The sequence below is a fragment of the Telopea speciosissima genome, chromosome 10 (assembly GCF_018873765.1).
Source record: "Telopea speciosissima isolate NSW1024214 ecotype Mountain lineage chromosome 10, Tspe_v1, whole genome shotgun sequence".
In the NCBI taxonomy this organism is placed as follows: domain Eukaryota; kingdom Viridiplantae; phylum Streptophyta; class Magnoliopsida; order Proteales; family Proteaceae; genus Telopea; species Telopea speciosissima.
This window is the reverse complement of record NC_057925.1, coordinates 45,873,956-45,932,677: the sequence shown is the minus strand read 5'-3', so window position 1 is coordinate 45,932,677 and position 58,722 is coordinate 45,873,956. Positions and strand designations below refer to the sequence as shown.

At 42.5% G+C, this 58,722-nt stretch overlaps 1 protein-coding gene across 2 annotated transcripts; it reads right to left on the bottom strand.

The window, feature by feature from the left end:
* Positions 1-14,297: 14,297 nt before the first annotated feature.
* On the bottom strand, positions 14,298-53,959 carry LOC122642668 (EH domain-containing protein 1-like). 2 transcript variants are annotated; one of them, XM_043836212.1, is made up of 16 exons: positions 53,738-53,959; positions 53,576-53,655; positions 52,895-52,963; positions 52,761-52,818; positions 52,468-52,523; positions 52,342-52,384; positions 52,199-52,269; positions 42,877-42,990; positions 42,435-42,537; positions 42,260-42,309; positions 17,869-17,997; positions 17,532-17,783; positions 17,313-17,392; positions 15,243-15,369; positions 14,974-15,117; positions 14,298-14,818 (listed from the first exon to the last, which is right to left on the bottom strand). In XM_043836212.1, the coding sequence occupies exons 1-16, from the start codon at positions 53,820-53,822 to the stop codon at positions 14,633-14,635; spliced, it is 1,647 nt and encodes a 548-aa protein (XP_043692147.1). In that variant the 5' UTR covers positions 53,823-53,959; the 3' UTR covers positions 14,298-14,632. The 2 variants fall into 2 exon arrangements, with proteins under 2 accessions (XP_043692147.1, XP_043692148.1); XM_043836213.1 differs by having other exon boundaries at positions 52,199-52,254.
* Positions 53,960-58,722: the final 4,763 nt, after the last annotated feature.

The following is a 58,722-nucleotide window of genomic DNA, read 5'->3' as shown; positions in this document are numbered from 1 at the left end:
CGACAACAGACGACCATAGGGAAGACAAACGGCCCAGGACGGATCGCCAAACTGATAGGTTGGATCGAGCTTGGAGCCCCGACTACACTCCACTAAATACCTCGTGCAAGGAGATCTTGATGCAAATACAGGACGGGGGGTACATCCGCCGACCCCGACCGATGCAAGCGGGGTCATCTTAGAATCCCAACAAATATTATCAGTTCCACAAGGACACCGGTCACGACACCGAGGATTGCTATCAGCTGAAAAGAGAAATCGAAGAGCTGATAAAAGCGGGCCATTTGAAGTGATATGTCAAAGGAGGCCGAGAAGAGCGTGGGGGTCGGCGGCCTAAAGAGCGGGATCAAAGAAGAGCCGAGCTGAGGCCCGAAAATAGGCGAGTCGAACGAGAGGAAGATAAAGTCCGAGCTAAGAAGAAAGAGGACGGGTCCGGGCAGAGCAATGACAAGGGAGCTCCCATATACACTATCATCGGAGGGCCCGGGCAAGAGACTACTCGAAAGGCTAAGGCAAACGCACGGTTCATCGAAGTTGCCGAGATGCCCACCAAGAAGCTCAAGCCAGCGGCGACGATCTCCTTCACTGAGACCGACCTCGAAGGTATAAGTTTACCTCATGATGATGCTTTAGTGGTGCAGGTAGAAAATATGAAAAGACGTGTCCATCGTGTATTGGTCGATACCGGCACATCCGTGAACCTTATGTCACTAGAAGCGTATCGACAATTTGACTTCGACGACGAAGCACTCAAGCCGGAAGGAACCTCACTTCACGGGTTCTCGGGATCTGCCGCGACCATCAAGGGCTTAATCGACCTACTGGTCACGATTGGGCAAGCTCCATGCCAGGCGACGGTCCAAGTCAAATTCATGGTAGTACGGTCGGTAGTGGCTTTCAACGCCATACTCGGCCGTCCTTCATTGACCGCTCTCCAAGCCATCATCTCCCCGACACACTTGAAGATGAAGCTCCCCATCGAGAACGGTGTCGGCGAGGTCCGAGGGGACCAGAAGAAGGCCCGGGAGCGCTACGCTACTTTTGTCAAACAAAACAAGGGTAATGTCCGAGGAATGGCAATGTGCGTCGAACACCTCCCAAAGGATCAGCAGGATGAGCTTATCGAGAGGAGAGGACGACCCATGGAAGATCTGACCCCATTTCATCTCAGCGAAGATGACCCAGCAAAGGTGGTCCAGCTCGGATCATTACTAAATGAAAATCAAAGGAATCAGCTCGGAGCTTTCTTAAGGGTGAACGTCGATGTCTTCGCCTGGTCGGCTGCCGACATGACGGGCATACCCAGGCATATAGCTGAACACCAGCTCCACGTAGATCCAGGTCGAAAACCAATCTGATAGAAGAGAAGGAACTACGCACTTGATCGACAAATCGCGATTAAAGAAGAGGTGGAGAAGCTTCGTCGATCAGGGTTCATCCGAGAAGAAAAATTCTCGACCTGGTTGGCTAACGTCGTCATGGTCCCCAAATCGAACGGGAAGTGGAGAATGTGTGTCGACTACACCGACCTCAACAAGGCTTGTCCAAAAGATGAGTACCCGCTACCTTGAATCGACCTCTTGATCGACGCCACGGCAGGTCACGAGATGTTGAGTTTCATGGACGCGTATTCCGGCTACAACCAAATCATGATGCATGAGGAGGACAAGTCATACACGGCATTCCGAACTGACCAAGAAAAATTTTGCTACAAGGTCATGCCGTTCAGATTGAAAAACGTCGAAGCGACATACCAGCTACTCATGAACTATATATTCCGCGAGCAGATCGGAAGAAACATGGAAGTCTACGTGGACGACATGTTGGTGAAAAGTTTGAAGGCCGAATACCACTTGGCCGACCTGGAAGAAGCCTTTGGCGTATTGAGGAAGAACCAAATGAAGCTGAACCCCACCAAGTGTGCATTCGGCGTGACCTGGAGAAAGTTCCTCGGCTTCATGGTCTCTGTCAGAGGCATTGAAGCCAATCCGGCAAAAATCAGGGCCATCCAAGAGATGAGCCCTCCAAGGACGATCCGAGAAGTACAGAGGCTAAACAGACGAGTGGCGGTGTTAGCACGATTCATGTCAAGATCGGGCGACAAGTGCCTACCGTTCTTTAAAGCACTCAAGAATATCCGGAACCCAAAGGACTTTATCTGGTAGGACGAATGCCAGGAAGCTTTTGAAGAGCTGAAGAAATATTTGGAGAACCCGCCTCTTCTCAGCCGACCCGAACCAAAAGAGGAGCTTCAAGTTTACTTAGCCGCTACCCCTGTAGCGGTCAGCGCGGTGTTGATTAGGGAAGAAAGTCAAACTCAAAGACCCATATACTACATCAGCCACGTTCTTGTCGATGCCGAGACAAGGTACTCCGGGTTCGAGAAAGTAGCGTTCGCTCTTGTTACGGCCGTAAGGAAACTAAGGTCGTACTTCCAAGCTCATCCTATCGCGGTACTGACCGACCAGCCACTGAAGAAGATATTACACAAACCCGATGTTTCGGGACGGCTGATCACCTGGGCGGTTGAGCTAAGTGAATACGATATAAGCTATCGTCCGAGGACGGCGATAAAAGGACAAGCCCTTGCCGACTTCATCGCTGAATGCACAGGGCCCGACCTTGAAGTCGGGGAAGAAAAGACAGTAGAAGAGGTCGGGGCTACGGACGACCCGACTTGGACCTTGAATGTCGACGGCTCAAGCAACTCCGGAGGAAGCGGGGCCGGCCTAATACTGGTAAGCCCCAAAGGGTTTCTGATCCAATATGCCCTGAGGTTCAAGTTTCTCGCCTCGAACAACGAGGCCGAGTATGAAGCCCTCCTAGCTGGACTTCGAGTCAGCAAAGCAATGGGCATAAAGCGGTTGAAGGTGCGAGGAGACTCCCAACTCGTGGTCAACCAGGTCAATGGAGACTATGAGGTGAAAGACGAAAGGATGATAGCTTACCTGAGCCGAGCACGAGATCTGATTTTCGAACTCGAGCACTTTGAGATGACTTGAATACCGAGAAAAGAGAATGCCGCGGCTGACTCCTTGTCCAGGTTGGCCGAGGCTGACCTCCAATATCTGAGCCGATCAGTATACATAGAAATCTTGGAGAAGCCCTCCTTACAAGAAAAAAGCATAAAGCACATTGAAGAGGATGGGCTAACCTGGTTGGACCCCATTGTCAACTACTTGGAGAATGACCTACTCCCGGAGAACCAAGACGAAGCAAGAAAGGTCAAGATCCGAGCTACCAAGTACACCATGATTGACGGAGTGCTCTACAAAAGAGCAATCTCGGCCCCTCTTCTCCGATGCCTTGGACCAAAAGAAGTCGAGTATGCCTTGGCCGAGGTGCATGAGGGAATATGCGGGAGTCACATGGGTAGCCGAGCTCTTGCATACAAGATACTTCGGCAAGGATTCTATTGGCCAAGAATGCAAGAAGAGGCCATGAGGTATGTGAAGACATGCGAGAAGTGTCAACTGTTCGCACCAATCCCAAGCCGACCAGCAACAAAGTTGACCTCAATGCTGAGCCCAATCCCTTTCGGTATGTGGGGAATGGACATTCTCTGAGATTTCACCCCGGCATCGGGAAACAGAAAGTACGTGGTAGTGACAATCGATTACTTCACCAAGTGGGTCGAGGCTGAGCCCCTTGCAACCATCACCGAGAAAAACATGGAGAAATTCTTTCGAGATAAGGTCATCTACCGGTTCGGGCTACCGAAAGTGCTCATCACAGATAATGACACGCAATTCAACAACTTGGCTTTCCGAGAGTTCTGCGAACACTTTTACATTGACTTCCGACCCATCTCAGTAGCTCATCCGCAAGCAAATGGACAAGTAGAAGTGTCCAACCGAACATTACTCACCGGCATTAAGAGAAGGTTAGATGAGGCCAAAGGGAGATGGGTGGAAGAACTCCCAAGTGTCCTATGGGCATATCGGACGACAGTAAGAACTCCAACCGGGGAGAGTCCTTTTCGCCTCGCTTATGGGACCGAAGCCCTCGCCCCAGTTGAAATTATGGCCTCATCGTACCGAGTGCTCAACTTCGATGAGAAGACCTATGAAGATGGACTGAGAGCCAACCTTGACTTCCTCGATGAAGTTCGAGAAAATGCCCTACTCCGAAACGCGGCATACCAACAAAGGATGGCAAAGTACTATGACTCAAAAGTAAAAGAGCGGCACTTCCGTCAAGGGGACCTTGTTCTCAGAAAGCTTAGCGCATCCCAGCCGAGGCAGCAAGGAAAGTTAGCACCAAATTGGGAAGGCCCGTACATAGTCTCCAAGCAAATTCGCCCTGGCACGTATCACTTGCAGACTCCGGGGGGTAAGAAAGTACCGAGACCTTAGAACTCAAAAAATTTGAAGAATATTTTTCAATAACTGAGCATACTTGTATTCGGCTTCAACCCCGACGTTTGATTCAATTAAATAAAGTCTTTCTCCACCACTGAACGTATTTGCAAGCTCCTAAATCAAAGTCGTAAGACCGGTCCTCATAGACCTGGCCGACCTCTAAGACCGACCCTCATAGGTCGACAGTCAAGTCGTAAGACCGGTCCTCATAGACCTGGCCGACCTCGAAGACCGACCCTCATAGGTCGGCAACCAAGTCGTAAGACCGGTCCTCATAGACCTGGCCGACCTCTAAGGCCGACCCTCTAAGACCAACCCTCATAGGTCGGCAACCAATTCGTAAGACCGGTCCTCATAGACCTGGCCGACCTCGAAGACCGACCCTCATAGGTCGGCAACCAAGTCGTAAGACCGGTCCTCATAGACCTGGCCGACCTCGAAGACCGACCCTCATAGGTTGGCAACCAAGTCGTAAGATTTATCCTCGTAGACCTGGCCGACCTCGAAGATCGACCCTCATAGGTTGGCAGCAAGGTCGTAAGACCGGTCCTCATAGACCTGGCCGACCTCTCAAGAGCAAACTCCCCCTTTGGCCGAGCCTAACAAAGTTTGAAACTAAGCTAAGGCATTACGCTCGGCCAAGAAGGCTGCTCGGCCACGCGTTCGCTTATATGATAGCCTGTCCAATCGGACCGATGGGAACGGCGAATTAACCAACCAAAGCGAGGATCACATTGACCTCGGGTATGGCATGGCCGAGCCGCCGACCACGTGAAGCATGAGTAAAAAAGAGACAAGTTCCTAAGCTCGGCTAGCGAAACGACTCGGCAGTTCGGCCACAACCTCAAATAGAACAGCGTACACAAGGAAGAGAAGGTTAAGAGCGCTGAGCTAAAACACTTGGACAAATTATGACAAAAATAGATTTTTTCATTCATTATAAGCCGACTGCTCTGCACGGTTACAAGATGGGCAGTTCGGCCCCAAAAAAAAAAAAAAAAAAACAATAATAAACAAAATTTTACATCTCGATCTCCTCGGCGTTGGACTTGGAGGTGACCTCGACGGTATCCACGGCAGTAGCCTCAGCAGGGGGGTCTTTTGGTCCAGCATCAAGAGGGAAGACGTCGGCCTGAGTAGGTTCCTCAAAGGGCAGAGCCTGGGTGACCTCGGCTCCCTCCTCATCTCCCAACTCCCCGACAAAGGTAGTCGCGTCATCATCAAAATGGGAGAGATTGAGATCAGGGTAGACCGCCTTGATCTCGGCCAAGAGCTCAGCCCGACCTGCCTCAAAACCTTTGGCGTAGGGAGGCTTCCTGATCTCATGGCACACATCAGCGTACTCCTCCGATTGAAGATAGTCGCTGATCGCGTCGTCCTGAGCCATGGCCAGGTCTTCCCTGGCCTTCTCCCTCACATCGACAAGTTGAGCCTGTAGAGCCTGGACCTTCTCTCTCTGCCTGATCACCTTGGCCTGAGAGCTCTCCACTTCGGCCTCGACGGAAGTGAGCTTCTCTTGGGTTTCTTGATGCCTCTGAACGGCATCCTGGGCATCCTGATAGGCCTTCTTGCCCTGAACACCTAAGGAGTGGTTCTCGGTCAAGAGCCGCTCAAAACAAAGCATAGTCTCCACGGCCTTGGCGAAACCCTGTAAAAAGGCATGAGAACAAAAGTCAAGACAGACTCCACAGATCAGATCTAATCACAAGAGTCGATCAGGAAACTTACCATGTTGAAATCCTGAAACAGGGTGGAGAGGAGCTCGGGGTCAGACAGTGCCTCGAGCTGCTCCCTGTCGGTTGGAAGCCGACCTGCATCCAGCCATTCCTTGGTGTGTGCGGCCGACGTCAATGCCGAATCCCCGGGGAAGAGGCGCCAGGTCGGCCTCACAGGAACATTGCTGGCCGAGGCCCTCCCCAGGACATATCGGGAGATGTTGGGGGGTGAAGCCACGGGCGGAAGGCCACCACTCGTCAGATTGACCGAGAGCTTCTGACGCTTGGTGTCTTTCGGCGGGCTCCTCTCGCCTTTTCGGCCTTTCCCTTTCCTCGGAGACCCTGCTGGGCTCGTACTCTTCTCGGCCTCAAGGTCGACCACAACGTCTAGCGGGCCCGACATCACGGCCTTGCCCTTGGGGGCCTTGGAAGACTCGCCCCGGGACTTCTTCTCAACATTTTTCTTCTTTCAATCTGCAAGGGTCTCGGCTCTTAGCTGAGCTGTATCCATAGGAGGGATATGGCCGACCACTGCATGAGAAACCAAATGTCAAAAACAAATTAAAAAAGAAATGAAGACTAGATGAAGAGGTCAGCTCGGGAACAGAAAAGGGCTCGGCTCGGGCTCCTACCAGGTGTTATATGCCACCTTTGAAGAAACCCCTCGTCTTGAAGCCGAAGGATGTCAAAGGGCGGGCGCTGGGGGATTAGGTCAAGAGAGGTCAGCTCATTCTCGGTTAGGGGCAGTACCCTATTGACGTAGTTCAAGTTCATCTCCTTCCACTCGGTTCGGAGAGGGCTGTTGGGAATGGAAGCGAAGAAAAAATGAGGCTTCCAATACTTATTGAAGGTCAGCGTGCCAACCAGAAATTTGTGGCTGCCCAGGGCCGCACTCTTCCCAGATCGGCGACAGAAATAGCACCACCCCTTCTCGAGAGACTTCTTCAAGAAGAAGAGCCGAGAGAATAGCGCCACGCTTGCACCTCGGCCCATCTCGCAGAATAAGGTGTAGAATCTATACACGACCAGCCAAGAGTTCGGCACTAGCTGACCAGGAGACAGGTGGAAGTGGTCCAAGATCTGGTCCACCAGGCCGATGAAGCAGGCCATACAAAGCCACCTCGCCAGGCCTGATGAAGCAAGCCATCTCCCCGGGGTTAGGAGCTCGGAGCTGAATGTCCTCAGGGATGGCATAGTTCGTCCTCAGATAGTCGAGGTAGGCCTCCGTGATCGTGCTCGGAACGGTGCCGACACTACCTTCCTCGAGCTCGGGGGTATCAGCGGACAAGCTGACCGAGCCAACCCCCACTTCGGACGAATCTCCCTCACTTGATTCCTCATCAGATGAGGATGACCCAGAGTTCTCGGCTCGGTCTGCGACGATTGGGTGGGCCGCGTGGTCGAACTCCATGAGTAACGGAGGCTCAGCCACCTCGGCCTGACGAAACTCCACTACATCGGGCTCATCCGAGGTCGAGCCCAACAAGTCTATGGTGGGAGAACGAGCGGGGAGCTCTCGGCTCGGACTCGAGCCCTCTGTCGCCCCGGTGAACAGCTCGCCCATAGGACTACTACCAACTGACATACTGGGCGGAGAAGACTTACTGGTTGAAGAAGAGCTAAGGATGAGCTGAGCACGAACGAAGCAAAGGCCGAGCTGATCACGAACTAGCAAACACCGAGCGCTATAGAGCTGAAGAATTCGAGCTTGCCGAGAAGTCAATAACTTAGAGCAGTGAAGAATGAATAGTTAGGAGTCGCCTATTTATAATCCTTGGGTTGTACTGATCCAACGGCCGAGCAAAGCTCAGCATAATTCAACGGCCCAGATCAAAGGACGTTTCGAATTCTCGAGCCTGCCATAATGACTCTGCTGACGTGGCACTGACACCCAACCGTCAGACCGTGCAACGTCAAATTCGTGGCAAAAAAAAAAAAAAAGCTTGGCTCGACCGCAAAAATCTTCCAGGCAAGCCAACCTGGAAACTTCACTCATCAGTGCCGAGCCGACCCCTGATGAGTGGGGGGGGCCTGTGATGAGGCATAAAACACCCCACCTATTAGAGGCTGCCACATGGCCGACCCGACCTCAGTCCAAGAATCGAATTGGGCCAAGTAGGAAACCAGGCAGACCCCATCTACGATAAGTCACCTGACAGAACCAGACTCGCGCAAGCTAGCCGGTGGCTGAGGCCGAGCTCATACAGGTCGGCCATAGACTCCTGGCCGAGCTTACGGCCGAGACCAACCTCACTTGCCGACCTCCCTTGCCCAACCTCCGAGGCCGCGCCCTCCTCCTCTGAAGCCCCCATAACGCCCCACCGAGGATCTCCTGGCCACGTCAGCACATCACAAGAATCACGAGATAGGGATCAAGCCACGATCCCAGCGCAACACGGAATCGTACTCTACATGGACTCTTACCTTAATAAGAGCTCAACCTCGAAAATAGCTCTCCACTCCGCTCTACGCGAGAGAACCTTCCGAAAGAAGGACTCCTACCATACTAGGACTCTCCCAACCGCCTCATCTCATCCTCACTCTATAAATACCCAGGTATGGAGCACCATTCCTCAATTTTGCTTTTACTACGCAGTTACGCTGTTGCATTGGAGACCTGACTTGAGCATCGGAGAGTCCTAGGCCAAAGCCACACCGGCTCTCTTGTGCTCATCGCTTGATTTTTGTAGGCTCATCTGTGGGCGAATCGGGCGTCGGAGGTTTTCACCTGCAACACAATACTGTCAAAAACAGAAAAAAAAGGAGATGAGAGAGTCTTCAAGGCCAGCAATGTGATTGGTCCTGTTGCAACCAAGACGCCAAGTTCGTTGAATCTGTCCAAACAATCAGGTGCTTGATGCCTTTTTCTTTTGCTAATCTAATGCCTTGTGCAATTGCTTATCCCTCTGCCTCATCTACATTTTTTACAATTCTATAATCATGTGCAATTAAATTGACATCATCACTGACATAAAGAATAGACACCCATCTGCTATCGTGATTATATTAGTCCACACCAGAGTTCATTACTCTCCAATGTGGGATACCCACCAGAGTTCATTATTCTCGAGTGGGACAGCAAGATCGTAACATTCTACCACGCTTCCGAACCGATGTCCCCGGCGGCCCATTCCATGGCGGCTTTCACTCCGGACTCCTCGAGCACCAGGTAGCCCTTTCCATAGGTTGCCCCTGCCTGTGCCCCGACCCGTAGACTTGGCAGCCTGCTTTGAGTCCAACAAGAAGCTTCCATCAATCAACAGAATGTTTGCAAGTGCTCTATACGGGTTTGGCTTAACCTTTTCATGGTAAGAATGATTTCTTTCATTCCAAATAAAACATAACCCAAGAGCAAGAATAGATCCATAGAAAGAAGAATCAGATTTTGAAAAAGAAGAAAAAACCAAAGAAAACAACTCTGAACAAGAAGAGAGACACAAGTTAGAAATTCAAAGTCCTAAAGGACAATCAAACCAGACCATTCGAGCAAAAGGGCATTCAAAGAACAAATGCCAAATTGATTCATCTGTATCTTTACACATATGACAAGTAAGATCAATGTTCCAAAAAGTAGATACATAAGATTTCGTAGGTAGTGCATTGTGACAACATTTCCAAATCTTCAGCCTCCAAATAAACTTCCAAAAAGAAGAAGGGTTGGATTCATTACCCAAGAAAATAGAAGAGGAACGCACCCCCAATCTGGCAACTACCAATTTAGTTGAAAACAAACCCGATTTGGAAAAGGGACAAAAGATAGAATCTTGAGAAAGAATAGGGGATAATTTCACTTTTAGAATATTATCCACAATACTGGGAGGAAAGATAGAAGAAATAAGGGGAACACTCCAGTGCCCCAAAGAGTCACGCAGTTCAGAGACAGGTGAAAGAAGGATTGGGATTTAAGGAGTTTGGTAAGGAAAATTTTGAGAGGGTAGGAATCCAAGTATCCTTCCAAATATAGATATTGTTTTCATCTCCAATACGCCAACAAATAAAATCTAAAAAAAGGCTTCGCACCTTGAGGATCTGTCTCCAGAAAGGGGAACAGTTTTTGGGGATAGGGGCATGAAGAAAGTGATGATTCCTAAAATATTTTGCTTTTAGGATTTTGATCCAAAGGTCCTCAGGGCTAGTTGTAATCCTCCAACAAATATTCAAAAGCAAAGAAAGATTGTGGGTTTTACTAGAACGGAACCCTAAGCCCCCATTGGCTTTAAATTGACAATTTTTTTCCCAGCACAAAGTATGTAGATTTTTTTTGAGACGCAGAATGACCCACCCCACCAAAAGTTCCTCTATAAAGAATCAATTTTGAGACAAACAGATTGAGGAATCTAAAAGATAGACATTTGGTAAGTAGGGATCGATGCCAGAACAGATTTGACTAGAGTAGTGCAACCAGCCTGAGATAATAGGTTCATTTTCCAACCAGCCAATTTTTGTTCAAGTTTGGCAATGATGTCATTGAAGCTGGATGGGTTATTTCGAGGGCAAGAAAGATGAACACCCAAGTATTTAGCATCATATGGAAGTTCCTTGAACCCAATTAAATTAGATAGCCGACGTCTGGTAGCAACAGAGCAATTAGCACTAAAATGGATACAGTTTTTATCAATCTTGATAATTTGACCAGAGAAATCCTCAAACAAGTCAAGAATAGATTTGATTGACATGATATCCTCAGGATTTGCTCTATAGAAGATGAAGCAATCATCTGCAAAGAACAAATGGGAGATGGGAGTAGCAGCTTGGGATAATTTGATCCCTTTAAAAAGTCCTTCATTTGGGCAGCTCCTAACATGTGTGATAAAGCTTCCATAACAAAAAGGAAAAAGTAAGGGGACAGAGGGTCACCTTGGTGAAGACCTCTGGACGTAGTGAAGTAAGAAAAAGCAGAACCATAAGAGTTTAATGGAATAAGAACAAGTGGAGATACAAGTGGAAATAAGATCACACCAAAGGGGACAAAAACCCAGACTCTTGAGAATGAAAATGATAAAACTCCACTCAGTTCGATCATAGACCTTGAACATATCAATTTTCAGTGCCACTACACCAGATCTCCCTTTTTTATGTTTCATATAATGATAACTTTATGGGTCAAGATAATGTTGTCTGAAATTTGTCGGCCCCAAACAAAAGCACCTTAGAGAGGAGATATTAGGTTAGGAAGAAGAGGTCGTAGCCTATTAAGAAGCAATTTAGATAAAATTTTATAGGACGAAATTGCTCCACTCTATTTGCACCAAATGATTTGGGAATGAGAGTAATCAAAGTATGATTCAGAGAAGGGGGAAGAGAACTGCTGGCAAAGAAGTTAGAGGCAAGAGAAAGAAGATCAGGAGAGGAGAGACTAAGTCCCAACATTTTTGGAAGAACAAAACCTGAAATCCATTAGATCCAGGAGATTTAAATGGATTCATTCTGAAAACCACATCATTGAGTTCCTCCAGGGAAGGAAGAGTAGAAAGAACGCAGTTATTCGCAGGAGAAATGGAAAAAGGAAAAAGATCAGAAATTCAGTCAGGGACCAAAGGATTGGAGGAGAACAACTGGGAAAAATATGCCAAGAAAACTGCAGCTATCTCAGGTGGTGAGGAGACAATAGAATTCACTTCAGATCTAATAGAAAAAATCCAGTTAGCGCAATACCTACCTTTGGTAAGAGCATGAAAATATCTAGTGTTATGGTCACCAAGCTTCACAAAATTATCCCTCGATTTCTGTTTCTAGAAACATTCCTCAGCAAGGAGGTTATCAATTTGAGATTCAAGGGTGGCAATGAGGTCAAGAGAGAAATTAGAAGGATCAGCAAAAAGAGTGGAATTAAGTTGAGAAAATAATGAATTTTTTAAAGCAAAAATATTTCCAAAAACATCCTTATTGTTTCAAAAAACCAGGATAACCTAGAAATCTTTTGTGGAAGGTTAGAGGTAAGGGTGTCAATTGGGTATAGAACCAGATATTCGGTTCCAAGTAATGGTAGTGGGATTTAGATCCGGACCAAGTCCCGAAACTGTTCTAGAATTGAATACTCTATCCATTCCTGGACGGTTCCGGTTCGGATCTGGTTACAATCTGGTTCTTGTATTCGATTCTTATCTAGTTGTTACATTCGGTTACTATATCCAATTTAAATTTGGTTATGTCATTCGGTTATCATTCGGTTCTAATATTCATGAGACAAATCAATGTTTGCTTCTCCATAAGAAACTTGTAAGAAACCACTCAATTGACACCCTTAGTCTGCGGCAAATCCTTCATTTGCAGTTTGCCAAGGAAAATGAAGCGGTAAAGACTAAAGAGAAAGACGTGAGAATTGAAGGGTTAAGTTAACCACATAACCGTCAATTAGAGTCTTTTGAACCTAATAAAATATTAGAGTTTTATGCTAATTTTTAAAGCGGGTATTCGGTCCAGATCCGGATTGATCCGCCGGATAGGTGGGTTGATCCGGATCCGATCCGAACCGAATTATCAAGAAATTTTCAGATCCATGACTTAACCTTATTAAATTCGGTCCGGATTTGGATTCGGTACTTGGTTACTGGTTACTGGTTACTCATAGACACCCTTAGTTACAGGTGTGTAGGTGCCTCCATTTATCACTAAGGAAATTCAGGAAATCACAATGATAAAACCGAGCAGCTTGAAAATGGAAACATTTTTTGTTGGATGGAGGTTTAAGGTCAGTAGAAATAATGAGGGGATTATGATCGGAACCAATGTTAGATAGAACAGAAATAAAAGCATTGGAATAAAAATTCCACCAATCCCAAGAAGCCAGACCCCTATCCAAATGTTCACGAATCCGCTTGGGGGGTTTCTGTTTATTTGTCCAAGTAAAGAAAGGGCCTTGGGAGGGAAGATCATAGAGGTTGTAGGAGGAAAGAATACCTTTGAAGGCCTTCACAAATTTAGAAGACTCAGTAAAAGGGCGGCCTCCAAACTTTTCAGATGAGGAGATAATTTCTTTGAAATCACCCATACTGAGAACCGGTAGAGAAGCATTCCTCAAGAAGAGTGACAAATTGTTCCAAAAAACCGCCCTTAATCACACCTCTATACATGCACTTGGCCGCCCAATTATTGGCTGGATGGACCCAGTTATCAAATCTTTGTTGTGTTTGATATGCATCCTAAGTTGATAACGCGTTCCAAGAAATCATGCCAAACACAACTTTAATTTTAAAAAATTCACTATACAATGCCAAACGCTTTCAAAGCATAGTCATATAATTCATTGTTTTTAACCACAGTTTAGATCGACCCACAAACCATGAGGTTGAAAAGATGAAATGACAAATATTCATTGAATAAATAGTGGATCCAAGTGTTTAAAATAATGGGTTGAAGACTAAGAGTGTGTATGGTATGGTTTTTTAGAATGTATTATCGACCTAGAATACATCCCAAAAGCATCCTTAGTTTTCAAGGTTCCCCGTTAAGCTTGGAATTCATTAGCCTTTTTCACATAATTCTACTAGGAACAATAAACAGATTTTAAGGCTAATCCAAATGCCATGTTAGAGTTACAACGTGTATGGTCAAATCCTGCTCCGTTAATAATGTTCATGAAAACCTACATTTTTATTTATCCAAAAAAAAAAAAAAAGCCTACATTTTTATTTGGATAAATTTGTTTTATTTTTCAAGACCAATTACTTACAAATTATGGTTTTGTTTTGCAGGAGCACACAAGGGCCCAAAGCACGAGGAATGCTCAAAAGAATTCAAAAAGCCAAGCTATTAGGTCTCACAAGTCACAACCGTCAACAGCTAAATTGACTGGACATTAAGTATAATTGCTGAAACAGAGACGAGAATCTTGGCCTTGTTCCTATTCGATTTTTGTGGGATATTCACTTCTTCCTAGAACAATTTCAATCTGTTTGTTATCAAACAATGTAGACAGATGATATACATAGCTGAACACTTGCGGTTCATGCTCGTTTAAGTAACTGTAAAAAGGATGTAAACAGTGCTGATGTGTTTCCTTTGCTGTTTTAGCTTCTAATAAATTCCTTTTTATAAAAAAATTTAAAAAAAAACATTTAAATCAATAAACTTTAGGCTGTGTTTGGTATGTGTTCTTGGAATGTATTCTAGGTCGATTTCGCATTCTCATATGATAAAAACTATTTTTATCATTTGAGAATGCGAAATCAACTTAGAATGCATACCAAACGCTGCCTTAGTCAAACACCAATTTTACCTTTTATAAATAATAATATATTATAATTAAAACAAATTGATAAAAGAAAAAAATAATTGATCTGAACACTCCACTGGAAACTCATAGAAGGCCACAAGCATCATCTATGAGGCTAAACAATTCCTTGCTACTTTCAGTAATTGATACAAATTCTCCCACCCAACATTGGATATCCAACTAGATCCACAAATATGGTCAGAGAAAACATATTTGGGTACCGCCAAAAAATTTTCAAATATAGGGCAAGATTAGCTATGGAATGCTAATATGGAACACCACTGCAGCCTTTCTCCCATCTTTCATTCCTCTAATCTGTTTTTATCTGTCAACCAAAACTCTCAGTCATAGGGATTTCTAAAGTTTTTGAGGAGGTCTGGGATATCATAACCCAGCATATCATCAACGTCTTGTATCATCTTAGGCTTCAATTTCTCAAACTTATCAATGCTATAACCACTCAAGACCTCCCTAAAGTGCTCGACATTTGGAAAATCTCCAGCTGGTAGATGAAACTCCCTTTGCACCTGCTTAAATAGAACAGATAAGGTCAAACACAAAAAAGAATAAGAAAAAAAATCAGCACAAAATGGAAAAAATAGACGTTTTAAATGCAACCAAAGACCTGGTAGATACAAAACACAAGAATATGGGGGTAGGAAGGGGTGAGAGATTTTCGAACCTTTGCAAATTCATCTTCGAGATTATCAATTAATCGCTGTTGGGTCTTGGCTTTGCCCATTATTGCAGGCATTTCCTTTCTAAGATGGCTGATAATGTAGGCATGAATCTTAGCAGCTCTTGCACGTTTTACAAATTCATTGATCTGAAAATAATTGATATCACTAAACTCTCACTTGGATTGATGTGTAACAAAGTCGCGACAGACAAATCATATGTTTTTCCATTTCAGAAGTGAAACTACATCAAAATAAGAAAAAGTGAACATACCCGGCGATCGCAAGCCTTTTTTGGAATGTCTTTTAAGTCCAAGAGAAGGTCATCCTGTTCTTTCTCAAAAAGTTCTTTACCAATTGGACCAGAAACTGCTTCATTAATTGGTTTGTCGTTGAACGAGCTGTCATGCCAGAAGTTGATTACATTAATCTTTGCATAATTTTGTCAAATAAAAAACTAGGGTTAAGGAGAACCGAAAAATATAGGGAAAATGACCTCAATTCAGTCTATTACTATAACCCATCGGAAAAATGGTACCTGGTAAGCAACTACCTTGAAACTAGGACCAATCTATGCAATACTGTACATTGGTATGGCTGGGCATCTGTTGTATTCTTTTATGACCAATGCCCTCCATCGGCACATCTTATCTGACAATCCGAACATCAAATTGGCTGTATTCATCAACCTTTCCCATTATTCCTTTGCCAATCCAAGCATCCAAAACCACTTTCAGCATTATGTGAATCATACATAATGCTGAACGGAGGAGACACGACCTTTACATTCTGGTTCTTCATCAAGGAAAATTTTTGAAAGGATTGTACCTTACCGTCAATGGCAGGGAGATACAGATATCGAAGGGAGGGGAGATCAAAGCCTCTTCTTTGCAAGGTTGAAAAATCAAACTCATCAATAGGAAAGAGGAAGAAGAACTCTAGATAGAAATAATGACCCTTTTCCTCATCTTCCCCAATGACCATATTTGGGGCTAGCACTGGGACAGCAAAGATCTGAAGTCATATATCAATGTTCTTGCAAATGGAGTGGTACTTGAAACGGCCCAGACCACTGCTCAATGTCTCACCATTTGGGATAACATCTAAACCATTTTAAGATTGGTAACATTATTATTCATGGAAAATATCCAATAGGAAAAGCGGAAAACAGAGGAATTTGCATACAGTTTGAGGTAGAAAGGAGCAGGAGAATCCGGAGAGATGAAAGAATTGGGTTATGCTAATGGAGATCACGTGAGGTGGGAATATAAGAGTTCTCTCTTTCCCAACGGCAACATCCACAGTACATCTTCGTCGATTTTCCCCTGTTTTAAAGTCCTAAAACTAGAAAATAGAATTCAGACTAGTTGTTGAATAAAGTGGATCAGAGCACAATAGTCGACAATAATGGACAATGGAATCGACAATCTCCGGCTAGCATGAAGAACTTGACATCCAAACAGCCAAAACCCTAGGGATTTCTGACTGATCTGCTGGCAAAGGTTTAAAATGGATTTTACTGAGATTTGATTTCCCTAAATCAGATTTCACAGTTAAATGATTCTTGATTGAGGTTCCCGATGTCCAAAGACAAGGAAAGAAGACTGGCTGGAGTGAAGAAAATTGCCAGAGATAAAGCCATCAGTCAGCTTCCATCTTACATTGTTGACCATTGTAACAACCGTGTTACGTACATCAGTCATCAGATCCATGTTGTAGCAGGGATGCATGAAAACAATTAAAAAAGGGCAAAATGGAAAAAAGAAAATAAAATTGACACCTGCCATCAAAACATACGGTATTGCATACTTTTGCCTGTAGCTTTAGGAAAGTAGCTATCTGCATTCCAATTTTCCAACACTGCATAATTTGGCCCTTGAAACTAATGGATTGAATATTGAGGTCATTTTCCACAAAATATTATTCCTAAACCAATGTTTAGGTGGAAACTTCATGTGTGAAGAGGGAAATAGCCGAGCAGAAGTTTCAGTAGCCTTTGAGAAGTAACCAACAATAGATTCACACATAACTCCTAATCCTTTGAAGGAAATCTTAAGAACTATAAAATAAAGTTCCTTAACAGAAACATAAAACGAACCACGAAGTAATTAACTACGAAGAGTGCGGAAAAATTCCAAACAGTCAATTATATACTACATAATTTTGTTAGGTGTCAACCAGTAAGTGGGTTCTTCCTATTTCATTCTAGAGCTCCATATATTGAAACAAGAGCCATGTATACTTCCCAAAAGTAAAGAATTTCCATATGATTGTTGGTTGGCAGAAAAAAAATTTATAAACTCTAATAAACACAAAATAATCTTAATGAGAGATTAAGGCATACCCTATATAAACACGCATGACCTCAGGAGTATTCAAAACTTTACCAAGTGACCACATCAATGCACCATAAACTCTCATCAGCTACAATGTAGTACCATGATACAATCCAGCAATAACGTCAGAATGTTTTTACCAAAGATTACTATATGAAAGTAACTGTCTGCTGGTCAATGTGAGAAAGAATACCAGCTAAGGGAATAAAACAGTCAAGAAGCCTTACCTGTTGAGTATCAACTTGATCTGATTTGTTTAGGACCACACGTATCTTGTCATCATGACCACGTAGAGATCCAATCACACGCTTGAACTCATCACTGATGTCAAGTTTATGAGGATCAAATAAAAGAAGAATGAGGTCACATTTCGCTGCAAACCATGATGTAACACCAGTAAAATCATAGCTGCGCTGTGTTCGTTGCTTTTCTCCAGACAGGACTCCAGGAGTATCCACAAAAGTGATGTGATCCAGCAGCTTGTAACATGTAAAAGAAATGTAAGTTTCTATAAAAAACACCAAGAAAATGTCTAGTAATAATAATTTTAGAATAATCACTCACTGGATGTGGCATTTGGGAACATTGAAATTTTGACAAGAATGCTGTCCCAAATGTTGTGAGACCACTAAAGGGCATGTCTGCTTGAACAGCAACAGTGTTACCCGGAATACTTCTCTCATCAGGTCCTGACTGTGTTTAAAAATACAAAAAGCTAATGAACAATGACGATATGAGCAAATCTGACAAATATATAAAACACTAAACTTGAAACATTTAGGTGAAGAGATAAAATAAAATAAAATAGATTTTGATAAAATTGACTATTCCAAATCTGAAAACCATTTCAGATTGCTAACTAAAACCAATAGTTGTCTTCATTAACTTTGCAAGACTTCCAATATATTTGCACCAAAAGATTGCACAATATAAGCTCAGACAATAAAAGAGACCACATTGGAAGAAAAACTCTTTGAGAAATTGAATGGTTTTACATCATGATGCCAATCCCACACCCTTATGGAATCTATTCTCAAGTAAACTCACGAAGCCTTGCCCAACTACTTGGAGTTGGCTACATGAATTGCTACAGACATCCGTCTCTATTTACACCCGATCTAGCTATTATATCAAAAGTTCTAATGTTACTTCTCACCATTTCAATCTAGGCCATCTTCAGCCTTGCTGTAATATAGGTACAAGGGTATATTTGTCCATTAGGGTTTAGTTGGTGTTGCCCTAAGGGTATAACTGCAACTTGTATCTCATAAGTTTTATTATAAAATAGAGAGGGCTTGTGTCTCATTGACATAGTTCAATTCCCCAAAATCCATCATGGTATTAGAGCAGAGAATCGACATTGGGAACCGAACCCTAATGAAGACCTAAACTTACTGCCGCTCTCTCTTGCAACTCCACCTTTGTTATTAGCCCCACCACCCACCGCCACCTCTCTCTCTCTCTCTCTCACCACCGGCCACGTCTCCCTCGGTTTTACCACCAGGCACCACCACTACTTCTTCCACCGCCTTGCCTCTCCTCCTTTTCCCTTGGTGGTAATTTCTTTCCCACCAAGGGCTCTTCCCTTTTTTATGATCTAAATCTCCCTGTATTTTTTGGAGATTTCTATGTGGTAGGATCCTTTTCTTTGTTACCAATATCTCTGTGTTCACCAACCATATCAGACGTGTCGACTGCATCAACTGGACAGGAAGGAGTAGTCCTACAACATGATTGCGACTTTCCTTCTTTCCCTATGAGCTCTGTTAAACTCGATGGGAGCAACTACTTGATGTGGTCTAGATCTTGTTCTCTTGTTATGGGTTCCCATGGTCTGTCTGGCCACCTTACAGGGGATTCTATTAAGCCTGATATTGCTGGTCCTGCTCTAGTTAAATGGGATACTAACAATTGCCTTGTTATGTCGTATCTCCTCAACTCTATGGATACTACCATTGCCCAAGGATATCTTTTGTAAGGCTGCAAAGGAAACCTATTCCCAAGTTGGTAATGATGCCCAATGTTATGAAACCAGGAAGAAGATCCATAATCTACAACATTTGAGTTATCATTGTCCCAGTATTACTCTACCATGAGAGGTATGTGGCAAACGTTGGACTTTTATGGTCGTTTTTCTGCCACCTGCGATACAGATACTATTGCTTTCAGAAAGTGGGAAGATAATCTCCATGTTTATGACTTTCTTGCTGGAGTTCGACCAGATTAGGGTGCATGTCCTTAATAAGGGCACTTTCGCTACTCTTAAGCAAGCCTATGCTATGGTCTACTCTGAAGACAGCCACTGTTACGGTTCATCCTGTACCCATGGAACGTTCAACTCTTTATACTGGTCCAGGCACTCCATCTCGTGGGAACTCTTACCATGGAAACGTTCCTTGTGCTACTGATAATTTTGTCCTTGAGAAGGCTCCTATGAAGTGTCATTTTTGTGGGAAGGAATGCCATACTAACGACAAATGTTGGAATTTACATGGGCGTCCTCCTCCTTCTCAAGGGCGTGGGAAGGGTCATCCCACTGGTCCTGCTGCCCATATTTCCACCACTGAGGATTATGTTACCCATGCTCCTCTCTTCGAATGAGCTCCACCATCTGCATCGACGGATGACCCCACTTGAGACTTCATCATCCTCAACGCCATTTGCCAGTACTATTTCTGCCACTATCTTGCCACCGCCGTCGGATCCTTCTCCCTCTACTCCAACTATTTCTTTCAGTGGCCAATATGCCTCAGTCATTTCTATTCCTTGGATAATCAACTCAGGTGCCACCGATCATATGACTGGTTCTCCTTCCTATGTTTCCCAATATCATCCTTGTCAGGTAACAGTAAAGTTCGTGTTGCTGATGGATCTCTCTCCTCTGTTTCTAGCAAGGGATCCATCAAGTGTTCCCCAAATTTGTCTCTTTCATCTATTCTCCATGTCCCTAATTTCTCTACTAATTTATTGTCTATTAGTAGTCTGACAAGGGATTTAAATTGCAAAGTGACATTTTTTCCATCTCATTGTATTTTTCAGGACTTGGAAACGGGAAGTACGACTGGCAATGGTAATTTGGATGGTGGTCTATACTTGCTTGAGAACTCTCCATCATCTTTGACTATTGTTGCTTCTCTTCCTGGTTCGTCTACTTTTGTGTTATCGGAGTTACATAGATGACATTGTCGTTTGGGTCACCCTCCTTTAGGAACTTTATCTAGACTTTTTCCTGATTTGGTTAAACAATGTAATTCAAATAGTTTCTTTTGTGATGCTTTCATTTTTGCAAAGCAAACTAGAGCTGTTTACCCCATTTCTGACAATAGAAGTTTATTTCCGTTTGGTGTGATACATTCTGATGTGTGGGGTCCTGCCTGGTGTATGTCTACTTCTGGTTTTAAATGGTTTGTTACATTTATTGATTGTTTTAGCTGCATCACTTAGGTTTATTTGTTACACCAAAAGAGCGATGTATTTTCATGTGGCTGAAAGAAAGAGTCAGCATCTCTTTGAAGTGACACATTCCCTCATGTTTGCCATGTCTATTCCTCCATAGTTTTGGGATGATAAAGTCCTCCTAGTTACCTATCTTATTAATTGAATGTCATCCTGTATGTTGGCATCTCGCTGCCCTCTTGATGTTCTCTTGGGTTCCTCCTCTTTTATTGTCCCACCAAAGGTGTTTGGTTGTGTGGTTTTCACCCGTAACCACCATGTTTGTGGTAAGTTTGATCCCAGTGGCCTCCAATGTATTTTTCTTGGTTATTCTGTCACTCAGAAGGGTTACAAGTGTACCATCCCTCAACGCAAAAGATGTATATCACCATTGATGTGGTTTTTCAAGAATCTGAGTCATTTTATTCTCCTCCTACACCTCTTCAGAGAGAGTCTTATTCTAGGGAAGAGGTATTTATTAATCCCATGGATACCCTTATGGACGATGAAGAACTCGAAGAAGGTACAACAGGGCAGGAACAACAGCCCACGGTTTAGACAGGGCAGGAAGACCAGCCAGTTCAGACAGGGCAAGGGAAGCAGCCCACGGTTCCACCAGGGCAGGAAGAGCAGTCGGTTCAGATTGAGGGGGGGGAGCATCTACAAATTACTTCTCCTTTGAAAACTTTTGTTTGCACTCGAAGAAAGACGAGTTAAAAGCAAGTGACTAAGATCACCACCATCACACCTAGCCAATCGGCCTTATCGGATTGTTCCCACTGTGTCTGGTGAGTTCCTTCCTATTCCTTCAAGTGATCAAAGTCTTGATTTACCAATTGCTGTTCGTAAACCAAGTAGAACATGTACTCAACATCCCATTTCAAACATTAGTCTCATATCATTCTCTTTCTCCCTCCTTCCGTACTTTTGTTTCTTCTTTGTCTTCTGATTCCACTCCTAACACCTAGCAAAAAGCCTTGGCTAACTCAAGATGGAAAGAGGCTATAAATGAAGAAATGAGAGCTCTTGGGAAGAATGACACGTGGGATCTAGTACAACTTCCTCCAGGAAAGAAACTTGTAGGTTGTAAATGGGTCTTTATTGTAAAGCAAAAAAGCTGATGAAATAGTCGTTAGATACAAATCGAGATTGGTTGCTAGAGGATTCACACAGACATATGGGATAGCCTATCAGGAGACTTTTGCACTTATGGCTAAGATGAATACTATTAGAGTTATTCTCTCCTATGCAGTCAACCGAGGATGGGACCTACAACAGTTGGATGTGAAGAATGCATTCCTCCATGGTGAGCTTAAAGAGAAGGTATACATGGATATTCCACCTGGATTTGCATCTAAGGAAACTCATGGGAAGGTTCAGAAATTAAAAAGGGCTTTATATGAATTGAAACAGTCTCCCAGGGCTTGATTTGGTCGATTTCACAAAGCCATGGTGTCCATTGGCTATAAACAGACTAATACAAATCACACTTCGTTTATTACGAAGACGGATAGCTATATTACAATCTTAATTGTCTACATGGACGACATCGTAATTACTAGGAGCAGCATTGATGAAATATTCCACCTGAAGAATTTTTGGGAACAGAGTTTGAAATTAAAAACCTAGGAAGATTGAGATACTTCCTTAGTATAGAAGTGTCTCATTCAACTCAAGGGATTTTCCTCTGTCAACGGAAATACACCCTTGATCTCTTATTTGATACAGGAATGATGAATTGTAAGCTAGCAGGCACCCAGTTGAGCCTAATTCTCATCTCAGGAGCAAAGATGGTGAACCAGTTGACCAAAGCAGCAATCAATGGTTGGTTGGAAGACTCATATATTTGTTCCATACTAGACCAGATATAGCCTTTGATGTTAGTGTGGTCAGCCAGTACTTGCATGATCCTCACTCATCACACTTGGAAATCAAGTATAGGAACGTAAGATATTTAAAATCAGCTCCTAGGAAAGTTGTTCTCTTCTCTTCACACAAACACCTCCATATTGAATCTTTTACTGCTGTCGATTGGGTTGGCTGCCCAGATGATATAAGGTCTACTTCTAGATACTGCACCTTTGTAGGTGGTAATCTGGTCACCTGGCAAAGCAAGAAGCCAGCAGTAGTTGCTTGATCCAGCGTAGAGGCAGAATTTCGGGCCATGGCCCAGGTAAACTACTCTAGCTTCAAGGACTTGTTCAAGATTAAAGAGTTTCAGTGGAGATGCCTATACGCCTATACTCTGCCTGCAAATACGCAATCAGCATTGCCCATAATCCGTTTCAACACAATCGAACGAAGCATGTTAAGATTGATCGTCACTTTATAAAGAAGAAGCTGGAACAAGGAATTATCTGCATCCCTTTTGCCCCATCAGAAAGTCAATTAGCTGATGTACTTACTAAGGGACTGAGTAGTAAAAATTTTGTTCCTATTATTAGCAAGTTGGGCATGATTGATATCTATGCACCAACTTGAGGGGGAGTGTTGTAATATGGGTACAAGGGTTCTATGATTATGAATTTACACGATCTGATATGAATATCTGACTACATATTCTGAGTTTGAAACGAGGTTGAAGCCCCACAACCAAGCTGAAGAAGCGGTATAATGAGGCAAAAGCATAGTTCGAGAACTCGCGAGATCTCACCGAGTTTCTCGGTTTTTCGAAATCCCGAGACGAGACTGCCTACGAGTCTCAAAATGTCAATATCTCGCCCCGAGATCTCGGTTTGACATAGGAAAGTGCCCATCTAGGTCCTTTATATGAGTGCCAGATCTCGAGATCTTCGTGGAATCCTTGGTATACAGACACCTATCTATGCCAGGAACCAAGACAGACATTTATTTATGCCTAATATCATTTGAAAATCATTTACTTAAGATAGTATTAATAAATAAGCAAATATCCCCTATTTGAATCCAATAAAAATAGTTAAAAAATAAAATTCCAAAAGGAAAAAAAGTCAACCCCCCAGTTCAAGAACAAAAGCTGGATTTTCGACGGTAGGTGCAATTTTCAACTTTCGAATGTTGGGGTTTTTCTCAAATCTAAAAATTTCATAAATCTTATTATGGTAAAACATTGCTAAAAACCAAAAGTGCGGTAAAATATTCATTTGTCTTGATGTCCAAAAAACTATTTTCATTCAAAGCGATTTTGACAGCATTCGCGCACACTGAATTAAGTTTGACCGGTACATAACTCTTTCAATATAAATCAGATTTAAGCAATCTTGGACTTGTTGGAAAGCTTTCAAAACAAAGCTTTCCAACAAGTCCAAGATTGCTAAAATCTGATTTATATTGAAAGAGTTATGTAACGGTCAAACTTAAATGATATTAGGCATAAATAAGTGTGTTTGTCCTGTGTCTGTCCTGCTTTCCCACTAACTGAAACTCCTATTTAAACTTTGTTTTTGCAAAATCTGATAGTGTCATTGTGTTTAAATGGCCTAAAATAGGTTGAATACTAAGTTTCAGACCCAAACTAGGTCTAAAACCCACCGAGATGAGGCTTCGAGTCGAGAAAAAAAAAAGTGCACCAATTCGGCGAGATCTCGCCGAGATCTCAACTCGACTTGGTTTTTCAAGGGTCCAAGTTGGCACCGAGACCCGAGTTTTCAAACCTAAGGCAAAAGGAGTGTATGAGAGAGAGAGTTTCTGCAAGTATCTTCATGTATAACATCCCATGTCTAGCTATGCTTTTATGAAGGTCCATGTATGGTGTTCTATGAGGGAGATGGGTCCTGACATTTGGCTGGGGATCCCAAGACTGGTCCAGTCTAGCTGCCCATTAACTTCTTGAATTTTTCACCATTTTCTCTAATGGTTGTTCATAATAATGTGACGGTTTGGATGGTAAAAGACTGATAAGCCCTGGTTCCTGGTGCTTGTGCCCCTATAGATTTTTCACCATTTTCTCTTTGGCTTGACAACTGGCATCCTCATGGGACCCTTGTGAATTTTTATGGGGACAGAATTAGGTATGATGTGGGGAGAAATAGACTTGCCACTGTCTCCTCCATCCTTCGTGATGGGGATTGGGACCCTGGACCTTCCACCTCCCCTAGTCTTATTGAGGTTTGGGAAGCCCTTCCTCAAGATCATCGTAGGCCCCAGGGTTCCGGGGACATTGTTATTTGGAAAGAATCCTCAAATGGGTAATTCTTGACATCTTCGGTTTGGATCTTTATTTGTATTCATACCCCCCTGATTACTTGGTATTCCATTGTTTGGTTCAAGAATCTTATCCCCAGACATAGTTTTATTGTTTGGCGCACCATTATTCAATCCCTTCCCACCCGTTCCCTCCTTATCCAAAGGCACATCAATGTTCCCCCCTTGTGTGGTATTTGCTCTAATGCTTCTGAATTCATCCATCACCTTTTTTTTGAATGCCCCCTTTCCGTTTCAATCTGGTCCCATGTTAGCAATCGGTGTTGGCCTTCAAATAGGGCATTGGTTCCCTTGAAAATGAATGTAATTGGATCCTCAATCATTTCAACGGAAAGACTTGTGTTGATCTTCTTGGGAAACTCGCTTTTGGTGCATCTATATATCACATCTGGAAAGAAAGGAACATTAGGCTTTGGGCTGGTAAGTCCAGATCTCTTGCTCAGATTTTGGACACCATCAACTTTGAAGTCCATTCCAAAATCATTGGTTTGTGCCCTTAGCCCCTTACACAGTTCATAATCGTCATGTGGTTTCTACTTGGGATTTGTCCATAGTGTTCGCACCCAACCCAATGCCAGGATCCTCTTCTTGATCCTTGGTTTTTGTTCCCCTGGGCTTCTGGCTTTGTATTTTCTTTTTTTTCTCTGCCTCAATTAGGGTTTAGTTGGTGTTGCCCTAAGGGTATAACTGTAACTTGTATCTCATAAATTTTATTATAAATAGAGAGGGCTTGTGTCTGATTGACATAAATTCAATTCCCCAAAATCCATCAAGCCTCTACCCTTGTCTTTTACCCCCTATATTTGCTCCATATCATTCATTCACATTGATGCATTAAATGGTTTTTCTTGCACAAGTCCATGTAGGACTGGAGGCTATCCCAAGAGGGGGTGAATTGGGTTTCTCAAAATTAAAGCTAGGGTTCAAAAACTTTTTCAATAAAGTTAAATATGAAGGTTATGAGATTTTGAACTCACCCATACTCAAGAAGAAGGGAAAGAGAAAATGCGCAAAGGAGAGAGAACAATTTTATAATGGTAGGGTACTCTTGCCTACATCCACTCCCAAGAGCTATCTAGCAACATCTTGGCTTTTCACTCTCAATTGCTTTCTAGGTAGAAATTAAACCCTTGTAGTAGTTTTGCTTGGCTCACAACAAACTCTTAGGTGTTTTTTCAAAATGCCTCAACACCAAACCTTCAAGGGTTTTTCAATGGCTCTACACAAACTAAGTGTTTTCCAAATGTCTCATACCCAACCTTAAGCACAGTCACCAAGTGAATCTTCTTGTGTCTTTCACAAGGTTAAGACATTCTTTTGTAAGAGAAGAAAATACAGCCTCTAAGTAGGCGGATTACAGAATACATGCACAGAACTTCTAGAGGGTAGATTTGCAAATGAAAAGCACAAAACAACCTCACAAACCCTTAAAGGCCAAAGGAAATGATTCTCAGTTAAAGCACAAAGATCAGTAGTGTTGTTAACTCAAGAGTTGTCCAAAGACCCAATATATAGGCCTCACGTGATTCTGAAAATATTAGCTCGAAGCAAGCTTAAATCACCCGTGCAGACATCTGTTGGCATCCAACAGTAAAAAGTATAGTCATTGAAGCTCCAAAGGTCAGAAATTGACCTTTAAAAAAGAGCCATTGGTCTGGAACAGACGTCTCCACTGGAGTGTGGACGTTCTCACAAGAGTGTGGACTTCTTAAAGACCCAAGGACTTATTAGGCAAAATGTGCCCATACTGTGAGATTGTCCGCTGAAGTATGCAGCATCTCCTTCTGTCCTCCGGGCTTCTACATAAGAGTGAGGATGTACTCAAGACAAAAACCTTACAAACCAATAAAAATTGCTCAGTCGTCTATACAAGACTGTCCAAGTGTGGGGAGAGCAAAAATCCTAGGGCTGAGACAGCCATATCTCATTATCCCTTTCCCCTTCTTCTCCTATCTTCTACTTCTTCTCTTATTCGATTCCCTACTGTTCCTGCTGTTGTGTGACTGCAATCAAGTGCTGCTACCTGGTACTACATCTGCGAAGACCTAGAGAGCATCCTAAACAACAACTGAATCTGCCATTGCTGTCCAGAGGCAAAGAAGACCAGTTTCCACACTTGCGGCTGCATTAGCTCCTTATTCACTGCTGCTGATCCGAAGGTCTTGATCTCAGCACTCTTCCTCCCAACAGAGTGATACTTGGAGGACTGCTTCAGGCCCCTAAGGAGTCCACTAGACCTCAGTCTTGAACCCTGCTGCTGTTCCTTTCATTGTATTGATCCTGCTGCAATCGATCTCCCGCTGGTTTCCCTGGTTCGAGGTTGACTTTGCATTATTATGTGTTAACAAAACAGAATTTTATGAATGGCTTAAGTGATCAATGTGATAACTAAGCAGCTTTATTTATAACTTTCAATGAGAGCGACAGAATTACATGTAAGTCCCTACATAGCCAACTATATAAGCTATGGGGAAAAAACAGAGAAAAAAGTCCAATATACCCTTATTGGGTTTACATAACTCAACACTCCCCCTCAAGTTCGTAAATAGATATCGCACACGCCCAACTTGACTAAACTAGGATGAAACAACTTCCCACTTAGCCCTTTGGTGAAAACATCAGCAAGTTGATCACCGGACTTCACAAAACGTATACAAATCTGCCCACTCTCTAACTTCTCCTTGATGAAGTGTTTGTCAATCTCCACATGCTTGGTACAGTCATGCTGCACTGGATTGTGGGCAATGTTGATTGCTGCTTTGTTGTCACAGTACAACATCATTGGACGATGAACAGAACCACTAATATCTTGGAGTAAACCCTAAAGCCACAATAACTCACATATGCACTAGGCCATAGCACGGAATTCGGCTTCATCACTGGATCTTGCCACAACATTTTGTTTTTTACTCTGCCGCGTGACAAGATTACCTCCTACAAAGGTACAATAACCTGAAGTAGATTTCCTGTCAGGATTACCACCCCAGTCAGCATCTGTGTAAGCCTTAATGCGAAGATTATCATGCAGAGACGGGAGAATCCTTTTTCCTGGAGCTGACTTCAAGTAATGAAGAATACGAAGGGCAGCAGCCATATGAATGGAGTAGGGATGATGCATGAACTGACTGACCAAACTTACTGCAAACGCAATGTCCAGTCTAGTGTGGGAGAGATAAATCAATTTTCCCACCAACCGTTGATATCGACCCTTATCAACTAGATCACCATCCTTCTCTTGCAAAAGAGTAATAGCTTCCAAAGGAGTGTCATACAGATGACATCCTAACAAGCCAGTCTCGGAGAGTAGGTCTAGAACATACTTCCTTTGGGAGAGAAAAATGCCTTTGGGAGAACGAGCAACTTCAATCCCAAGGAAGTACCTGAGTTGTCCTAGATCTTGTATTTCAAATTTTCGTCCTAAGAAAGTCTTCAGGTGAGAAACTTCATCTACATCATTACCAGTTACAACTATGTCATCAACATAGACTATAAGAAGAGTGACCTTATCTCCATTTCGCTTGATGAACAAGGTGTGATCAGCATTATTTTGTTCGTATCCTACAGAGATCATTGCTTTATGGAACCTGCCAAACCAAGCCCGTGGAGATTGCTTAAACCCATATAATGCCCGCTTCAGCCTGCAAACCTTTCCATGAACCTTGTCACAAGAAAAACCTAGAGGAACCTCCATATAAACTTCCTCTTCCAACTCTCCATGAAGAAATGCATTTTTTACGTTCAATTGCAGCAAATCCTAGCCTAGATTGACAGTAAAACCCAAACAGTATTCAACTTTCCAACTGGGGCAAACGTCTCCTAATAGTCGATCCCATAGATCTGAGTAAAGCCCTTGGCCACAAGTCTGGCCTTATATCTGTCTACTGCCCCGTCCAGCTTCTGCTTGACAACAAACACCCATTTACAACCACTTGCTTTCTTGCCCGGAGGAAGAATCACTAGCTCCCACATCTCATTTTTTTATAAAATCGTCATCTCTTCCATCATGGTTGCTTTCCACTTTAGACCTGCAATAGCCTCCTACCATTTTTAAGGAAGAAACAAAGGAAAGAGAGGACACAAATGCACTATAGGAAGGAGATAAAGAATCATAGGAAACAACATTGGAGATGGGATGTTGGGTACCAGACCTAATGCCCTTACGAACAGCAATAGGTAAGTCAAGAGAAGGATCCTTACCAAATGATGTACCAGAGTCTGGATCTGGATCAAGTTCTAACGATTGGAGAAGTGGTACAGTAGTGGTAGTCTCAACTTGCTCTTTGTGCTTCTGGGTATAGGCTTCATCAACAGGAATCTGACTCATAGGTTTATGCTCCCCCTGAATAGGAATCAAATTAGGGACTGATGTTGGAGGTTCTGGAGAAGAAGGCCTCCCCCTAAATAGGAGCCGAAAGGATAGCAACCACATCCACAAAAGAAGAGGAACCCTAGAGAATGTCAATAGGGGCAAGGCCATCAAGTACATAGGTAGGCATTCGGTTGATGAGGTAGGCAATGGTAAGTATAGCATCACTCCAATATTGAGAAGGAACCTGCCGTGCAAACATAATGGCCCAAACCACTTCCAGAAGATGCCGATTTTTCCTTTTAGCCACTCCATTCTGGGCCGCAATGCCAACACAGCTGGTCTGATGAATAATGCCATTTTCAGCCAAATAATTCTGGAACTGACCCTCTATGTATTCCTTGCCATTATCATCCCAAAATTTTTAAGGTAGCATTGAATTGGGTCTGAACCATACGATGAAAGAGCCAAAAAACAGTGAAAAACTTTACTCTTGTGTTGCATCATGTACACCCAGGTAGTACGATAGGCACGACGGGCAAGACCCCACACATCAGTATGAACTAAAGCAAAGGGAGAAACACTTTTATTTAATGGAGAATAACTAGAACGAGTCTGTTTGGCCAAAACACAGGCCTCACATAAAAACTCATCCATTTTACAATCTTTAACCAAGTGGGGAAATAAAAAAGCTAAAGTTCTAAATGGAGGGTGACCAAGCCAACAATGCCATAGATGGAGATATAGAGAAGTGGCAGAATGTAACTGATGAACCGAAGATGAAGCTGATGGAAGAGGAGGCTGACCCATGTCGAGTAAGTAGAGACCACCATGTACCTTACCACCCCCAATCGTGTGCCCTTTCACCAGATCCTATATGACAATGAAAGGGAAAGAAAGTTATTTTGCAGTTTAAATCATTAGTCAGACTACTAATTGAAAGAAGATTAGTAGAAAAGGAGGGAACATGCAACACAAAATTTAATGTAAGGGTAGGAGAGCAGTGAATGGACCCCTTTTCATTGATAGGAGAAAGGAAACCATTAGCCACTCAAACACTATCTTCTCCAGAAGAGGGAGAATATTGGTGAAACATATGAGGGGAACCAATCATGTGGTCAGTAGCACCGGAGTCCATAATCCAAGGACTGGAGACGGCCGATGCACAATGACAACCGACTGGAATACCTGAGGCAAGTTGAGAACTAGAAGGGGCAGCAGGAGCAAATGTCGTAGTAGGTGCAGCGGAAGAGGCATGTAGCATGTGACTGAAAGCCAGGAGTTCATCCTGAGTAAGCCCAATGTCGGTAGAAGGGGCAGCAACAGCAGGAGATTCAGTAAGATTGGCCTTGGGTTTGGATTTCCCACGGCCCCGTCTTGCCTCAAAGTCAGCAGGCTTCCCATGTAACTTCCAACATTGAGCCTTAGGCCTAATTCGGTATGATTTTTATTTCAATTTTGGATTGATTTCTTGAAATAGTCAACAAATATGTTTTTGGTCAAAAAATTGAAAGTATTTTGGTTGTATCAATATGAAATATTTCAAGAATAAAAAAAAACCATTTGATAGTTCAAATTCTGCGAATAGATTCTCTATATTTCTTTGGGAAGGACGGTGATGGTGGCAGCGGGGTAGCGGCAGTGATGGTGGTGGTGGTAACGGTGATGTTAGGATAGTAGCGACATGGAAGTAGTAGCGGTGGTGGTGGTTGTGGAAGAAGTGGCAGTGGTTGTGGTGGTTGTGGAAGTAGTGGCGGTGGTTGTGGTGGTGGTGGCAATGGCAATGGTGGTGGCGGTAGCGGTGGCAACGGCAGTGGTGGTGGTGGTGGTAATGGGGTAGTAGTGGTGGTGGCGGTAGTGTCAATGGTGGAAGTGGGGTGGTAGTGGTGAGACCATTAGGAGAAGAAGGGTGGTGTTTTATTTTTAACATAAAATTACTACTTTGCCCATGAAATTAACCATGTGCGCATTCAAGAGCAAGAGTGCTAAATCAAATGAAATAGAAATTCTGAAACAGCTCCTCAGCTATTTCAGAATTTCTATTCTACTTGATTTCTATTTCACTGAAATAAGGTGCAAAAATCAAACCAAACAATTTCAGAAATAGAAATCACCCCCTAAAATTGAAATAGAAATCATACCAAATCAGGCCTTAGTGTGATAGGGTTTGTTGCAGTGTTCACATTTGACAGGCTCTTTGGAGGCAGCATTACCACCATCAGTAATGGTAATAGAAGTAGGGCTGGAAGTAGCTTGTAAAGCGGAGCGATCAATAGTAGAGGAATGCACATAGCAGCCCGACGAGTCTCCTTTGTATGAACCAAAGCAAAGGACTGCTCTAGTGTAGGAAAGGGAGACCGGCTAAGAACTCGTACTCGAATAGGGTCATACTCCACATTCAGACCTGCTAAGAAGTCATATACACAGATTTTGTCGACATGATAGGTAGCAATATCAGTAGCAGTAGATGGCTGAAAATCGGAGTAATGGTCCAATTGCTGCCATAAGCTTTTGAGGGCAGCATAGTACTGAGATACGGACAGCTCCTTCTGAATGGTGTCATAAACCTTCTTGCGAATCTCATACACCTGACCTGAGCATCATTCCCTACCCGCCCATAAGTCTCTTTGGCAGCACTCCAGATTTGATGGGCTGTTTCCAATAGCAAATAGTTGCCAGAGAGGTCTGGTTGCATAGAGTGGATCAAATAGGACATCACCATAGCATCATGAGACATCCACCTTTCTTGCAGAGAACCAGGGTCAGCCGGCAAGGGGTTAGTCCCAAGATTATGGCCAGTAAGCCCACGACCAGCAATGACAAAGATGTAGACCGAGACCACATGAGATAGTTTGTGCCATCAAGTTTGATAGGAGCAGCAAGGGGAAGAAAATCAGTCCGGGGCTGTCCATCAATCCCAAAGGTTGCAAAAGAAGAATCTGAGTCTATCATTGTGGCAGCCAATTAATGAGATGAATCAGCAAGTAACCGATGCAGCCAGCCAAGAAGAACCAAAACCCTGGAAACGATATTGAGAGAAATTGATCCCAAAAAAAGATCTGAAGTTTTGCAAAAAAACTCAGAAGATATGGCTGAAGATGATGTCAAGTGACCCTCTTGGTCAAAGAAACTCTAGAAAAGAAGCAGCGACAGTAAGCAGCCCTAACCCAAAAATCGATATATGCCAAGGTTTTGGAAAACCCTAAAAGTGGAGATCGATTAGGTTTAGGGGTCTTCAAAAAACTTGTAAAGGGTGGATGGATGCTGGCCAAGGTTGCAGATGAAGCTCCAACAATGCACAATCAGCCTTCAAAAGTGATAGAGGCCTGATCTTCAAAAAAATATGGAGGACTCCAATATCGCAGAGATGTGTTCCAGCAGCTATCAAGCAGAAGCAAACATTAGGTCATGAAAAAAAGAGAAGAGGTAGGTTTGAGGGCAGCAACTAGATCATATGAGCACCTCGTTAGTGCTGCCCTAAGGAGAAGGATGAAAACCAAGAAGAAAAGGAGAAAAAAAATCGAAGGAAAGAGAGAGGGAAGAAAAAACGATGGGAGGGTGGTGGGTTTTGAAAACTTAGATCAAAGAAGAGTTTGGCTCTGATACCATGTTAACAAAACAGAATTTTATGAACGGTTTAAGTGATCAATGTGATCACTAAGCAGCTTTATTTATAACTTTCAATGAGAGAGGCAGAATTACATGTAAGTCCCTACATAGCCGACTATATAAGCTATGGGAAAAAAAAAACAGAGCAAAAAATCCAAAATACCCTTATTAGGTTTACATAACTCAACATTATGTCTATGAGACACAAGCCCTCGCTTTTTTATAATGAAACTTATGAGATACAAGTTACAGTCATACCCTTAGGGCAACAGCAACTAAACCCTAATGGACAAGTGTGAAACCCGGTCAAATTTCCGAATAAATTTGAACTTGTGGAACTTGTGTGATTTCAGGTTCCAACTCTCAGTTTATGGTAGCATCGATGCTATGGACTATATCGGTCGAGGATACAAACGAATCTCTCGACACTCCTATGGAGGACTCCAGGGATTCTTCTCAGCTTGCTCTGTTGGAGTCAGAGGACCCCTGTGAAACCCCGCACCGGAGTTACCTGTGCCGGATCTGCTCTTTGGAGGCCATGCAAAGGCTCTCCCTCAATTAAAATTATTGTAAGTGTTATTTATTTATATTTATATCAGTGTTTTGTATGATTTGGATTAGAGGGGGTGTCTATGTAAATTTGCCCCTGTGGGACCCACTTTCCCAGTGGAGAACACTGTACCGGACATTTACCCGTGTCCGGATCACCCATGATGTCGCATGACATCACCCGATGCTTAGATTAAGGCTTTAAATACTAAAATACAGGTTTAAATCTAATTTATAGACCAATTGACCAAACTGCCCCTTAGTGGTTAAGTGAAATCTATATATATCAAAACCCATTAAAATCTATCACTATTCACAAATCTGAGTAAGAGAGGCAGAATCGAATTTTCTCTTGGAGAAGCAAGGAAAAACCGAGAAAGAAGAGAAAGAAGGGAAGAGAAGGAAGGAAGGAGAGAGCTTATACCCGAAATTCATCTCTCCACCTGAAATTGAGCTGAAATCTACCATTATAAGGCTGCAAGTGTCAATTTCAGGTAAGTCTCAGTGAATTCCTTGCTGTAATTGCCTTCTACTCCTCTAAATTCCTTCTAAATCTGCTCTAAACCTACCCTAATTCCATTCTAGCTCAACCTATGTGCTGTCCAAGTAAAAGGCAGCCATTAAACTCTAAATTGAGCTTAACTTTTATGAGTTTTGCCATTTATAATGTTGTTTTGCTGCTGTTTATGTTCAGTTAGACCTAAATCTTCATGGCAGTACCTCTGTTCAGCTCTATTGCTGTTCTATTTATCAATTAATCAGCCTAACCTAATGAAATTAGGGATTAATTGGTGAATTTCCAGAATTAGGAAACAAATCATCAAATTGAAACCCCATACAAACCTACCCACTACTATTGTCTTGCATGTGACAATCTGACCTCTAGGAGCAAAAGCCCCAAATTCGGACAAACTCCCGGATGGAGTTGCAGACCAAGGCCGGTCGAACGGCCCTGGTACTCTCTGAATCCGGCTGACATTTTTGATGCCCCCCTACTGCCCTGTTTTGCTGGGAAAAGACCAAGCTGCAAATGGAATCTGATACATGCTGATTTTATATATATATACTAGGTCTGTCCTGCTGTACTTTGACTGTCTTGCTGGATACTTGTTGGGTTAACTGACTAGAGATAGACTACTCATCAGGTAAGGGGATTCGACCTTAATTTCCTGCGTGTTTATCACGTTAATTTCAACTTTATGCTGAATGCCATGCTCATGCATCATTACCTCTATACCTGGAGCATGTAGTTGTCTAGCTTTTATTTAACGCATTAGACTGCATGTAAAATAGGTTGCACAAAGACATACTGCATTGCATTTGCATTGATTATTCATTATTTATATGACGTGAATTTATGATGATGGAATTCGGTAATTTATAACTCGGATCATGCTTGCCTCATCATGTTTAGACTGCAATGGGCTAGGTTGATATTCATTACCCAGTACTGCGCCCCTTACCAACAAGGGGAAAGGTGTTGGACAACCCATGGAAGAGACCGATGTGTTAGTTCCGGGATGCCATCTTCTGTCCATGTTAGCGGGTCCCTAATTCCGCTGTGGGAATAAACAGGCAGGGGTTGGTCATTTGGGGGTCTGCTGGTCCGATGTGTTAGTTCCGGTCGCGGGTCCTCACCGTGGTAGAATGGTTTCGCTTGGGTGACCGAAGGGTTAGTTCTGGGACCGAGGTTAGCATCTACCACTAGTAGTAGTACTTATACCTCATGAGACTTAGTAACTGTGCTAGGAGCATACTAGTTAGGACATGCATCATGATTTATTGTGTATGTATGCTTCCCCCACCCCTTAATGGGCTCAGTTGAGAGCTCACCCCAGTGGACGTCCTTTTTTTTTTTTTCAGATGATACTACTGCCGTTACCGTTGCTGGTTCTGTGGGGATTGCTCCTTCTCAGGATGCTTTTCCTATTGTTGGAGTTGATACTCCTGTCCTTATTGAACACAATGCTGCGTGCTCCTGCGATGACTGCACGTTCTCCTGAACGTCCTGGCTGACCAGGCTACTCTCCTTCCTTTTTTGGTTTATAACACTTTTGTATAGCTATAGTTACTAACCTGTTGGTTTTTGAGCTTATCTTATCTCTTTTTGGGTATCAATGTAAACGATGTACATACAACTCCTTTTGAATATAATACTATCACTAGTCTTTCCTTATTTACTGTTTTACTGCTCTATTATTGCTTCCACTGCATCTAATTCTGATGTTTGTGAATGAGATTGCGAAAAGAACACTGCATTTGCGATCCTGGTAGGATTGATTGGGTGTCTAAGACATCCAGTCACACTTGGCCCTTATTAACCAGGCCGGGGTGTGACAACAATTATACCCTTGTACCCATATTACAACACATACACACTCACACACATATATACATATATATAAATTGATATGACCTATTCCACACAATCTTTAGTATTAGTACACATATAATTCAAGTAGAACAATTTAACAAGGTTCGAGAACTGGTCTCGGTGGCATCTCGGCCAGGCCGAAACCGAGTCGAGGCGAGATCTCGCCGAGATCTCGGCGAGTTGGTGCAATTTTTTTTTTGGACTCGACCCCAACTCGGTGGGTTGTACACATATTTTGGGTCCGAAACTTGGTATCCACCTATTTCGTGCCATTTAAACACAATGGCATGCCCAGTATTTGCCAAAAAAACAAGTCCAAATATGAGTTTCACTTTGGACCATAGGTCGGTAGGCGACGAGTCGTACTAAAAGTCTAAAACAACATAATCTATATATAATTTAGTAAAACATAGCAAATTAGCAATCAAAACATTCTAATTAGCACACATCAATCAAAACATTCAAATAAAATGTACATTACATCAATGTTCACTTAATTTTGTTACATAAAATGAGATTGAACAAGAAATTCATCCCTATATCGATCCACATATAATTCCCATGTCACGGAATTGCTATATAGTGTTGCAAATAGTGTGACACGCTTCCATATAAGTCTTCGATCAACATATACCAATCTCCCTATCTTAGGGTACATGGGAGGTCATTGGTATGAGGTGTAAGATCCACTCTCTTACTATATGAGTTTGAGGCATGTATGACGGTTTGGGACTAGGAATGTATGCCCAACACCGACCTGAGCTGATCTGTCATATCTCACTGACGCCATACGACCATAGGCACTATAATCGAACCTGCTCGCTGGCCATAGTCATAGCCATGATGATCTTGAGATGATTGCCGTGCATCGATGCTCACTAGTAGTATCTATACTCATGCTTCCGAAACTTGTAAGCATGGTGTTCATACTTGCCGTTGTCCTCCTCCCGAGCATACGACTGATGTGAGTGCTTGCGACCCTTCTTTTCCAGTATGTTTTGTAGGGTAGCCACCATGGTCTTGATCTTGAGCGGCATGCGTGAACCGAGACTCACTCTGGTGAAACGCACAGGGGTCCTCCCGCGTTCCCAACTTCTCGCCGATCGCTCGCGCATCCCCTCACGACGATCATCATAATAACCGCCACTCCGCATGCCACTAGCGCAGCAGCCTTCACCACCATCACCATCACCATCACCATCACCATCACTAGCATCACCAGTCATCACCACCACCATCATCATCATCGCCAGACTTCCTACAAAGCCAGCGGCTCAAAAGGTTTCGGACTCGCATGCGCACGCCTCTCGCTCGACATATATTCATCAACATCGCCGCTGTTAGAGACGCAATGGTGGGGTCGGGCCTACCCCGCATTGATCCATATCAGTGTACCACGATCCCTCACCCACTGGAATAGGGGATCCTCATCGTCATCGTAGTCCTCTTGAAAAATGTTGACACAGATTCAATGGGTTCTTTATCATTGGCCTCAATTCCTTCACGTATGTGCCTCATCCTTAATCTCATATTGTAGAGCGCACATACTCAGTCGTTCCAATGCTACCCAACCTATTCCGCCTCTTTGAATGTATCAATGAGAATGTACTCCGATTCGCTCACATCAGGATGAACAAGTTTGTGAGCACTCTCGCTGCTACCTTCCTCGAGGTTGGGTGAACTTGTACCATAAAGCACCCACGGCATCGCTGCATTACAAATATAGAATAGTAAGAATATGTACATTATAAAGAGATAAATTATAATTCATAAATGTAATATCATACCACCTACCAGGGTCTCGACTTTTGTCTACCCTCCATGCAGACTAGTCGGCCGAAACTTCTTGAGGCCTCTCTCAAGTATTTGATCTATTTTCAATATGAGGCATTAGTATTTCCTATTTAGTAATTACATTCATAAAACCAAAGTGCCAAAGTCCCATACTCTCACCTCATCGTGCAAGCTTGTGTCTTTGGATGGGGCTCCAACTTCCGAGTAACGCAAACGCCTCTAACAATTCTATGTCTAGCCCAAGATCATGGGAGTAGTGATACTTTGGATTCAAATAGTATCTTTGGTAAAGTAAACACCACAAATATGATTTGTTAGTGACTTAATCGCTTTAATGCCTTTAGGGTTTTGAATATGTAAATGTAAAAAGTTATAACATTTAAAGTATAAAGTATGTTGAACTCACCACCTTATGCGATGGATGACTCAAGTGCTTCTCCACCGCTCATTAATGATGTTAGTGTAGGACTTTGCACTTCGAGTATAGCACTCTAACCATTTCCTTCATTTTTGGATGGCGGATAAATGTGGCCTAAAGTAGGCTTCTTCTCCGTATCAACCATCCTCGCATGCACCTTCGGCTCTAATATGCCAACCACTTTCCCCAAGTCCTTCCAAAATCCATCATTTGCAATGGTCCTTGTCTTACCTTTGCTTCTTCCGACTTAGAACCTCCAACCAAACCATTCATGACTTCGCAAACATACACCTTGGACTATCGTCTTACTCAAAGCTCTTCAATGCAATGTAATTGGTGGCAAATCGAGTGCACCAGGCCTCACTAAATCTCCATTGCATTTCTCCCTCATCAAGGCTAAAGCATAAGAATGGTTGTACACAAAAGTTGTCACTGTCTTGCCCTATTTACCACACCCGCCACCAAAGTCTTTTTCCCATGTCCTTCAAAGATTAAATCAATAGAATGGGCTGCACATGGGTCCAAAAGAGCCGGATCCTCTTACTCTTCTTATTCATCAACTTCTCTCCACCTTTTTATAGTTGGAACCGTTATCCGTCACAATTGGATAACGTTCGGAGTCCTACCTCCTCCACCACTTGCTTCAACTCCTTATACAAGTACGATGCATCCTTTATATGCTTTGATGCATCGATAGACTTCAAGAATATAGTCTTTCCATTGCAACTCACCATGAAATTTATGATGGACAGCCTAGTAGGTCCAAACCCAACCATCAGCCATAAGAGTAACCCCATATGTCTCCCACATTGCTTCAAACCATCAATGTATTCTTTTAGCTCCTCTACCTCCCGAGGCAAATACACATTGTATAATTCAAATGGTGAAGGTCCTTCCATCCTGCACTGCCCTCCCGCAGCATCAAGGAATGCATCATAGTATGTTCCTTGTGCTACATTGGCTGGAATGCCATGGTAAAGCATGAATTTCTGAAGGCTTTTCGTGCTTTCTCTTGTTTACCACCAAATACTTGTGGATGGTTGGGTGGTAGGCATCTTGTTGCCTAAAAGTGGTGGGATCCCCGCTCAAAAATGGGTTCTGGACCTTGTACTCGTGGTCGGGTTTGGGGTCGTGGTATATTTCTTGTCCCATGCTTCTTCTCCTCTCATCTTCTTGCTGATGTGCGGAGCCAGATCCACCACTCCTCTTGCTTGCTCATATGCTCTTATATTATCAAATGAAAACTTTGTCTACTCTCGCCAAAGTCTGTGCTAAATTCTCCATTCACCTTTGATTGAAACTCACCAGGTGGAGGCCCAATGTCGATGTCATCTTCGCCACAAACCTCTCGCCCCTCTCTCTAGTATTGCCTCATTAAACTCTTGTTGCATTCTTTCCCTCTCGAGATTTTTTAATCTTCCTCCTTTCAAATGTTGTGTCATTGCCACTTTCACTTGGATAGGAACATTTGGGCATGATGAAACATCCTTGCTGTACAGCATAAGTGTTGCTTTAACCTGGTGGCTCCTCCGGATAGCAACTTCCCACAATAATTGCATTTGGACTTCTTTTTGTCTCATGGACATGGGAACTCCATGTTGCCATGCTATATCGACATTGAATACAAAATGTCTTATGTTTGACATCTGTTACATAAAAAAGCATGTATTAATAACCATGGATCACTTAAAGTAAGGTATTCAAGACTTAAAGTATGCTATTCATAACTCTTAAACGTAATGTCAAGCTACTAGAACTATGAAATAACTATATCTTATTTATCCCTAACCCAAGTATTTATTTGTTAATTAAAAATAATATTTTGAATTTTTTTAAAACTATTTATACCTTAAAGTATAAGAAAAATATAATGTAATGATGAATTTGACACCATTTGAAGTTGAATATTATGTACATATGTTGTACATAATTTTCCATAACCAATAAGTATTTTTCCTTAATATTATATATATTTTTTAATTTTTATAATATATTTATTAAATCTGAAAAATAAAATAATTTTTTAATGGGTGAAAATAAAAAATTAATCCATGGGGCTGTAGAGCATCCCAAGTAGTTTAACATATATCAAAATCATTTTCAAACAATCACTATTCATCCTATTTTTTTCATTTTCTTTTTCAAATAAATCATTTATTTTTCCAGAAATTATAATAAATAATTTATTAACTGAAAAAAATCCGACTCCATGAAGTGATAGATCGGGCAAAGATGTTCAACATATATTAAAACCACATGAATCTAACAAGGATTACAAAATTTTTTTGGAAAAAATAGATTTGGGGAAGAAATAGAAAACACCTTTGAAATCTTGCAAATAGGTGATGATGCTCCAAATTGGCACTTGAATCTTCACTTTGGCACTTCAATCTAACTCCAAACAGTGCATTCCATCCAACAATCGAAAGAAAGAAGAAGAAATTTGAAGGAGAGGTTTTTTCCCTTGGTTTAGAGCCTAAGAACTTCTTCCTGCTCTCTCTTATGTTGGAAATGGTTTTTGGGTGAAAATTGGGCTAAATACAACTAACTAGCATCTTTGGGCCCAGCGAGATCTCGAGATCTCGAGATCTCGCCGAGATCTCGCCGAGATCTCTGCGAGATATTGGTTTTTGTACTAAAAAACCATGATTTTCACCTTCGAGATATCACCGAGATCTCGGCGAGATCTCGAGATCTCGGCGAGATCTCGGTCGAGAAATTGTAGTTTTTGTACCGACTAGGAACTCGACTCGGTTTGCCCAAAACCGAGAAACTCGGCGAGATCTCGGCGAGATCTCGCGAGTTCTCGAACCTTGCAATTTAAATAAGCAATAGGAATGAAAAGACATCAAATTACGAACAACAACAACTCAGCCTTATCCCAACTAAATGGGGTCGGCTACATGGATCCTTGCAAATAGAAAATATTATTAATAAACGTAAAAAGGAAAGGAACACAACAACTACACTACACTCAGTCATATACACACTACATGTGGTCGGCTACACAGATCCTTGCCCTCCAGTCAGCTCTATTTGACGTCATACTTCAGACTATTAGAGTCAAATATATTCTGAATCAACATTTAACAATACAAGCCAACAACTACCAAGTACCAAGTCACCCCTGTCCCTATATGCTCATCCTAATATTGACGAGTGTCGGGCCTTCAAGTTCAAATCTCCACCAAGGAATGTTGTTGGGCAGCAAATCTCCTCCAAATGTTGTTCTTGAGCATCAAATCCAAATTCTCCAAGCTTTTTTTTATAAGATTTGAAGCAAATAAGTGATTTGGAGCTGTTTTCTTCACAAGTTGGTGAAACCAGTCGAGTTTACTGAGAATAGGTTGAAATTTCAACCGAAAAAACTCGAAACTTGGTATTTATATGACTGACTTTGTGACATTTTCAGCGAGATACCAAAATTTCAGCCAAGAAAATATATTCTTTGGATTTCGCACCCAATCTCGACTCAACTCTTGTCGAAACCGAGACAATGGACAAGATCTCACGAGACCTCAAACCATGCCTGGGTCTTGGTGACGCTTTCCCATTGATTCTTGAAGCCCTCCTTAACTCTTGCTCCTTGATGCTAGCTCACTTAGTGATAAATCTTCTTTGATGCTTCTTTATACTCAATGGATTGTTAAAACCTTTTACACGCACACAAATTAGCAATCCTAAATATCGTAATCCAAAAGGTTGTTTCATCACCATAATATGAGGCGTGGACCTATGGTCCAACAGTCCAAACCATCCCAAATCACTATTTCGCTTATTGTCACCAATAGTTACTACCCATAGATTTTCTTTAACGTATTCAATTCTAATTTTGTTCATCCTGGTCCTACCATTCACGCATCTCAACATCCTCCTTTTATTTATTTATTTTTTAATTTATAATACAACTTCTTGACATCCTTAATTGAGCAGTATTAGTAGATTGCTTGTGTTGCTTCTTTATACATACATTCAGGTACATAAAACATGACTAAACTGATTATAGCTGTCGTATAACAATTCCTTCTAGATTTAATATTATAAATTAGTCTTGACACTTCAAAAGCTCCTCTTCACTTCATCCACCCTGCTCTAATTCTATGAACAACATTGAACATCCTGTCCAATTCCTTCAAAGGTATGCACTCATTCAAAAATACAGACCCACAGATAAAAATAACTAAATGTGGTCAAATTTTTAATCATAATGATTAATATAATAAAAGATTATTCTGATTTGAAACTTCGTAGATTAGGAATACAAAGATAGAAATAAATTTTGAAATACCATAACAACAACAAATCTGTCGGTTGTGGGCTCGGGTCCAATGTGAGATCCTGTCAGAATTAAGCAAGTGTTAATTATAATAACATTATTTGCTTGCCACATTCACACTAAAAAATAAAAAACTGAACAGTAAGAAGAAGGAAACAAGGGGGGAAAATAATTAGTTTTAACTTACCTGGATAGCCCCCTTTGAGCAAATGCTTAATGAATGTGGTTTTCCCAGTGGAATATTGACCCAAAAGCATGACCATGGGCTTAGCATCAAAATCACTATTTGCCTGCAAGTTGAATACATCAAAAGTAGTTCATATAATTGATTGAATAACTCAAACGAAAAAACATCTACCTCTTCCCTAAAAGAAAGATGAAATATAGAATATACTGAAATTGGGCATTTTCTAACATCAAACTAAACAAGGGTAACACTTCACCAATGCACATGTAAACTGATAACGGCACAGATTGTAGCCGTGCAGTGGGTCGCATGTCAATGCAAGGGAGGATCCCATGCCAATGACGGAATGGTACCATAGTATAGCTGTATTCCATTCCGTTCTGATATTACGTGTGCATTGGGCTAGAGTTCCCACTAAACAAAAGTAATATAGTCCACTCACCAGTAGAGGAGATACAAAATCATTAAACCGATATGTAACCTCCAATGGCTTCAGCTTTTCAACATACAACCGCTTCAAACCATCAATTATTGATGTAACAGTGCTTAAAGGTACCTAGACATGCATAAGATAGTTTGTTAGATGTAAAATAAAGTAAACAACCAGCTGCAAAAGCGTAAGTTATACCCTACATGACAGATTATTGTTACACTCAAGTGTGTGATTACCATTCTACTAGGGGTGAGGTAATGAAAGTGCATTCAAAGGGCTAGATTAATTTAAAGCACTCCGCAATCATGTCCCAAGCAAATATAACCACAAAATTATCCATTTAATGCAGGTCAACATGTTAGTAAGGTACAAAGGTTACCACATCCTACATAACTCCATAGTATTCAAAGAAACCATAAACTATTTGAAATAACCATGAGTGGAACCAAATAACAAATCAAACTTCTATTTTGAAATTGCTAAACACTATTCACCAAAAACCAGCACTTAGTAGTATTTAGAGTTACATCTTTGTAAAATGATCACTTGGTCCACTACCTGTTTCTTCATGCCTCAGAAATAATGGGATATTTTCCTAGGCAAGAGGTTTCCATCCAATTTACACCTTTATGGTAAGGAAGCACATACAATTCATTTGCATCGGTTCACCAAGATACTGCTCCAAGTTCTACTCTCCTAGACAATTCTCTAACATCGATAATGTTAAAAAAATCTCGCTTGTCCCATCCTGATGCAAATCATCTAGCCAAAATTAAGTCAGTTAAATTTAAATTTCTCTCAGGCACTTCTATTTGTGAGTCCTTGAGGATGTCGGACCAGTTTGGCCATTTAATTGTTATGCCATATGGCTGACGCTTGGTTTCTCTTTTATTTGCTTTCAGCAAATTGCTTTGGTCTTATTTTATTTTGTTTTGCAATTGTGAGTGATGTAGACAAATTATACTCCAAACAGTATAGCCACAAGAAGAAGAAGAAGAACCACGCCCTTCAATAGGCCATGGTTCTTAAGTTGTTTCTATTTTATTAATTACTTGGTGTCCAAGGATCCACTACTACATGTGTGGACCTTCTTTTTTTTTTCGATAGTTGTGGACCTTCTTTTAGTAGCTTCTATTTCATTAGGTTTCTTTTTGAAGGGAGTATACCCTTCTTTAAATTGTAAGGTCCTTAGAGGCTTATCCCCAAATAGGATTAGATGAAAACATGAAGAAACAATTTTGGAATACATGGATGATTTAATTCAAGGAATTAGTCAAAATGAAAAGATTATAATAGGAGGAGATCTAAATGGGCATGTTGGAAGGGATAGTAGAGGCTATGAAAGAATTCTTGGAGGATTTAGTTTCGGAGATAGAAACGAAGAGGGGATTTCAGTATTAGATTTTGCGGTTGCCTACGACTTATCAATAGTAAACACATGTTTCCAAAAGGGCGAAGAGCACCAATAACCTTCAAAAGTGGACAATATAGTTGCCAAATAGACTTCTTTTGAACTAGACGAGCTGATATGTTATCATCAAAGATTGTAAGATTATATCAAGGGAGAGCTTAGCCAAACATAAATTTAAGACCGTAGATTTGTGTTTTAAAATGCCGAATTGTAGGAGATGGGAGATTGTATTCCCTAGGATAAGATGGTGGAACTTAAAAGTGTAAAAAATTGAAGACATTTATTTGATAAATTAGTATCTCGTGGAAGGTGGGATTTAGATGATGACCCTAATATAATGTGGAACGAGATGGCTGCTTATATTAGAAATACAGCTAAAGATGTTTTAGGAGAATCTAAAGGAATACGACACTCATCTAGGGAGACTTGGTGGTGGGGTGAGGAAGTTCAAACGGCAATTAAGGCTAAGAAATCCAGTTTTAAAATTTGGCAAAGGACACAAGATGAATAGGATTTCAAAAGGTATAAATTAAATAGAAACGAAGTTAAGAAAATAATAGGGAAAGCAAGGGGCTATAAAATATGAGGATCTCTATAACAAGTTGGCATCAAGGAACAAGGTATCTATAAACTAGCCAAACTGAGGGAAAGAAAGAGTAGAGATTTCAACCATATTAACTGTATTAAAAGTGAAGATGATGATGTTTTAATAAACTATAAGGAGATTAAAGAGAGGTGGACTAACTATTTCTACAGTTTACAAAATAAAAATAATACTAGTAATAGTATCTTAGAAGGTTATAATAACCATCAAGAAACTACAAACCTTATATAAATATATATATATATATATATATATATATATATATAAGCCTTACAAAAGATGAGAATAGGTAAAGTAGTAGGTCCAGATGGTATCCCAATCGAGGTTTGGAAGAGTATAAGAATTTGTGGATTATCGTGGCTACCTAGGTTATTTAATAACTTTTTTAGCACAAGGAAAATGTCAAATGAATGGAAAAGAAGCATTGTGCTACCGACTTTTTAAAATAAATGTGATATTCAAAACTGTAATAATTATAGAGGAATTAAACTCATGAGCCATTCTATGAAATTATGGGAGAAAATAATTGAAACTCGCCTGAGACAAGAAACTAATATTTTGGATACCCAATTTTGTTTTATGCCAGGGAGACCAACCATGGAAGCTATTTATTTTCTTAGGAGACTAATGGAAAGATTTTGAGCATTCTTTCTTCATATGGTCTTTGTCGATTTAGAAAAAGCTTATGATAGAGTTCCTGCAGAGTTAATTTAGCAAGTTTTAGAGAAAAAAAAATTTTCAAATAAATACGTGGGCATAATGATGTAGTGACAAGCGTAAGGACTGTGAGGAGACAAGGTAGTGAATTCCCAATAACATTTGGATTACACCAAGGTTCCGCTCTAAGGCAGTATTTGTTTGCACTAATCATGGATGAGTTGACTAGAGACATTCAAGATCAGATCCCTTGGTGTACGGTTTTTGCAGATGATATTGTTTTGGGGAATGAAACAAATGCTAGGATAAATGCAAAGTTGGATTTATGGAGATCAACCTTGGAATACATGGAACAAAGTATATGATGTGTAACTTTCATAACAATAGTGATAACTCACATTTAAACAAAGTATGGCTGAAATGAGGATGTTGTGGTGGAGTGGTAAATCTAGAAAAGATAAAATAAAGAATGAAAAAAGAGCAAACCTAGGAGTTGCCCCTATTCATGATAAGTTGCGAGAAACTCGTCTAAGATTGCATGGACATGTGCAATGGAGGCCTTTGAATGCTCCTGTACAGAGAAGTGATTTATTTCAAATTGAAGGCGTTAAAAGAGCTAGAGGTAGGCCTAAAAAACCATAGAAGTAGTGATGAGGAAAGACATACATAGCTTAGGACTGGAATCTTTTATGACTTTGAATAGAGCTGATTGAAGAAAAAGGATCCATTTTTCTGACCCCATTTATGGCTGACGAGTTGAGTGGTCCTTAGAGGCTATCCCCACAATTTTATGAATGAAGAATGTTTTGGCTTTTTGCCTTGTTGCTGTGAGAAACATTGAGTGGTGAGATGCCATTGTGGTTAGTGAGATACTGAGATACTGACCAAGGCCTTGGTCATATCCCTTATTCTTCCCTCCTCTCTTTGATTCTATTTATTTCTACTGCAACCTTGGTCTCTGTGGAGCTGTCTGAGACCTCCTGAAGCTGTGATATTGCCTGCTGTTTACGAAGTTGAAGTATTGTTGACAGTGAGCCAATACAAAGTGAAGACCCTGATACATCTTCCCTGTCTGCTGCATCTTCTTGTTGATTTTCCATTGCAGCAGTTCTCATCACCCATATAACTACTATTCTGTCCATTAGAATTAAGTACTGTTTTGAGGGTTTCATCCTCTATTGGAGACCTTCCTTTGACCTCTGTTGAAATAGGGGGTTATAAGGTTATAAGGGCAGATTGGTCTTTGTACCTGGGTTATTTGTGTTGTTTAGTATTTCGGTCAGATATAAGGACTGATTTGTCTTAAGTTTTATTTTCTATTATGATTATTTATGATATTGGGTGACTTGCGATAGACATTCAGTTCTACCGCAGGTCTCCCCTCACTTTGGGATTTGCACGCTCTGCTTCTTCTTCTCTCATTTCTTCTCCTCTCTCTAATCTGATTGTCTAATTTCTGATATTATAACATGGTATTAGAGCTTGTTTAATCAGATTGGAGTACCCCCCCCCCCACGATCCTATTCTGATTTCCCTTTATCGATTTTTGCTTGTGGTGTGCAGCCACCAAGAGCTGCCCCTTCTATGATGTAATTCAAGTCCTTTGAAGAATTAATGGAGTGATTCCTACGTTTATCTACCATATTTTATGACTGTTTGGAGTTCTCCCTCAAACATTCTTGAAGGCTGATGAAATCGATGTCAGGACAAAACCCTGACAACAATCGACTTTCTCTGTGAAAGTTTTTTTTGAAGTTTTGTGGTTCCAGCCTACTTCTACATGGTGTTTAGTACTTCTGGTGGTTCTTGCAACCTGGTTTGACTGGTGGTAATGCTTATCTGAAGATCTCCTTCCTCTTCACAGAAACCCTGAGATCGATTCTGATTTGTTCCTTGCCTTGGCTGCCTCTATCGTGTGTGGAGTTGCTGCTGTCGATTACTGCTTTTCTGGCTGCAGATTAGTCACCCTTTATTATCACTTGCTGTTATTAGTTGCTGCTTCTCTACTTCTCTTGCTTCACAATCGTAATGCAGCTTCTGAAGATGGTTCTGATTTAGTTACACCTAGTGATACTAAGGCTAGTTCGACCATGGGAGATTCTTCTACCAACATCTGTGATGAGATACAACAACTCATGCGTCAAACTAGTGGTTCCTATACTCCCCAACAGAATGGGGTAGCAGAACGGAAAAATAGGCACTTACTTGAAGTTGCCAGGGCCCTCGGTCAACCAAGTGTATCTTCTTGGGTTACTCTAAGACCATAAGGAATATGGGTGCTATGACCCTCTACTCGAAGGCAATTTGTGAGTGCGGATGTCACCTTCTTCGAAAGTACATCCTATTTTTTTTATCAGCCCACCGTGTACAATGATCCATTAGCTGTGTCTGACCCTCCTCCGATTCCTGCCATTGTTCCTATGTCTACTCCTCCACCACAGGTGTACCGGCTCAAGAGGCACATTGGGCAGCTCCATACAGATCAGACTGGCCCTTCTGCATCGCTTCCTATACCTTCCTCAACCTCTGGCGGAGATCCAATCTTACCTGCTTTTCCGGACTTACCAGCTGATCCGGATCCTGATGACTTACCTATTGCCACTCGGAAGGTAAATGCTATGGTACTCACAAATCTTTAGTTACCTATCCTTTTTTTTTTTTTTTTTTTTTTTCCTTTTTTTTTTTTACTAAAAGCAAAGAAAGATAAAGCCTAAAAAGGGAACTCAGTCCTAAAACATATTGGCAAGGGCAACAAACCACTCACTCACCCAAGAGAAATAATAAAATAAGGCTACAGGGGATCTGTGAGACGCACCGAGGAGGTCCTTATCCTATTCGAACGTCGGGGGATCTCGGCATATAAACCAGGCCGATCAAGAGCTACACGGGCCAAAAGAGCCTCCTCCGGCGAAAAGGGAGACGGAATATTTTGCAACCCCACTCCTAACTCCTTTTCCACCTGATGTTCTCCTACCGCCGAGTCCACCGCCTCAACACCAAGATTAGCATTCCTTTGACGACGAGTTCTGCCAAGAACAGGAGTTGCCATGTGGGAACCCACACGAACACCTCGAAGAGCATTCCTACGTCCAGCACGATTTTTCCAACCCAACACCTGAGACCCCTCGCCTTGCACCTCCTCTTGATCAGATTGGTCAAAACCCGACCCACGAGAATCGGATCTATGAACTGGTTCCCCCTCAGTAGGCATGTTCAAAACAATAGCCCCATCTTGAAAGTGAGAATAATGCACATTCGAACTCCCTCCCTCTCTTTGGTTCGGCACCAAAGATTTACCTTGATGCCTCGTCTCAACAGTACCATTTTCCAAATTACCTTCCAAAAAACCTTGGTCTTGTGTCTCCTGCTCCTAGGCCGGGTCTGAAGTCCCTAAATCCCGAATCAAACTTCCACTAAGCACATTCAAAACATTATCACTCGCCAGCTCATTAAGAGATCTATGGACACTTAATATCTTTAGTTACCTATCCTATTGAGAAGTTTGTCTCTTTATCCCATCTTCCATCTTATCCTCATAGTCTTGCCACCTCTTTGTCTTCTTATACGATTCCTCGCTCTCACACTAAGGCTCTTCGTAACCCTGCTTGGAAAAAGGCCATGGATGTGGAAATGGATGCTTTACTGACTCTACATACATGGGAGTTAATGGATTTACCTCCTGGTAAAGACCTAGTCAAGTGTCGGTGGGTGTACACTATTAAGTATCATTCTGATGGGTCTGTTGAGTGGCTCAAAGCCCACCTGGTAGCTAAAGGGTACACCCAGACTTATGGCGTTGACTATTTTGAGACCTTCTCTCCTGTGGCTAGGCTAAATTCTATTCGCCTCATTATTTCTCTGGCTGTGAATTTTGATTGGTCCTTATACCAGTTAGATATCAAAAATGTTTTTCTTTATGGTAATGTACTTGAAGAGGTCTATATGGAGCAACCTCTAGGCTATGTTGCTCAGGGGGAGAATAGTGGACATGTGTGTAGGCTGCACAAGACCATTTATGGGCTGAAACAGTCTCCCCAAGCGTGGTTTGAGAAGTTTAGTTCAGTTGTGACTAATTTTGGTTTTACTCAGTGCTTCTCAGATCATTCTGTGTTTGTTCATCACCAAGGAGAGAAATTGGTTGTTCTTGTTGTTTATGTCGATGACATTATTGTGTCAGGGAATGATGAGAGTGGGAACAAGGAGGTGAAAAATTACTTACAGCAGCATTTTCAAACTAAAGAATTGGGCAAGCTTCACTACTTCCTTGTGATTGAGGTTATTCGAAGTAAAAAGGGAATCAACCTGTCCCAAAGGAAATACATGTTAGACCTCTTGACCGAAACTGTTATGCTTGCTGCCAAACTAGTAGATATTCTTATGGATCCTAATCACAAGTTTGGCTCTGATGATGGTGAAGGTCTTAAAGATGTTCATTCCTACAGTAGCTTAATTGGGAAGTTGTTGTATTTGACTGTCACTAGACCAGATATTTCTTATGTTGTTGGTGTTCTTAGCCAGTTTATGCAACCTCCTTGTAAGTCTCATTGGGATGCAGCCATTCGGATTCTTCGGTATTTGAAGGGGGGCCCTGGGAAGGGGCTGATTTATCGTCCAAATAAACATGTGGAGCTTGTTGCCTACTCTGATGCAGATTGGGCAAGTTCAGCTAGTGACCGGATCTACTACAGGGTATTATACGTTTGTTGGGGAAAATCTGGTTATATGGCGAAGCAAGAACCAGACCATAATTGCCAGATCCAGTGTTGAAATAAAGTATAGAGCCATGGCCCATACCACTGCAGAATTGATGTGGGCTAGGTCTCTCCTACTTGAGATGGGGTTTCCAGATCCAACCCCAATGAAGATGTTTTGTGACAACTAGGCAGCCATCTATATTGCTAGTAATCCTGTCTTTCATGAGAGAACTAAGCATATAGAGGTGGATTGTCACTTTGTTCGCAGCGCCATTTTGAAGAAGCTGGTTGAGACACCGTTTGTCTCTTCATCTGATCATATTGCTGAAATGTTCACAAAGTCCTTGTTTGCTCCTAGTTTTCGGTCTTGTTGTAACAAGCTGAGCATGGATGATGTATATGCTCCAGCTTGAGGGGGAGTGTTGAAATAGGTGGTTATAAGGTTATAAGGGCAGATTGGTCTTTGTACCTGGGTTATTTGTGTTCTTTAGTATTTCGGTCAGATGTAAGGGCAGTTTTGTCCTAAGTTTTATTTTCTATTATGATTATATATGAAATTGGGTGACTTGCAATAGAACATTCAGTTCTACCGCAGGTCCCCCCCTCTCTTTGGGATTTGCACTCTCTTCGTCTTCTCCCTCTCTTCTTCTTCTCTCATTTCTTCTCCTCTCTCTAATTTGTCTAGTTTCTGATATTATAACAACCTCATCTGATGGCTGAAACTACTAAAAGTTAGTAAGTTGCTACTTTTTGTATTACTTTCTAATTTCAGTCCTGCCTTCATATCTCTTAATCTAACCATCAACTTGCAGAGGTATTTGGAGGTCCATTTTCAATTGACCAGGCCCTACAATTGATCCAACTTTGGTATTGATCTGCACAATAGTTTGTTAGTTATTGGTTGTTGCTAATTCTGTCAACATACTTTCTATTTCTGCTTACCTATTACAGCCATTGATCCAACCCTTGGATCATCACCAAACTTTGGGGTATTATTCTTCTACCCTAGCTACCTTTACGACCAGAACTTGGGTTGATCTGAATCCTGGTTCCTTACTCATCGGTCCACTCTTGTTGCTGCAATTTGTACACGTCCCTCAAAGAGAAGTCTTTAGGAGACTTGTTCCCTTGTCAAGAACAGATACCTTTCAGTAATTTTCTAACTCTAAGTCTGAAGTCATGTAGTTAGTGTAAGGAAGGGTGATGAAAACACAGTAGTTGTATTCAATTTAGAGTGGATAGGTATAAGGCATTTAACTGATTTAAGGGGCAGGTAACCATGCGTGATAAGATATAGTTTTGGTATGAATGCTAAGTGTGTATAAACCTAATGACCTCTACAATGATTATACCAATTAGTACTATCAATGAGGAACTAATTTGGTGCCCAATGATTTAAAGAGCACTGTTTTGACAGGGAAAACCAAGAATCTGAGTAATTTGAATGACTACATAGCTTTGAAAACAACCATGGGAGAATGACAAAAGAATCTCTGAAGAAGCCGCTAAAGTGCATCTTTTTTCAGTTGATCCACTTACATCACTTGTATAGAGCCATGGAGAAGAGTAACAAATTTGAATCTTTATGGGTATAAGCCATTACGACAGGCTAACCAGTTATAAACTTGAGGTAGATCATCATAAATAATTTTATTTTTTTTAAAAGTAGGAGAAGAGATCTTTGTTACCCTCACACCTCTTCCCCCCCCCCCCAAAAAAAAAAAAAAAAGATGTTACATATCACTTTCAGTTTCGGCAAAATTTTATAATCTCTAAGATTAAAAAGATGATTCAGTTAATTAACCAATTCCCAAAGAGTATCTAACTCTTTAATCAAGCATACTTGTTAGCTGACAAAACCAGTTTTGACATTCTGTACATTGTCCAAGGAATGGCATGAAGTTAAATATGAGAAATCTGAAACATGAACACACCTGGACCATTGATGAAAGAATGAAACCATACCTTTTTTAAAGATTTTGAAGTAAACCAATGAGCTGTTGGTTGGGTTGAAATGGCTACTGCATTAGTACAGCCTGCAAACTTAGAACCAACGTCGAAAAAAACCAATAACCTGTTTATTTGTGAAACATGAGAAAGTTTCTTACCATTCACTTCAAGATCTGTCCTTTTGGGTGAACGCCTACTTTTCTGGGGGCAAAAAAAAAAGGACTAAATAAGTTAGAAAAATAACTTAATCACCTAAGGAGGCAAAACTTATAAACATAACTTACAGCTAGTAAAACATCCAACCCTTCCATAACTGGAGTTTTAATATTCTCAGGGTCAACTGTAAAAGCAGAAGAATAAAATAAGAAATGTCCAAATAATTTAAAAAAAATCTAAAAAAATCCAAGTTAAAAAATTTAAATCATTATGAATACACAATGACATCCTCAGCACAGTCGACTATTCAAATTAAACATTAATGCTCAATATCGTTTGCTTGTTTTTTCCCCTTTTTTGATAATTTCATGTTCAGTGTCTGTTAAAAAGGACAAAGCTAAAATGTGTTCCTCAGTGTTACCTTCTTTGCTAAGAGCATCTTGGGTGATTTCATGTCCTGCTTGTGCTAATGCAATTAGCTGTTCATGACAGGAAGTTAATAAAGAATAATTTCTCTCAAAATGATAAAATATAAAGATTTAAGTATGTCATAACCTGCATTGCAACAACAAAATCATTAAAACCAAGGAATCCTTGACGTTTGGAATCTGCAATTGCCCACACCTATGAAGAAAATAAAAGGACATATCAGCTAAATATGAAACAATTCTAACCAAATTACAGACAGGAATAGTAACCAAGATAGAAACATCCATGCTACACTTCCCTTTGTGTTAGACAGCAAACAAAAAACAACATCATAGGCACCTATATGGAATATATGAAAACCAGAACAAGCAGATGCAAGGAGATGCAGGGATGCAGCAACCCCATTTAGCTGTGGTAAACATAAATCAGGATATTATCTAGCCCATTCCCTAAACATAAAATCACTTCTAACTCAGCATGTGAACTGACTCTGCAATGCCCTTTATTGTAATTTCACAATGCTCGTCCGAGAATTTTCCGATATATAGAACAAGAGTGGCTGCTAAGGAATAGGTAAATACAGAATGTAACTGATATTTGCTATGCGAAACCCAGTTAAAACAGAAGTTTTGGGGGGGACAGAACTCAATAAACATCATGTAAAATACTACCCTCATTATCCATACTCCATAGCATGATAATCCCAGAGCTCCTAAATTTAAAGAGAACATCTAGAAGCATAAAAAATATAGACCGTAATGGTGAAACAGGAGGACGAATCATGAATAACAGAAGCAAAATAGAAACCTGCTTGAGTTCTGGTCGAGATAAATTGGACATGGCGAAGAACTTGGTCGCATCGTTTCCCGTAATGCGGCCATCGCCATCTGAAGACACAAAAATTTTGAAGGATTAAGCGAGAGAGATCCATTAAATTAGAGGAAATGAAGGAATAAGACGAGGACGGACCTGTGTCGGCACAGTTAAACCATTCCTGATAGATCTTCTGATTCTCCTTTGAACAAATGCTGATCGGACTCGAAAGAATTTCCATAAAAGAAGAACTGATAGATATTCCAAAGCACTTCTATCTTAGATTTCGAAATTTTTGAAAACGAGAGTTTGATTTGAACTTTTGAAGAGGGGGAGAGGAGAGAGAGAGAGAGAGAGAGAGAGAGAGAGCGAGACACTTTCCTCTCTCGTAAGAATAAAAAACAAAAAAGAAAAACTTGAAATGAGGGAAAACAGTGGATATGAGGTTTATTTATTACTAGTTTTCGCGCTTCATTAATTAGCAGGAGTCGATGATTCCATGTAAAAAGTAATCATCCAACTATGGTGTAACCAGCCAATAGATCTCCTGTATGGTCAAGATCTGAATCGTGACCATCCAAGGAAAACCATTAGATCTATGATTAAGGTACACTGCATAGATGTTGATAATACAGCGCATGGCAGGATATTTTCCCCAATAATTCGTTTTTGGTGTTTTTGTTTTTCAAAAACCTGAGATACAACTTAACCGCGTATGAACGGAACCATTCACTTTGGTTTATTTGAGCCCATTTATCCGTATATTATGGGTCATGGACTTTTTGTTTTATTAGTGTCTCCCATTTGAATTTGTTTGTCTATATTTAAATTTCAAAAGGTTTTGGCAAACAAAATCTGCTTGAATTGAATAGCTTTTGAATTGAAATTGGTCACATGGATGGAAGGGTGATTTTGCAATTCAACCAATTGGATGGATAGCTTTTGAATTGAAATTGGTCGAGCTTGATTTCGATTTTTATCGATCTAAATTTCGCCGATTCAATAAAGGTTTCTGGGGTTTAGGTTGATTCCCAATCAATTTCGACCGATTTCAGATGAATAAGGCCGATTCCATTGCCAATTCCTTTATTTTGAATTCAAACTCAAATTCATATACCTTCCAATCAATTGGCATTTATTCCTCGTATTTTTAGTTATCCATATCTTTTCATTTGGCAAACGTTTTCATAGATCGCACACATTTTATGGAATCTGTAGTCAATAATACACTTGGCTGGGCTCCATGGAAGTGATGTGGCAATTCTAACCATTAAATATCTAGAGAATAGTTTAGATTGCCCACATGTGAGATTTTACATTCAAATTCAATCGATTGCCCCTCCAATGCGTTGGCATTTTCCTCTTTTGTTTTGAGCCACTTTTTCACTAATTTTTATAGATTTAATTTGCCACTTAAGTGACTTGATTTAAGCTTATAACTTTAAGTGTAAGCACAGGTTCCATAATGGACGTGCCATTTAAGAAAACCACTCTCTTTTTCTTTTTTTTTATTGGATTTTCAATGTTTTATTGCATCACCTAACTGACTCTGTGTACGACTTTACATGTTAGCACAAGATCGTAGGATCTACCTGTTGCGTGTGAAAACCTCCGGTGCTTGGTTCGCCAGTGGATGAACCTGCAAAAACCAAGCAATGAGCGCAAGAGGGCCGGTGTGGCTCCGGCCTAGGACTCTCCGATGCTCAAGTCAGGTCTCCAACGTGACAGCGTAACTGCGTAGTAGAAAGCAAGATGCGGAATAGTGCTCCATACCTGGGTATTTATAGGGTAAGGAGGAGATGAGACGGTTTGGAAGAGTCCTAGTATGGTAGGAATCCTTCTTTCGGAAGGTTCTCTCGCGTAGAGCGGAGTGGAGAGTTATTTTCGGGGTCGGACTCTTATTAAGGTAAGAGTCCATGTGTGGTGCGATTCCGTGTCGCGCTGGGATCGTGGCTCGGTCCTTATCCCGTGATTCTCGGGATGTGCTGACGTGGCCCGGAGATCCCCGGTGGGGGGCTATGAGAGCTTCAATGGAGGAGGGCTCGGCCTACGAGGTCGGCCCATGGGGTCGGCAATGGAGGTCGAGCTCGGGAGGTTGGTCTCGGCCATGAGCTCGGCTAGGTGTCTATGGCTGACCCGTATAATCTCGGCCTCAGCCACCGGCTAGCTCGCTCAAAACAGGCTTTGTCAGGTGACTTATTGGATATGGGGTCGGCCCAATTTCCTGCTCGGCCCAACTCGGTTCTCGGACTGAGGTCGGGTCGGCCACGTGGTAGCCTCTGATAGGTGGGGTGTTTTATGCCTCATCACAGGCCCCCCCACTCATCAGGTGTCGGCTCGGCGTTGATGAGTGAAGTTTCCTGGGCGCTTTTCTGGAAGATTCTTGCGGTTGGGCCAAGATTATTTATTGCTGCGGATTTGACGTTGCACGATCCGACGATTGGGCGTCCGTGCCACGTCAGCAGAGTCATTATGGTGGGCTAGGGAATTTGAAACGTCCTTTGATCTGGGCCGTTGGATCATGTTGATCTCTGGTCGGCCGTTGGATCAGTAAAACCCAAGGATTATAAATAGGCGACTCCTAACTATTCATTCTTCACTGCTCTAAGTTATTGACTTCTCGGCAAGTTTGGAACCGTCAACTCGGTAGATCTCGTCGTTTGCTTGCTCGTGATCGACTCGGCCGAAGCTTCGTTCGTGATCGACTCGGCCGTCGTTTCATTCCCGCTCAGCTCTTCTTCAACCAGTAAGTCTTCTCCGCCCAGTATGTCAGTTGGTAGTAGTCCTATGGGCGAACTGCTCGCCAGGGCGGCAGAGGGCGCGAGTCCGAGCCGAGAACTCCCCGTCCGCTCTCCCACCATAGACCTGTTGGGCTCGACCTCAGACGAGCCCGATGTAGTGGAGCTTCGTCAGGCCGAGGTGGCCGAGCCCCCGTTACCCATGGAGTTTGACCACGCGGCCCAATCCACAGCCGCAGACCGGGCCGAGAACTCCGGGTCGTCCTCATCCGATGAGGAATCAAGCGAGGAGATTCGTCCGAGATGGGGGTTGGCTCGAAGCTCGCCTACCGACGCCCCGAGCCCGAGGAAGGCAAGAGTCGGCACTGCCCGAGCACAATCACGGAGGCCGACCTCGACTATCCGAGGACGACCTACGCCATCCCCGAGGACATTCACTCCGAGTTCCTAACCCCAGGGAGATGGCCTGCTTCATTAGGCCCGGCGAGGTGGCTCTGTACGAGACACCCTTCAAGTATGCGTTCAGGCTCCCCGTTCTCCGCCTGGTGGACCAGATCTTGGACCACTTCCATTTGTCTCCTGGTCAGCTGGTGCCGAACTCTTGGCTGGCCGTGTACGGCTTCTACGCTTTGTTCTGCGAGATGGGCCGAGGTGCGAGCGTGGCGCTTTTCTCTCGGCTCTTCTTCCTGAAGAAGTCTCCCAGAAGGGGTGGTATTACTTCGCCGCCGATCGAGAAGAGTGCGGCTCTAGGCGGCCACAAATTTACTGGTCGGCACGCCGACCTTCAACAAGTATTGGAAGCCCGTTTTTCTTTGCTTCTATTCCCAACAGCCCTCTCCGAACCGAGTGGAAGGAGATGAACTGAACTATGTAAATAGGGTACTACCCCTGACCGAGAACGAGATGACCTCGCTCGACCTGATCCCCCAGCGTCCGCCCTTCGATGTCCTCCAGTTTCAGGATGAGGGGTTTCTTCAGAGTTGGCATATGACCCCTGGTAGGAACCCTTGCCGAGCTTGTCTCTGTTGTCCGAGCCGACCCCTTTACTTAGTTTTCTTTTCTTTTTCTGACTCGTTTTTTTATGTTTTCGGTTTCTCTTGCAGTGGTCGGTCACATTCCTCCAATGGACACAGCTCGGCTAAGGGCCGAGACCATCGCAGATAGGAAAAAGAAAAATGCCGAGAAGAAACCCCGGGGAGAGTCCTCCAAGGCCTCCAAGGGCAAGGCCGTGATGCCGGGACCGTCGGACGCGGTGGTCGGTCTGGAGGCCGAGAAGAACACGGGTCCAGCCGGGTCTCCGAGGAAAGGGAAAGGCCGAAAAGGCGAGAGGAGCCCGCCGAGAGATATCAAGCGTCAAAAGCTCTCGGTAAACCTGACGAGTGGCGGCCTTCCGCCCGTGGCCTCTCCCACCAACATCTCCCGATACATCCTGGGGAGGGCTTCGGCCAATAATGTCCCCGTGAGGCCGACCTGGCGCCTCTTTCCGGGGGACTCGGCCCTGACGTCGGCCGCTCACGCCAAGGAATGGCTTGATGCCTGTCGGCTTCCAACCTACAAGGAGAAGCTCGAGGCGCCGTCAGGACCCCGAGCTCCTCTCCACCCTATTCCAAGATTTTAACATGGTAAGTTTTCTTGTCGGCTTTGTAATTAGATATGATCCGGGTAATTTGTCTTGAATATTGTTCTCATGCTTTTTGTAGGGGTTCGCCAAAGCGGGGAGACCATGCTCCGCTTGAGCGACTCCCGACCGAGAACTATTCTTTGGACGTCCAAAGGCAAGAAGGCTTATCAGGACGCCCAGGATGCCGTTCAGAGGCGTCGGGAGACCCAAGAGAAGCTCACCACTGCTGAGGCCGAAGTGGAGAGCTCTCAGGCCGAGGTGGCTAGGCAGAGAGAGAAGGTCCGGGCTCTGCAGGCTCGGCTCGCCGAGGTGAAGGAGAAGGCCAAGGAAGATCTGGCCTCGGCTCGGAGCGCGGCAGTCAGCGACTATCTCCAATCGGAGGAGTACGCCGATATCTGCCATGAGATCAGGAAGCTTCCCTTCGCCGAGGGTTTTGAGGTAGGCCGAGCTGAACTTTTGGCCGAGATCAAGGCGGCGTACCCAGATCTCAATCTCTCCCGTTTTGATGATGATGCGACTACCTTCGCAGGGGAGATGGGAGATGAGGAGGGAGTCGAGGTCACCCAAGCTCTACCCCTTGAGGCACCTACTCCGGCCGACGTCCTCCCTCGGGGAGCTGGACCCCAAGACCCTGCTGCCGAGCCCAGTACCGTGGACGCTTCCGAGGTCGCCTCCAAGTCCCACGCCGAGGAGACGGAGATGTAAAAATATTTTTTTTTTGTGGGGCCGAACTGCCCAATTTTGTAACCGTGCTTATCAGTCGGCTTACAATGAATAAAACA

What these genes read in the sequence shown, in the direction of transcription:
- LOC122642668 (XM_043836212.1), bottom strand. Translation starts at nt 53,822, where the DNA reads ATGGAAATTCTTTCGAGTCCGATCAGCATTTGTTCAAAGGAGAATCAG. An exon ending in CTCGACCAGAACTCAAGCAG is followed by an intron (nt 52,964 to 53,575) that starts GTTTCTATTTTG and finishes TTTTCTTCATAG; the next exon opens with GTGTGGGCAATTGCAGATTC. An exon ending in ACAGATTTGTTGTTGTTATG is followed by an intron (nt 17,998 to 42,259) that starts GTATTTCAAAAT and finishes TTTTAAACACAG; the next exon opens with TCAGGACCTGATGAGAGAAG.